The 72,089-nt window shown below is 41.5% G+C and overlaps 1 protein-coding gene across 1 annotated transcript; it reads left to right on the top strand.

The window, feature by feature from the left end:
- The first annotated feature begins 39,915 nt into the window (after positions 1 to 39,915).
- LOC144599869 (alpha-1A adrenergic receptor-like) lies at positions 39,916 to 70,847 on the top strand. The gene is made up of 2 exons (XM_078411136.1): positions 39,916 to 40,882; positions 70,244 to 70,847. The coding sequence occupies exons 1-2, from the start codon at positions 39,916 to 39,918 to the stop codon at positions 70,819 to 70,821; spliced, it is 1,545 nt and encodes a 514-aa protein (XP_078267262.1). The 3' UTR covers positions 70,822 to 70,847.
- Positions 70,848 to 72,089: the final 1,242 nt, after the last annotated feature.

The following is a 72,089-nucleotide window of genomic DNA, read 5'->3' as shown; positions in this document are numbered from 1 at the left end:
AAAGAAGGTAGGTTTGGAGAAAGATGGATGAGGAACCTACATTAAGGTCATAAAGATAGTTCTTCTTCTTTCGTGTCCATCATCCATGTTTTAAATGTTACATCACTGTCATCATCCGTCCTGAAAAGGGTGCAAATTTCCGGCGACAATCAATGGGAGCCATCACTTGTACAATAGATGATGGTGGTAGCAGAATTCGCTCCGGACACTTCCAGTTTCCACCCCCGCGACATGAACGCTTCTGCTATGTGGCCATAAGGATAGTAGAATTAGGCCATTCGGTCCATCGTCTACTCCGCCATTCAATCATGGCTGATCTATCTCTCCCTCCTCACCCCATTCTCCTGCCTTCTCTCCATAACCTCTGACACCTGTACTAATCAAGAATCTATCCATCTCTGCTTTAAAAATATCCACTGACTTGGCCTCTACAGCCTTCTGTGGCAAAGATTCCACAGATTCACCACCCTGACTAAAAGAACGTCCTTTAATTCTGAGGCTATGACCTCTAGTCCTAGATTCTCCCATTAGTGGAAACATCCTCTCCACATCCACTCTATCCAAGCCTTTCACTATTCTGTACATTTCAATGAGGTCGCTAGAAACATGGCGACTTTTTGTGTACTGCCTAGGTGAAGTCTGCTGTATGATTTTACCAGATTGCATGTAAAAACAGAATTTCACTGCATCCAAGTTCATGTGACAATAAAACATCATTGAATCACTAAATCATTGAGGGATTAGCAGTTGTTTGAGAAGCTTGATTAAAAAGGATGACATGGTTGGAGAAAAGGGAAGGATTGAAAGAGAAGAGTTGTATAGATCTGGGGCATTGGGGGAGATTGCTGTTAGTAGGTGAAAGATATTTGTGAAGGACATGAGAAAAATAATGTGAAGGAAACATATTTTTGGTGAAGCATCATCATGGGAGCCAGAAGACTGAAAAAATTAAAATTCTCCCCACTCTGGCAATTTTGCATTTAATAACCTAGAATATGAGCAGTGGGAAACACTCCTCTAGGCCCACAAGTAAGGTTGAAAAAGTCCTTGAAAACAAAGGTCTAGGCCGGCATTCCAGTGTCAATCAGCAAGGCCAGTGCTTCGTAATGGGTGTCATCCTTCATATGTGAATGAAACTGATGCTCCACCTGCTCTCTCATGTTCATGTAAAGGTCCGTGGCATTACATTGAAGATGAATAGAAGAGTTATGGCAATATTGATCCTGCAACCAATAAAGGAAAACAGATTTACAGGTCATTGTTGCATTGTCTGAACATGGTATGTACATGTTGCCTGTGGTATTGTACGGTGTGGTACCGTAACCACTTCAAGAACTTGAATATTGGCTCCAACGTGTTTTGGGACATAATGGAGTTATAAATGAAGTCATTTGAAAAAGTCTTTCATTTTTCTTTGTTACCTGCTATGGAACAGTCCTACTTACCTTAGCAATAAGATTCCTGGTAGATTTGGCCAGTCAGTATTAAACCTAAAATATAACAGGTATAACAGGTATAACAGAGCTTTATTTGTCGTTCAGTACCGAAGTACCGAACGAAACTACAAGAACACAAGAACACAAAACCTGAAGTGCACAAACACATTCTAACTTAACAATGATGGATTTAGCTCTTTGGAGGAGCTTGGTCATCTATTCTATTTCCCATCTCCACAAAATTGAAAGGTAGACTCGTCCAAGACAGTTTAGATTTAAATTTGATATAACTAATAGTTTATCCTCCCAAATGCACCCATTGCGGAGGTTAAAATTGCATCATTTTATATACTTAAGCTTGCAGATAATTTACTTTGGAAATTATATCCTGATTTTGATCATGGTCAAAATGGAATTTAATTTTATCCCTACCGTCTCCAAAATATTTATTTTGGAAATAGTATTCAGACTTTGATTTTGATTAATGCCACCTGAAGAAACAGCATGTCATTTTCAATCTATTTAAGAAAAAATATAATGTCATAACCCATCTCAAAAATGAAATTGTTAAACAGCAAATATTTGTTTAGTGATTTATGAAGCTGGTTCTGAGAAGCACAAACATTTTTGCCTATAGCTACATTTTTTAATCAACTGATTAAATAATGCAAAAGGTATTTATTTCACAAAATGCTGGAGTAACTCAGCAGGACAGGCAGCATCTCAGGAGAGAAGGAATGGGTGACATTTCGGGTCGAGACCCTTCTTCAGACTGATGTCAGGGGGGCGGGACAAAGGAAGGATATAGGTGGAGACAGGAAAATAGAGGAAGAACTGGGAAGGGGGAGGGGAAGAGAGGGACAGAGGAACTATCTAAAGTTGGAGAATTCATTGTTCATACCGCTGGGTATGAAAAATGTGCACATAATCGAGAGATGCGTAGGAATATATTGGAGTGTAAATTGAGTTTAGTTTAGTTTAGAGATAGTGTGGAAAAATGTCCTTTGGCCAACTGAGTCCATGCTGACCATCAATCACCTGTACACTAGTTCCACATCCTACCCCACATGAGGTGCAATATGCAGAAGCCAACCTACAAGCCTGCACATCTTCGGAATGTGGGAGTAAGGCAGAGCACCTGGAGAAAACCCATGCAGTTACTCTGCAGAGACGCCATCCAAAGTCACAAACCTGGGTCTCTAGTGCTGTGAGGCAGCAGCTCTACTATTGTGCCACTGTGCCACAAGTTGAATCATTTATTTTACAATAACTGAACAGTTTGTTCAGAAACTGTGGTTAACAGAAAGGTGCGAAGCTCTAATATATTCAGTGATTTAGAATCAAGATCAGGAAATATATCTAGGATCTGGTAGGTTGCTTAACTGTATGAAAATCTGTAAGCGTGGTACTAAAGTATAGTATTTTCAATAAAATGTAGACGCATATTTTGCTTACAGGACTGAGTAAGTTATGATTATTTATTCATACTTTAATATAAGATTTTCCATTTTTTGCTGCAATGTTAGAATAGATCAGGTAGGTGCACAGAGTCTTTCACCCAGAGTATTTGAATCGAGCATCAGAGGACGTAGGTTTAAAGTGAAGGGGTAAAGATTTAATAGGAATCTGCGGGGTACCTTTTTCGCACAAAGGGTGGTGGGTGTATGGAACAAGCTGCCAGAGGAGGTAGTTGAGGCGGGGACTATCCCAACATTTAAGAAGCAGTTAGACAGGTACATGGATAGGACAGGTTTGAAGGGATATGGACCAAATGCCGGCAGGTGGGACTAGTGCAGCTGGGACATGTTGGCCGGTGTGGGCAAGTTGGGCCAAAGGACCTGTTTCCACAATGTAACACTCTATAACTCTATGTGTGTGAATGTGGCCTTCACATTTTTAGAGGTGATGGATTCCTATGTCAAAGAATCACTTAAACACCTATCCTTGACCCATTTCCCCACCTAATTATATGGTGCCAGTTTCCAGCCTTGTTTACAAGGACGGAGTTGAAATTTGTATGATTGTTATCACATTCCATTTTACCTCTTCACTTTCTTTGACCCCCACCAGCATCCACCACATCCTTGCTCTTATGCTACCTGCTTGAATCACAAACTCCTATAGCTGAAGACTGGGCAAATCAAAGCCACGATTTTTGGCCCATTTGCAAATCCTGCGCCTTTGATCCTGGTTCCAACCCTCTTCCCAACCATTCACTCAGAATGAAGCAAGCCCAGCAACAGCATCCTTTTCATCACCGACTAAGATTTCCAACCCTCTCTTATTACTGAGGCTATGTTGTTGCACCTCAATAACATTTCGGCATGGTGGCGCAGCAGTAGAGTTGTTGCCTTACAGCGAATGCAGCGCCGGAGACTCAGGTTCGATCCTGACTACGAGTGCTGTACTGTACGGAGTTTGTACGTTCTCCCCGTGACCTGCGTGGGTTTTCTCCGAGATCTTCGGTTTCCTCCCACACTCCAAAGACGTACAGGTTTGTAGGTTAATTGGCTGGGCAAATGTAATAATTGTCCCTAGTGGGTGTAGGATAGTGTTAATGTGCGGGGATCGCTGGGCGGCGCGGACCCGGTGGGCCGAAGGGCCTGTTTCTGCGCTGTATCTCTAAATCTAAATCTAAAAAAAATTTCTTCTGAAACTCTGAGTTTAGAAGGGATAAAAGATTGATTCATCCTTTCCTTATGTCACTGAAAGTTCCTAAGTTCCTAAATTCAATAAATCCTCTCTGGTTTACCATTTGCTACCCATCAAAACAATGGGATGCAACAGTCTATATAAAGTCCCAACTCACACATCACTCTACCATTGTTTACATACTCTAGTTCTCAGTATCCCATAACATTAAGCTTCAAGTCCTCAGTCTCATTACAAATTCCATCTGCTACTCTAGTCTTGCGCCCACCCTACCTCCATAACCTCTTCCATCATTGCTCCATCTACAACCTTTGGTGTTTTGATTTGTGCCTCCTTTGCCCCAACATTGGTGGGATTGCTTTCAATTGATGGGGGTATCCATTCCGAAACATCAACCCAGGACTCTTCGGCCCTCCTCTTCAAATATATTTGTTTAACTCATTCTTCTCTCCATACCTCTCTCCTGAAGTTCACAGTCATTTATTTCTATTTAGTTTTTACCCTCCCCTGTAAAACGCATTGGTGTGGTTTCCAAGCAAATGGTATTTTGTTGTTGATTGTAAAGTAAAGAACTTTACTGAAATTAGAAATTAATGGCCAACCATCCTTCAGTAGGGTTGCAGTGAAAGAAAAGTCATGTGTAATAAATTAACAAGTTTCTCTCATTAACCTCCTCCAGACAAAGATTTGCAAGTGCTGAGTAAGCCTTATTTTCTGCCAAACTTTAATTTCCAAACAAAACTAAAGTTGTAATTGGAAATAGCAGTTAAGGAACCATGGAGGAAGACACAAAACTAATCTTTCAGTTCAATTATGTCACATCAGACAGGCAATGTTGTATATGCAGACAATGTGTTGAAGGCTTATGGTGACTGAATATATCAAGTGCTGCCATATATGATGGAACCCAGGCATGGTTTGGAAATTTAATCCAGTCAATAGCATGAAAGAATATGATAATAAATTAGTGTCAGTGCAAATTACTCTCCCTTGAAATTGACTCCAATGAATTAAATCACATGGGTTTTGGAGGAAAAGTGCAAGTGCTTTTAGCAGTATTGTGCAGATTATTTCTATGCATATATTCTTTAGCTTTCCAATTTTGTTCCCAAAACTTATAAAACAGTGGTCATGAAAACCATATATTAATTGTAAGGGGTAGTTGCTTCATGGGGCTGTGCTCCAAGCGTTTTAAGCAGTGAATAAACTTGTAACTACATCCTGAGGGAGATTTATGTTACTCACTGCTGCATTGTATCAGGCAGCATCTCTGGAGAACATGGATAGGTGGCATTTTCGGTTGGACCCTTCTTCAGTCTCATTGTAGCAGGGAGGGGAAAACTGGAAAAGAGGTGGAGTGGGGCAAAGCCTGGCAAATTATTTTTACTCCGTTTGATTAAAGTTGTGTTACACCATTTTGTAATATTTGAAATAAATCCTAACGATCAGTCATTTGTTAATTAAAAATATTTTTCATGCTATTTGATCACATTGACACTGGTATTGTTGGCTTTGCAGGATATTTGCTACCCGTTTGGAAATCTAATTCTGCTTTTGTATGAACAAAACAGAATTTTTCCTTGGTGACGGTCAGAAAGAAACATAATTCAGGCAGGCAAATTTACACTTGAGGCACAGATTAATCCAAACAATGCTTCCTAAAAGATCAGTAAATTTAGTTTCTAAGCAGGTTTAGTTTCTGAGCAAATGCGGTTGCTATTAGTAAAGTTGCCCTGACGTTTGATTTTAAAAGACTCCTCAAAAACATCTAAAACACATAGTGGAAACAACATTTGTACTAAACATAATTTGCACTTGAAATTCCTAAAACTTTTGCAATAACTTGCTAATTCTTAGGTGACTTACATTGAAAGAAAAACGATCATATGTAGCAGAAGCTTCTGCACAAGGTGCGGAGAGTAAACAGCAGCATCAAACAGTTCGACCAAAGGACAGTATTCCATAGTGGAGCCAATTGATTTCTGTCCAATTTGATTTGACAGGTGCTATTTCAAAATAATGCAGAATTTTAATTATTTGTGTATCTGTCAAGGTTTGGTGCCACTTCTTAATAAATGTTCATCCATTTTTCAAATCTATGATGACGAGATCCACTTGAATGCTTCAACCTTTTATATTGTCTAACCTTTTTATCTAAAAGACTATTTATCAAATAATTGTTTCCAAAGAAAGCAAACTCTAAGAAGGTCATATTTATAAAGGAGACACAAGAGACTGCAGATGCTGGAATCTTCAGAAAAAACAAAGTCCTGGAGGAACCAAGTAGTCCATCCATTGCCCCCCACAGATCTGGCTGACTCATTAAGTTCCTCCAGCAGAATGTTTTTTGCCTAATATTTGTAAAGACAAGATCAATGGTAGCAAAAGTTTGGCAATGACATGTAACCCTGTTTAGAAAAGTGTTTTGACGTAAAATAAATGAATATTTGGAAACTTATGATTTTTTTTTTAACATTAAGCTGAACATATTTTTGTGAAAGGTCCAAAAATTACTTAGCAGCAGATTTATAATACGATACAGGTTGGATTAAAGTTAAGAAAATATGGAACAGGTTATATACACATTGGCGCAAGCCTGCTTTACCACTCAGCTTCAAGGCTGATCTTCCATCTCAATTTCAGCGCAATGCTGGATTCTCATATTCTTTGATTCCCATAGTTTCCAAATATCTTTCAATCTCAGCCTTGAATATATTCAACAACTGAACATACACATTCCTCTCAGTTAAAAAAATACCAAATATCTGAGTGAATAAACTCCAGCTAAATATCCTAGATATCCAATCATTTTTGCCGTGTCTATGTTCTTTAGTTCTAGAAATTCCATCCTTGGGGAACAGCTTCCCAGCATCCATTCTGACGAGCCCTTCTACCATCACAGGACATCGATCATTCTTCGGAGTACAAGAAAAAAATGGACATTATTCATCTCAACATTTCCTCACACGACAATTCTCACTAACCAAGAATCAATTTTGTAAACCTTCCTCGCATGTCTCCCAAGGTGCTTTCTTCCTGTGATGGGGACCAAAGCTTCCAGGAAAAATCTCTACAAAGCAATGTGCTTTGCAATTCTTGTCATACTTAAAAGTTTGATGTGATCTGCTAGTGTTACCAAGATTCTGAAATGCGTAGAATTCAGAACCATGTACGGTGAGCACCATAAGCATTTTCCTAGTTTCTCATTGTGTGTTTACTCTGAGTTCTGAACCATAAAGTAAGCTTACAGCAGATGTATGTGGGACACAGAGAGCTCAAACAAGGTGTGATCAGTTTATTTAAGTAAATCTATTATACTATCCCTGCAACAGCTCTATACACATTGTGACACTTAGCTTTGTATGCACAAAGTGCTTTTGGTTCCTTTTCTTGCTGAGTTTTCAGTACATATATTATTGCTCTTGAAGCAGCTTGTCATATGCATGTGAGCTTGGAGCAATCTAATGCCCATCGTATCTTCATAATGTTCCAGAGCTTCTTTACATGCAATCACATGGAATAGGTTTTTCAATTCATCCTTAGCTCTTTTAGCCAACCTCCCCCCAGCAGATATGATCCATTTGTATAATCAGCAGTGTTGTGGTTTGTCTAGTGTTGATGTCCACACATTGCATTTTCCCTAATTTTCCCATTAGAATATGTCCTCATCATTAATGTGCTTCACATCGATGGCACTGTATAAAATGATTAGTGAAATGTTCCTGATTCATTTTTCATGATGGCACAGTCAATGGTTCTATTTACATTCATATCAATATTTTCAGTTTTTGACATTATTTCTAGATACATAAACTTTGTTTAAAATGGATTTCACTTTTCTCAGTTGGCTTAATGTCACGTAAACTGTGCTTTACTTCTCTAATTCTTTCCCTTCCACTGGGCTCCAGCAATATTGTCACTGCTTTAGCCTGCTATCCTCTGCTTAGCCCTAACATGTTCCCTTGTTTTTTATAATTAAAGTTACCTTGACTCTGAACTTGTGCTGAATGATTCTTCCTATAACAGGACCAGTCCTGCCTTTCATGCCACAAGTTCAATATCAGAGCTGCTGCCATTGTTTGATATACATTATTGACTAATTGTTGTGCCAACTGAAATCTTCCTTTTTATGAAATCTAGTCTCAATGAGTCCCTATGTGCTCATTTGAACTTTTGAATCTGAATGCATCATTACACTGTGCTCATTACACATTGCTGATTCTCTCATATATATTAAGCTTTGCTTTGCCATTGTTCAAAGATAAGTTAACACCTGCCATTGCATGTTATGTCAACACTGTCATTTTGTTTCAAGAAAAGTAATTTAAAAAGTCATCATGATTTTTAAACAGTTACTTGCATATATTGGAATTTAGAAGGATGAGAGGGGATCTTATCGAAACATATAAGATTATTAAGGGGTTGGACACATTAGAGGCAGGAAACATGTTCCCAATGTTGGGGGAGTCCAGAACCAGGGGCCACAGTTTAAGAATAAGGGGTAGGCCATTTAGAACGGAGATGAGGAAAAACTTTTTCAGTCAGACAGTTGTAAATCTGTGGAATTCTCTGCCTCAGAAGGCAGTGGAGGCCAATTCTCTGAATGCATTCAAGAGAGAGCTAGATAGAGCTCTTAAGGATAGCGGAGTCAGGGGGTATGGGGAGAAGGCAGGAACGGGGTACTGATTGAGAATGATCAGCCATGATCACATTGAATGGTGGTGCTGGCTCGAATGGCTGAATGGCCTACTCCTGCACCTATTGTCCATTATCTATTGTCTATAATACACATCTACCTCCGATTTTCCAGCAACATGTGGTCTCAATCAGGAATAAAATCACAAGAGCACACTTAAAATCCCCCCCCCCCCCCCCCCCCACCTCTCGAAAATCCCCCTGAAAATGTGGCACCTAGACCAGATCTCGACCTCATCAGGACTTCCACGGCTGGTTGGTGTGTTGAATTTGCCTCCCTGTGGCCAGGGCTCTGGAACTCTGGCCCAGCTGGAACCAGCAGATACATTCCCATTGCCAACTTCCAAGGACGACATCTTGGTCCCTCGGTGGCCTAGACGGTCCGCTTGGCTCCTCCTGGAGGCCATGACTTCTGTTGGTCCAGCAAAATGGATAATCCAGAAAGGCACTGAAAGCAAGGGTGCCGGAAAATCAGTGGTGGATCAAGGCACGAAGGCAGTATAACATTCTCGCTGCAGATCACTTTCTCAGGTATCACAACATTTAGATTGTATGTGTTCATTCTATTTAAAGTTGATACTCAAGGAATATTTATATTTACAATTAAGAACTTGTAAAGGTGCCGTAAGTTGAAGAATTGGAAACTTTTCAGAATTCCACAAAAAAAGCGAACGGAAAATAGAGTAGCCGCCCAACAAACCGCTAAAGATTCCGTAGGTATGTAAAAAGCAAAACATTAACTCAAGTTACTATTGGTCCCATACAGAATGAGACAAAAATAAAACAGTTCTAGGAAATAAGGAAATAGCAGAGAAATTTAAACAAATATTATGTGTCAATCTTGACAGGGGATAACAGAAAATCTCCAAAAATAGAGCAGTGTTCGTGCCTTGAGTGAATGAACAACTTACAGAAATGAGTTAAAGCTAAAAAAAATGGCTGATTTTATAAATCCCTGGGTCCTTGAAACTAGCATCTCAAGCTTTTGAAAGAGGTATCTTTGGAGGTAATGGATGCATTGGTTATCATCTAAAATTCTGAAGATTCCTAAATAGTTCAGACTGATAGAAAAATAGCAACTACAACTCTACTAGAAAGATGAAAGAAAGAGAAAAAAGGGATACGCATACCAGTTAACCTGATGTAATAGCTGTGGAAATGCTGGAATCTATCGTTCAGGAAGTGCTCATGGAACACCTAACAAATAACAGTAGGTTTGGACAGAATCAGCACAGAATTTGAAAGGGAAATGATGTTCAACAAATCTGTCAGAACTTTGAGGTTTTAACAAGCAGATTAAAAAATAATAAACCAGCTGATGGCCTTTGGCAAGGTGCTGCACAATAAGGTTAGTAAGCAAAATTATTGGCTGCAAATACACTGGAATAGATTAAGGATTGGTTAATGGGAAGAAAAAAACAGAGAACGAATAATCTGGTTGATCATCTATGATGTAGAGTTGGAACTGAAGACCCAACTGTTTACAATCTAAATCAATGATTTGGATAAGAATATTTAAAGTAAATATGTGGTGGCACAGCGGTAGATTTGCTGCCTTACAGTACCAGAGACCATGGGTTCAATCCTGAGTACAGGTGCTGACTGTACATTCTCCCCATGACCACATGGGTTCTCTGGTTTCCTGAGACACTTCAAAAACATGCAGGTTTGTAGGTTAATTAGCTTTGGTAAGAATTGCAAATTGTCCCTAGTGCATAGGATAGTGTTAGCATACAGGGTGATTGCTGGTCGGCAAGGACTCAGTGAGCCAAAGGGCTTGTTTCTCTAAACTAATGTATCTAGATTTACTGATAGTACTAAACTGGGTGGTTGTGTGATCTGTGAGAACGATGCAAAGCAGCTACAGGGAGATATGGCACTGGCAATCTCAGTCTAGTCCGAGCAGCAAAGTCCTGGTCCAGCAAAAAGGGGGCATGGTGATCTCAGGCTTCTCTCTACAGTTCACCTTTGCCTTAAGAGGAGGTGCTGGCAATTACAGGCTGATCCTGGTGACTCAGCTTTAGGCTTGACGAGGCAGCACTGGCATCTCTGGCTTATCCTGGCAGCTCAGTCTTTATCTGCATGTGGGCACAGTCCCTCATGGTCCATGGACAGGAAGAGACACTGGCATCTCAGCCTTGCCACAGCCACTCAGTCTTAGCCTTAGTCTTAGAAAGTTGGCTGTCAAGGGCTTCTTCTCAGTCTTGACCATCCAGTGGCACTGGTGGTCTTGTGTATATCCCAGTGATTCGGCCTTCCTTGAACCTGCAGCTGGGGAACAAGCGGGGAGATACCCTGCTTTCTTTCTCTCCAGCTACGTTTTCTTTCTCTCTCCAGCTCCGCTTTCTTTCTCTCCAGCTCTGCTTTCTTTCTCTCCAGCACTGCTTTCTTTCTCTCTCCAGCCCTGATTTCTTTCTCGCCAGCCCTGCTTTCTTTTTCTCTCTCCAGCCCTGCTTTCTTTTTCTCTCTCCAGCCCTGCTTTCTTTCTTTCTCTCTCTCTCTCCAGCCCTGCTTCTGTTCCCTTCTCTTCTCTCCGCTGACACAAATGCTGGGTTTTATAAGGAGAAGGCTGACGAGGTTCAGGTGGGCCAATCTGATGTCAGCTAATTGGACCCAGCTGTTACCAAGGATCTTGAGGATTGGTCTCTCTTGGCCAGTCTGCTGATGACAGGGATCAGAGTGGCTTCAGAGGGGAGGGGGTGTTGTCAAGACTCATAGAATGACTCAGCCCAACTTACCCATTCCAACCAAAATACCCCATCAACACTCGTCCCACCTGCCTGCATTTGGTCATATCCTTCTAAACCTTTCCTATTCATGTACCGGTATAAATATCTTTTGTAACTGTTGCTAATGTAGCTGCCTCAACTACCCCCTCTACAGCTCATTCGATATACCCACTGCCCTCTATGTGAAAAGTTTGCAACTCAGGTTCCTCTCACCTTAAATCTTTCCCCTCTCACCTTAAATCTATGTCCTCTGGTTCTTGATTCCATTAGTCTGGGTGAAAGGTGTGGTGCTCATACTCTATCTATTCCCCTCGTGATCTTTTGCACTTCTATAAGATCACCCTTCAACTTCCTGCACTCCAGGTGACAAGGTTCTAGCTGTCCATCCTCTCTCTATAGCTCAGGCCCTCAAGCCCTGGCAACATCCTCTTATATTTTCCCTGCACCCTCTCCAGCTAAACAACATCCTTCCTGTAGCAGGATAACAAAAACGGAACATTCGTGCAATACTCGAAATGTGGCCTCATCGACATCTTGTTCAACTGTAACATAACATCTTAACTTGTATACTCAATACCCCAATGTGCTGAAAGCCTTCTTGACCACCCTACCAACCTGGTTGCACCACTTTGAAGGTATTATGTACCTGCTACATCCATCTGCTACACAACACTCCCTAGAGTCTTTGCACTGTAGACTTTAGAGACACAGCACTGAAACAGACCTTTCGGCCCACCGAGTCCACGCCGACCAGCGATCACCCCATATACAGGCACTACACACAAAAGGGACGATTTAAATTTTTTACCGAAACCAATTAACCTACAAACCTGTACTTTGGAGTGCGGGAGGAAACAGGAGCACCTGGAAAAAACTCACATGGTCACAGGGTGAACATACAAACTCCTTACAGGTAGCACCTGTAGTCAGGATCGAACCCGGGTCTCTAGTGCTGTAATACAGCAACTCTACCGCTGCGCCACTGTGAAGGATTCATTGTGTACCATTCACTGTGAAGGTCCCACTCTGGTTTGACTTCCCAATATGCCACACCTCACACTTATCCATATTAAACTCTATTAACCATTCCTCAGCCCACTTGCCCAACCGATCATTATCCTGTTGTAATTTTTGGCAAACCATCTTTGCTATCTACAATGCCACCCACTTCAGTGTCATCTGCAAACTTGCTAATCCAGCCTTGTGCAATCCTATCCAAATCATTGATATAAATCACAAACAGCAATGGCCCCAACATTGATGCCTGAGGCACATCGCTAGTCACAGGCTTCCAGTCCAAAACAAACCCTTCAACGGTCACCCTCTGCTTCCTTCAATTAAGCCAATTCTCTATCCAGTCGGCTAGCTCTCCCTGGATCCAATGCAATTTAATCTTCCAGAGCAGTCTATTTTGTGGAACTTTATCAAATGCTCAATGAAAAACATTTCCCATCTCTCCAATCTCTCTGATCAACACTGATTTTTTAATAAGAATTCACAAAAATAGTTTACCAACTATATTTGAATTTTGTTCAAACAATCAAAACAGGATATTGTTGTTTTTCTTCATGTTAGCTCCTCATATGTATCTAAACAAATAAACCCACAAGATTTTATTGGAGGTTGGATTGTGTTGTAGCTGTAATAGCATTCCCATGAACATTGCGGAGGAAGCGGAGACTCAGTCTCCGGCAAATCCTGCTGGGAGACAAGGCAATAGAAGAAATTGGACTTCCATATTCATTTCTTGGAAGTAAGCATGGCGTAATTGTAACAGAATGTACTGAAGTCCAGGAGGAGGTACTGTGTGATCAGCATTTCTTGGCAACACAAATGGTTTAGAATATGCCAGGGTACTGCTGATTGAGTGAAAAGCCACTGGGGAGAGAATGTCATCTGTTTTGCATTAATGCACCGATTGGCTGCTTTCCACTCCATCAAACATAGGAAAAAGGTTATGTTGAACAAATTTATCCCCCATCACTTCACAATGATAAATGTATGGTCTGGATTTAGCAGTCGGCAGTTAACTGCACCAGCTGTTCTTATCCTGACCCCATCTTCTGCAGTGTTTGCACTGATACCTCCTGTGATGTGGAAGCTATTTGGGAGAGTGACCTCAATAGACAGTCTGTAACCCCTGTAAACAAGATAAAAGGTTGCATAGGCCAGACATCCTCAGCAGACAGTAGGTACAAAATGGTATCAATGATTGGTGCCAAACAGCAATGCCAGCTTAGTCTTCTTATTGATGAAGATAGAGGAGTTTGGAATAGCTGCCTATTAAAGGGATATTTGCTACTTAAGTTGCTTGCCAGCCCTCATTCAGGGGGACATGGATACTTTCAATGGTTCAATTACACTTTATTGTCATGTGCACCTAAGTATAGTGCAATCCTTTTTTTGCACACAATTCAGTGACAACCCTGGCATACATTAGCCACAATCATATTACGTATAAGAGTGTAGGCTAATCCCGTTTTAGGTGGCGGCTGGCACTTGAATTAATGCCTTAATCATGCCTGAACCATCTGTTAGGTTCACGGTGGCGCGGTCACGGTGGCGCAGCGGTAGAGTTGCTGCCTTACAGCAAATGCAGCGCCGGATACCCGGGTTCCATCCCGACTACGGGTGCTGTCTGTATGGAGTTTGTACGTTCTCCCCATGACCTGCGTGGGTTTCCTCCGAGATCTTCGGTTTCCTCCCACACTCCAAAGACGTACAGGTTTGTAGGTTAATTGGCTTGGCAAATATAAAAATTGTCCCTAGTGGGTATAGGATAGCGTTAATGTGCGGGGATCGCTGGTCGGCGTGGACCCGTTGGGCCAAAAGGGCCTGTTTCCGCGCTGTATCTCTAAATCTAAAAAAAAACTGATGAAGAATAAATGAGTCATTGGTCATGGTTTTGAGCATAACGTAAGGATTTATCCAACTCTCATCTGTTGCACAAGATTTGAAGAGGGCTTTGAAATAGATTGGGCCACTTTCTAGGATAAAAATAGAAAATACAGCCACGCAGGCCTCATCGGTGGGAAGAGAAACAGAGTCAAGGTTTCAAGAACTCAACAGAATTTCTAGGACAACGTTCAATAACTTTAGCAATACTCTACCCATCCTTGAAAAAAAAATTAAAGATAAATTAAAAAACAATAAGTTCACAGTTACTCCTAGGTCAAATAATTTACAGTAGAAAGGGAGTGCTGGGCTTTGGGCACTTGATAGGATTGCTTCTTGGTCTGCAGAATTTCAGCAGAATGTTATTAAATTAAGTTTCACATGAAGCCACATCTTCATTTAGTTTTGGAATTGGCCTGAAGGTGGAAACCACAGAGGTGATCAGGGGGGGAATTCCATTTCCAGAATGCATTTCGTATGGTGCCATCTAAAAGACAGGTGGAGGTGCATGTGATTGGGAATAATGTATTAACACAGACTGAAAATTAGTTATCTCATAGAAAATGGAATAAATGGAACTCCTTCAGACCAAAACAGCATAACTAGTGGAGTGCCCCCAATGATTGGTCTTTGGCCAGCAATTATTGACTATCTTTTTTACTTTGCAGGCGTGGAGCAGATTATAAGGTACCCAGGCTTGCTGAGACACTTTACACTCTACAAAAGGATACAGACAGGTTCAATGAATGGGGAAAAATTCGGCAAATGGAATTGAATGTGAGGTAGTGTGTGGTCATGCACTTCAGTGATAGAAATCAAAAGGCCACCTGTCATCCAAAAGGAGAGGCTGCAATTGAATGGGATTTAGATGGATATGGACATTCTTGTACCTGAAACAAAAAAAAGATTAATTATGCAATGGCAGCAAGTAAGTAAGAAAGCAAATGGCATTTGACCTTTATTTCAGGCTAATTGGTGTTTGAAAGTAGGCAATATTGTTACAGTTGTACAGGGTGTAGGTGAAACACCTGGAATACTGTGAACCATCTTAGACCCTTTATTTAAGAAAGGATTCCTTGCATTTCTCCTCACAAGATTGGTGAATCTTTGGAGCTTTCTGTGCCAGGGGGTTGTGTGGAAGCTTGATCACTGGAGGTATTAAAAGAGGAGATGGACAACATTTGTAAAGTGAAAGAATTAAGAACTGTGGGAAAATGATACAGAGGAAGAGCTGAGGCCAGGGGAACACTAGCCATGATGATATTGAATGGCAGGACAGGCCATGGGGCTAAATGGCCTACTCTTACTTCTTTTTTTCTTGTATGTATTTCTATTTGCTTTTAAAAGAGTAGTGATCAACCACTACCGGATAATTAAATTCTGAACTTCTGCGGACTCAGGGGATTCCCTGATGTGTTAGTGAAATGTAAAAGATAAGTACTCTAATTCATGTCATAGAGTCATACAGCCTTCAAACCAGCCATTCAGCCCATCCTGTCCATGCTGATCAAGATGTCATCCTGAGATAGTCCTATTTGCCCACACATGGTCCATATCCCTCTAAACACATGGCCCATATCCCTCTAAATGTAGAAGTTTAGTTTATTATTGTCATGTGTACCAAGGCACTGTGAAAAGCTTCTTGTTGCCTGCTAACATGTCAAAGAAAAGACTATACATGATTCCAACCACACTGTTCATGGTATACAGATAAATGATAAAGGGTCCAACAATTAGTGTGAGATAAAGTCTGATTAAAGATAGTTCAAAGGTCTCCAGTGAGGTAGATGGGAGATCAGGACTGGTGAGAGGACAGTTCAATTGCCTGTTTAGAGCTGGGAAGAAACAAACCTGTCCAAGTGTCTTTCAAATGTTTTAATTATATCTGGCTCTCCAACTTCCTCTGGCAGCTTGTAACATTACTCAACCATTTTATTTTCTTATTTTGTATTTTTTTTAATATTTGAATTGGTTCTTTAAAAAAAAATGTTTTTAAAATAGTTATTGAAATCGTTACAGTTTTTATTTGTATCTGAATGTCTTAGGCATTTAAAGGCGATTACTGAACTTCGACCAGCTTTGACAAGAGCTGAGGCTCCACTCCCAACTCCAGTCTAGTGTTCTAGGGTCGGCACCTCAGGAGTACATTGCTGGAAGCCTTGTCATTGCTCACACCTTGCATCACCTCGTTGCATGCCTTCCACTTATGGGAAGCAGCTCACTCAGTCTTTTGCATAAAATGCACAAAAGTGCAGATATTTGGACCACTGGCAGCATGTTGATTTCTGCCTATTTCAACCCCTTACATTTCAGATTAATTGTTTATGTAGCACTTTTGGGATAAATGAAAATGCAAAAGTTGCAATGTAACTGCTCATCTTTCATTTCTTTTATATGAAGAATGGCTGGTTCAACCAGATTCTTCTCAACATTTGAAAGACAATAATCTGAATGTGCAGCCCTTGGTTTGGATGAGAGAATTTTCTCCAGAATCAAGCGCATAACTTTAAATTAAATTACTTTAAATTGGCCAAATTGTCAACATCAGCACCGAAGAGTCCAACAACAAGATTTATGTAGCTGTTTCGAATCAAGCACATAATAATACTCAAATGGTCAGAGCCCTGAGCATCCTTCCCAGTGCAATACAACGTTCCAAGCATGGTTTATCAAAAGTATACGACTTCTGTAAGATTTCATTTTGAGCTGGTTATGGAGATGGACATTGAACAATTACAGAAGAATGTTCAGCCTATTCAGCTCAACTTTGCTGACTCAAAGTTAAATATTTAAATTCATTTCCTTCAACAAATATGCTGGTTAACCATAAACTAATTCCCACAAAATCACTGAGTTGAAAAATTACAAATAAAAATTCTCAGAATAATAACAGTTTCATTATGTGCAATGAGAATGAATTATTACTCTAATATAATCAAAACAAACAAATCACAAGGCTAAAAACAATGACTATTGAGAAAGAACAGGCGGCAATGCTGCCAGTATCAAATCGATTGAAATGGAGTTGAAATTCATCACTAAATTAATCCCCTGCCCCAGCTCTTCTCCCGACAACATGTTGGACTTCATTCAATAAAGTGGGAAGATACCAGTTCTTTACTCTATTTTGGTTTTCAATTTTGACAGGCAAGGATTTTTATTACTGTGGATTTTACTGCTTATTTATAACTATCCGTTGCCTCAAATGGAAGTTGATGATCCCACGACCAACTATAAAAAAAAGAGTGCTCTGTAATGCCTGGTGCCCTGCCTAAGACATATCCCTCACCTAATGTTATTAGATTGCAACTTCTGAGAGCTGGCTCTCCCCAATTTGGTGGGCAAATTTCAAACTCTCATAACTGTATTTTGAATGAACTTCATGAGCAATAAAGTATGTGAGACATATTGAAAGGGTTGTGAAAAACACTATTTAATGCAAGCCTTGTTTTTCTTTAAATTCATTGGAAATATTGCTCTATAGTTCTCTCTGAATAAATTGAACCAGACTTTATATTTTGTTGGTCCAGACCATAGAATATAATTGTGAAGAAAAAAAATCAGGCTTTTTTTTCTGCTGGATTTAAAAGATGCCTGCTTTACAGTGCCACAAACAATAGACAATAGACAATAGACAATAGGTGCAGTGGTAGGCCATTCGGCCCTTCGAGTCAGCACCACCATTCAATGTGATCATGGCTGATCATTCTCAGTCAGTACCCCGTTCCTGCCTTCTCCCCATACCCCCTAACTCACTATTCTTAAGAGCTGTATCTAGCTCTCTCTTTAATGCATTCAGAGAATTGACCTCCACTGCCTTCTGAGGCAGAGAATTCCACAGATTTACAACTCTCTGACTGAAAATGTTTTTCCTCATCTCAGTTCTAAACGGCCTAACCCTTATTCCTAAACTGTGGCCCCTGGTTCTGGACTCCCCTAACATTGGGAACATGTTTCCTGCCTCTAACATGTCCAACCCCTTAATAATCTTATATGTTTCGATAAGATCCCCTCTCATCCTTCTAAATTCCAGTGTATACAAGCCTAGTCGCTCCAGTCTTTCAACATATGACAGTCCTGCCATTCCGGGAATTAACCTAGTAAACCTACGCTGCACGCCTCAATAGCAAGAATATCCTTCCTCAAATTTGGGGACCAAAACTGCACACAGTACTCCAGGTGTGGTCTCACTAGGGCCCTGTACAATTGCAGAAGGACCTCTTTGCTCCTATACTCAACTCCTCTTGTTATGAAGGCCAACATTCCATTGGCTTTCTTCACAGCCTGCTGAACCTGCATACTTCCTTTCAGTGACTGATGCACTTGGACACCCAGATCTCGTTGTACGTCCCCTTTTCCTAACTTGACAGCATTCAGATAATAATCGGCCTTCCTCTTCTTACCACCAAAGTGGATAACCTCACACTTATCCACATTAAACTGCATCTGCCATGCATCCGCCCACTCACACAACCTGTCCAAGTCACCCTAGAACCTCATAGCATCTTCCTCACAGTTCACACTGCCACCCAGCTTTGTATCATCTGCAAATTTGCTAATGGTACTTTTAATCCCTTCATCCAAATCATTAATGTATATTGTAAATAGCTGCGGTCCCAGCACCGAGCCTTGCGGTACCCCACTAGTCACTGCCTGCCATTCTGAAAGGGACCCATTTATCCCCACTCTTTCCTTTCTGTCTGCCAACCAATTTTCTATCTATGTCAGTACCCTCCCCCCAATACCATGTGCTCTAATTTTGCCCACTAATCTCCTATGTGGGACCTTGTCGAAGGCTTTCTGAAAGTCAAGGTACACCACATCCACCGGCTCCCCCAGTCAATTTTCCTAATTACATCCTCAAAAAATTTCAGAAGATTAGTCAAGCATGCTTTCCCCTTCGTAAATCCATGCTGACTCGGAATGATAATTTACTGCTATCCAAATGCTCCGCAATTTTGTCTTTTATAATTGACTTCAGCATCTTCCCCACCACTGATGTTAGACTAACTGGTCTATAATTTCCCGTTTTCTCTCTCCCTCCTTTCTTAAAAAGTGAGATAACATTAGCTACCCTCCAATCCACAGGAACTGATCCTGAATCTATAGAACATTGGAAAATGATCACCAATGCGTCCACAATTTCTAGAGCCACCTCCTTAAGTACCCTGGGATGCAGACCATCAAGCCCTGGGGATTTATCAGCCTTCAGTCCCATCAGTCTACCCAACACCATTTCCTGCCTAATGTGGATTTCCTTCAGTTCCTCCGTCACCCTAGGATCTCTGGCCACTAGAACATCTGGGAGATTTAGGATATCTTCCTTAGTGAAAACAGATCCAAATTACTGGTTCAACTCGACTGCCATTTGCTTGTTCCCCATAATAAATTCCCCTGCTTCTGTCTTCAAGGGACCCACATTTACCTTTTTTTCCTCTTCACATACCTAAAACAGCTTTTACTATCCTTCTTTATATTATTGGCTAGTTTACCCTCGTACCTCATCTTTTCTCCCCGTATTGCCTTTTTAGTTATCTTCTGTTGCTCTTTAAAAGAGTCCCAATCCTCTGGCTTCCCACTCTTCTTTGCTATGTTATACTTCTTCTCTTTTATTTTTATGCTGTCCTTGACTTCCCTTACTCCCCTTAGAATCTTTCCTCCTCTTTGGGATAAATTGATCCTGCAACTTCTGCATTATTCCCAGGAATGCCTGCCATTGCTGTTCCAAGGTCCACAGTCTTCCCTGCTAGGGCCTCCTTCCAGTCAAATCTGGCCAGCTCCTGCCTCATGCCTCTGTAATCCCCTTTGCTATACTGTAATACTGACACTTCTGATTTTCCCTTCTCCCTCTCAATTTGTAGAGTAAAACTTATCATATTATGATCACTGCCTCCTAATGGCTCTTTTACCTTGAGTTCCCTTATCAGATCAGGTTCATTACACAACACTAAATCCAGAATTATCTCCCATAACCACCGTAGCATTACATTTGCGACATGCCAATTTTAGCTCTTGATTCAACTTGCACCCTATGTCGAGGCGACTGTTTGGGGGCTGTAGATAACTCCCATTAGGGTCTTTTTACCCTTACAATTCCCCATTTCTATCTATACTGATTCTACATCTCCTGATTCTATGTCACCACTTGCAAGGGAGTGAATATCATTCCTTACCAACAGAGCGACCCCACCCCCTCTGCCCACCTGTCTGTCTTTTCTATACGTTGTGTACCCCTGAATATTCAGTTCCCAGCCCTGGTCCTCTTGTAGCCATGTCTCTGTAATTCCCACAACATCATACTTACCATTGTCTAACTGAGCCTCAAGCTCATCCACTTTATTTTTTATACTTCCCGCACTTTAACTTCGGTATTCACTTCCCCTATCACACCGGTCAGCAATGGCCCTGACCTTACTCTCTTATCCCATCTAGAACTTTCCTTCCCATTTATTCGAGTCCTTTGCAATTTCTCCTGTATTCGCTTCCCTTTTAACTCCATCTTCATATTCCCAATTTGTCAACCCCTCCCCCCCATTACTTAGTTTAAACCCACACGTGTGGCACTAGCAAACCTGCCTGCCAGAACGTTGGTCCCCCTGCTGTTAAGGTGTAACCCGTAACATTTCTGACAAGGTTGATAATGAAACATGCATCATTATATCAGTTGCAGGGTTACAGTCATTATTAGGTTTGCAGAATTGCTACTGCAGTGGAATAATGTCTTTTTTAAATTCAGTCTTTTTTAATCAAATTCTTTGTTAATAACCGATATCCATGATTCCACCTTTTATTGAAAGTTCAGTGCATATTCTACAACATTTTTTATTACTATGCAGTAAAGGTCATGAAAATTCCAACTTCAAGCTTTGGTGTGCGTTGAGTTATTGGTCTTAATCAAGGTGTGTTTATAGCATTATAGTTAGAAGAATCCCAATGGGTAAGCAATGTAAGGATCACCTAAGGTTTATACTTTTTATAGTACAGGTAAGAATAAATATTTCAGGGATTTCTGTAGAACCCAATTGTACCAGGACTGCTTTGAAAATCTTAGGTTGCTCAATTTTAAAAGGAGGCAAATAAAAGAGGAATTTACAGAGAAATGTACTCATATTATACAAGATATAGAAGAGTTTGGCCAAAATACTGCTTCAAGTTCAAGCAAATGTAGGAAAGGAAGTGTATGAATCTTCAGTGGGGCACAACTGGTGAACATCCTTACTGAATGAGACAAGCCCCATTTGCCTGCATGCATGTAGCCCTAGCAGTGGCAGAGCATCCTCCTGGACAATGGCAATGTGTATGGCTGTCCCTCTAGGTGGCACTGAACTTAACCATACCGACAGGGTTTGATTTTACTGCCCCAATATGCAACAAGGTTTGTGGCTTTAATGCATGCTCTTATTTGTTCTTCACCCTGTAGTTGTTCAAATGTTTCTTTCAACAGCACATTACACTTGGCACCTGTGTCTACTTTTATTTCAACTGGAATGCCATTAACTTGCACCGTGACCAAGGCTTCATCATTCTTGTCTGTCTGTGCTTCAGTTGAATCAGTAGGCCTTTGCAGTGTTATTCCATCGACGCAGACAGTTTCATCAGCACTGCTGTCGGCTTGGTCAGATTCAAGCTGGTGCACGGGCCTCCTAGACCTCTGCCTGTTGTAGGTTTGTTGTATGGACTTGCAGCACCTTTTAAAATTATTCCATTTTTTACAGGCATGGCACTGTTGACCAAAAGCTGGACATTGGTCTTTTGCAGGTGCATGACTACCTCCAGTTGTTGCAGTTGGCAATTAGCCGTGTCCCAGCTTGTTTTGACTGGTTTTTCACTTACCTCAGGCTGTTGCTTTTTCATGAACCCAGCCTGGACTGCATCAACATTTGTGACAGAATGCTGTGAAGCCAACGTTTTTGTTGTGCTCTTCAGTCATCTCATGAATTTGACAGATGGAGACCGCCTTAATTAGTGTCAAATTACTATCACGCAGTAGCGCCTTTCTCAAATCGTCGTTATAGATACCACAGACTAGCCTGTCTCTAATAAGCTCATCAAAATTGCAGCTTTTTGCATTGATCCTTAAATCACTGACATAAGATTCAATTGTCTCACCAGCCTTTTGATTCCGTGTGTTGAACTTGCGTCTCTCTATAGGAACATTGGTCTGGGAGCTGCATATCTCCCGGAATTTCTTCTTGAGGCATTCAGGATCCTCTTTGGATTCCGCGGGAGTGAAGACGTTTCCTCCGTCGGCGGGGTCCCTCACCTCCTCTGCATACACAAAAGACCACTCACGTTCAATGGCCTCCGGTCCCGCCAGATTGAGGAGAATGTATGCTTTAGTGCAGTCCGGCTTGTCAGAGTGTGCCGCCGCGATGAAATTGTCGTATTCTTGTTCAAAAATTCGCCATTTTTCGCCGATGTTGCCGCTGAAGCCGAGTGGGTCCGGCGTCTGGAATGCATCCACCATGTTAAATGAAAAGATGCTGGCTGCGCCGTCTAGCAGGTTTAGTTAGCTGTCCTCACTTGAAAAAAACAAATCCCGGTCGAAAAAAAACACAGTTCGTGAAAGTTCCGGAATAAAACTTCTGACACCATGTATGAAGTTGCAAGAATAACACGTTATTAACTTCAAGCTAAGTTTAGTGACCACAAGGATGCAAGGTTACAGACAAAGCCGCAGCTCCCGAACAAGATGGCTCCCCCGGATAACACACATGCGCAAGATAACCTTGCAGGAAAGGCATCTGCAAATACCCGACATGGACTACGAATACAGTGACTGATCTACAGGAAGTTTAAAGTTGATGGCATAGAAACAGTTAGATAGGTATATGGATAGGACAGGTTTGGAGGGATAGGGACCAAATGCGGGCAGATGGGACTAGTGTAGCTGGGACATGTTGGCCGGTGTGGGCAAGTTGGGCCGAAGGGCCAGTTGCCACACTCTATCACTCTATGACTTTATGGCTCTGTGGCACACACATTTCCTCATGAAAAATATTAAAAGTTAGGATGGTCTTCCAATTCCCAATGAGAAAATTGGGAATTCACAAAAAGAATCATTGAACCAGCAATCAAATGCTGTGGGTTTCTATAAAAGATAATTGTTTTTCTCATCAATTCATCTCTTATCTTCAATTTTTATGGAAGTTTAAATGAATGAAAAAGATGGGCAAGTCAGATGTATTACTTTGAAGAGACATATTTTTGTTGATATTTTCAAGATTGGGATACAAATTGACGAACATAGTATAACCAATATTTCAGTACCGTGAATGGTGTGAATGGGAAGCTAAAGTATGAGGGCTGGAAATGTCTTTGCTATAATTTCAGCATTAGCAGATGCCCTAATTTTCTTTTAAAAAATCCTAAAGGTCTGCAAATTCTGTTTACTTTTAGCATCCTTGTGTAACACTACTCTATTTCACAAATAGTTGTGATTTCTCATGATAGTAATACCTTTTCCCACAGCTCTTATCAGCACATGTTCGAGCCATGATAATACTTGTTGAGCCACGATAATGGGAGGATGGATCCCAGTCGCCTAAGTGATGCAGACAGAGGAATGTATATAGGTTGTTGAAGATCACTGCATGCAGGAGGCAGTCTTCTTGTTCAAAAGACACATGGCAGGAATTTGCCAGGGATGTAAAAACTTAGGTTTCCTCTATGAATCTCATCTTTGACTTGGATAGTTTACAACCCAATAGTATGAATACTGAATTTTCCAGCTTCAGGTCACTCACACCCTCAACATTTTTCTCCGACACTCCTGTCCACTATGTTCCATTTCCCTTTCTTAACCTTTCCCATCCTCTTCTCCACCACACCCACACCTGGTTCCATCTGCTCATCATCTCAAACCCCCGCCCCCCTCTCCCCATAACCACATATCCAATTCTACCTATCATCTACCAGCTTTTGTCACACCCCTCTCTCGTACTATTACATTCTGGCTATCTTTACTCTTCTTCCTCAGTCCTGATGCAAAGTTTCAATCCGAAACATGACATATACATTTGCATAATAATAATAATAATAATAATATTCATTTATTGTCATTGCAACGAGTACAACGAAATTAAAAAATAGCCAATCCTGACGGTGCGTACAAACATATATCCAAGGGTGCTGAGTATTTCCAGTTCTGATTTTTACATTCCATAGATACCTGTACTTTTGGTAGGAGATATGTAACTTATTGATGTAAATGCAAAAATCACATTGTCCAAAAATCAGAGATTCCCCAGTCAGGTTCCTGAGTATTTTTTGACATATGCAATGTGGGAATGAGCAGAGACAGAAATAACCACGTGTGGACCAGAGTAGAAATGCCTGAAGCAGGACTGGTTTAGTGACAGGAGTAGGTACCTCTGACAACAATTCAGTGGAGATGGACATCCAGAGGTTGGGGCCTCACATTTCACCAGCCCCCAACATCCACCCAAAGAAGATGCAAAGCCATAACTTCACCATAAGGACATCAAGTCCACATTCTATGGCTGGCTTCTGAGAGCAGTTCAGGTCATGGTAAGGCCTGTTAAAGCCTGCTTTTCCAATGTAAATCAAGTAGGGTAGTTACAGCTCCATTTGCACAATGGCAAGGTCAAACATGCATTGAACAAATGTAATGTCCTACTCCTTATGTAGGTCTGCTACATCCATGGAGCCTGCATTTTCACTTTCAGAGTGCAAAGGGAGGAGCCAATTATACTTGGCAACCTATTTCCTGCTTCAAGTCGATTATGTAACATATAAAAAATATGCATTCTGTATTCAAATTTCTAGACCATAATGTCTTTTCCAAAGCTAATGTTTCAGCTGCCCTACTGTTTCAGTGCACCGTTTTCAATTTACGTTTCCAGCAATTTCCTGGGAATGAACACATCTAAAGCCAAAACGTGCACTCAGATGCTATTTGTTTTTCTGCTCTTGTTCAGATGATATTCGAAAACAGAAGTGAAATGATAATAAATTTTGAGAAAGGTAATATCTTCTCAACATTTGTTCAACAGATGCTGTGTAAAAATAATAGTCACCTGCCTTAACTGAAGGAAAACATTTATTTTAAAATGCTAGTTTCACAAGGTCAGTAAAGCAAGAAATGAAAGTCTTCTATTAGGCACCTACTGCCTTCAAAACATGGGTTTTTTTAAATAAAATTATTTCTTTCAAATTAATTTCTACCATTGCGTTTTGATAGATTACCTTTCCTATTTGATGGTATTAAATGCTTATAAATGGTTTACTGGTATCGCAGAAGTATAACTTCATTTCCCTTATCTTTCATCCAACAAATGCTAGATGTACAGATGTAATTGTATTGAACATTTGTGTGGAGGAAATCCATTAAAGCTCATGTCAAACATGCCTCATATATACCCGATAACTTAGATATCTTTTTCATAAAAACAGAAACTATTCCCGTCTGGAAAGATGTGTTTTAAAATACAGCACTAAAAAGTTATTTCCTGCTGATTTTGATGACTGTGATAACTTGGCTCCTACATTGAATTGATATTGGGATGTACCATTTATAATAAAGGTATTTTCCCTTCACTTCCCCAACACTGGATTTATGTTCTGCCCTGAATATATTGAACTGAGCCTAATGTAGTGTCAAATTGTTTTTTCTTGATTTATTCGGAAAGGTCCATGGTTGACTTCATGTATTTTATGATAGCACTTTGTGATTGTTGTGGCTGCCTTAACAAAACATGTCACCTGGAACAATATAATGGAGAAGCTGTTAATTAGATTTAAAAATAAATTCAGACTTTATTCTGCATTCAGCCCTATCAATTGAATACTACACTAAATGGTGTCAAGGTTTAGTTAATGTACCACTAACTAAACCTTGACACCATTTAGTGTAGTATTCAATTGACAGGGCTGAATGCAGAATAAAGTCTGAATAAAGGGTTCTGGTGAGACTGGACCTGGAATATTGTGTCTGGAACAGAACTTCACTGAAGATTCACCAGAGTGATTCCTGGGATGCAGTGATGGTTCATTAAGAGACATTAAGCAGACTGGGCCTGTATTCTCATGAGGTGATATGAAGTGATATGAGAAGAATACGAGGTGATATCGTCAAAAAGTACAACATTCTCACAGGCCTGGATGTAGAGTTAGTGATATAAAGAACCAGGGGTCATATCATAAGATAAGGAGCTGCCTTATTTAGTGCAGAGACGACAAGCAATATCTTCATTCAGAAGATAGTGAATCTTTGGAATTCACAATCTCAGAGGGCTGTGGAAGCTCGGTTGCTCATTATATTCAGGGTGACATCTTTTTTTTCCTAATGGGAAAAGCAAAGGATGAACATAGAACACGAAAGTGGTGTAAATGCTGAAGATCAGACATGATTTTATTGAACAGCAGCAAGGAGCAACATTGTCCATTCCTGCTCCTATTTTTTTATATTATCCATTTATTTCTTATTCAAGGCTCCACTATTACTGGATGATAAAAAATAGATTAATGGACGGCAGAACAAGTTAGCTTGTGACCATAAAGTCTTACAAACATTGTCTAAAAACTAGTAATTTGGTTTGTCATGCCTGTCCAGTTTAGTCAACCCCAGCTTTCTATCTGCAACCCTCTAAATTAATTGATTTCAAGCACATGTCCAATTGGCCTTTGGAAGTAAAAATGCAACTTGATCCCACCAAACAGCATGGGCACCAAACACCAAACAGTACCTTTCAGATTTCAATGAACATCTAATTGAAAAATGTATCTGAAAATCCTCTCTGGTTCTTTTGACCAGTAGTTCTACTTCAGTTAAATATTTATTACAAGTTGCCAACCAACTTGCCTGTGGATATAATATCCCTCTACTTCTTCTACTACATCTCTTCATATAATTTAATATCTCTACCACCTGTCTCCTTAACCTCCATAGAACTGAATGCCTTCTCTATAATATAAATATGGTAAACTTCTTTTATACCATGTCTAACGATTTGGATTCTTTCCTAAATTTGATACTCACAATTGGAGATTAAAATCCGGCTGAGGCAGAAAGAGTGATTTTCAAAGATTCATTGTTTAGTACAAAGCCAAGTGTACATTTGACTTCATAACTACCTTATCAACGTGTTTGTCACCTTCAAAGATTTGCAAATAAACCCTACTCATCCACCTAATATTGCATGCTCAGAACGACACCATTTAAATCAAAATGTTTCTCCATGTCAATCCACCTTGTTGGGTCACGTCATGCTTACCCACATTAAGTTGTAACTTCCATGAATCTGCCAATTTCGCCATTTTGACCATATTATGTCTTTCATTATCCTCCAGTATGATGCCAAATTTGTATTGCTCTCAGTCTTTGAAATCAAATAGATATAACAGGAAAAGAAGGTCTACATTGTGACCCTTAAAAGACCCACTGCACATTTCTCTAGAGCTAGAAGGTCATCATCGCTCTATGTTTCCAATTGTTTTATACCTAAGTGGTTATTATATCTATGCCATGTATTTATGTTTTTTGATTAAGTCTAGGTGGCTTATTTAAAAATATATATTCTGAAAATTCAAATTTACAAATACTGCACTTGCTACATCTGCTTTCCTTATTCATTACCTGATTCAAATGGAAGATTCAGTATTCCTTGATCAAATCCATACTTACTGTTCTTTATTAAATCTTGCTATTTTAAATGAAAATCAATTTTGTCTTTGTTGATGGTTTCCAGTTGTTTTCCTTTCACTGATATTGCACTTCTTGTACAATGGTTAACAGTCCTATCTTTCCTTTTTTTAAACACGCGTGTATTATTTGCAATTATCCAGTCCTCTGGCATGCCTCCATACTCAAGGATTAAAAGATTGTAATCATAGTTTATTCTAACCCATCCTGGTGTTCCTCTGCAACCTACAATCCTATCCATCTGGAACTCATCTGGAGTTTTAAATGTGGAATCATCGAAACTCAAGCATCCTGAGCAACAAAGGAAATGGTGGTTAAAATAAAATAGAGAATGTTTATAACAATGCCAGGTAAATGGCAAATTATAAATATAATAGAGAAATAGCAGATGAATTGAAGACAGAGATCTATTGAAAAAGATGGAAAAGCAATTAGTTATATAAGCATTGTGGAGTATCAACTTTCTAAATACTTAATTTCTATATACAGTATTTTAGCTACACATTTTTTCTACTCTCCCTCTTCAAATGTGACATTAAATTCATCCTCTTTGGTTGTGATATAGAAGTATCATAAACAATGGAATGTTGGCCTTCGTAACAAGAGGAGTTGAGTATAGGAGCAAAGAGGTCCTTCTACAGTTGTACCGGGCCCTGGTGAGTCCGCACCTGGAGTACTGTGTGCAGTTTTGGTCTCCAAATTTGAGGAAGGATATTCTTGCTATTGAGGGCGTGCAGCGTAGGTTCACTAGGTTGATTTCCGGAATGGCGGGACTGTCGTATGTTGAAAGGCTGGAGCAATTAGGCTTGTATACACTGGAATTTAGAAGGATGAGGGGGGATCTTATTGAAACATATAAGATAATTAGGGGATTGGACACATTAGAGGCAGGAAACATGTTCCCAATGTTGGGGGAGTCCAGAACAAGGGGCTACAGTTTAAGAATAAGGGGTAGGCCATTTAGAACGGAGATGAGGAAGAACTTTTTCAGTCAGAGAGTGGTGAAGGTGTGGAATTCTCTGCCTCAGAAGGCAGTAGAGGCCAGTTCGTTGGATGCTTTCAAGAGAGAGCTGGATAGAGCGCTTAAGGATAGCGGAGTGAGGGGGTATGGGGAGAAGGCAGGAACGGGGTACTGATTGAGAGTGATCAGCCATGATCGCATTGAATGGCGGTGCTGGCTCGAAGGGCTGAATGGCCTACTCCTGCACCTATTGTCTATTGTCTATTGTCTACTGCTGCAAAAGATTTGATTTAGCCTTACCAATCTTTTAATAATCATTCATTTTTGTATGTTGATAGAAAGTTTTGAATTCCATTTTGTGATCCTCCTCATCATTTCTCACTTTGCCTTTCTATCCACTTTCAGTGCCCTCCAGTCTGCTCTGCTTGTTTGCAAATGTATTCTGCAGTTTGCATTTTGCTATTTTATTTTAACATTTGTCTACCTTCTGACTACCATATGTTTCTTTGCACCCTACCTATCTCTGCCAATGATCTGCTACTGATCAGAAACTATTTTGCTGGTACATTTTTCTTTCCAGTTCAATTGGTGTTACATCCTATTTCAGATCACTAAATTTGTCCTATTTAGCATTTTATCCCCATTTCTGATTTCTCTATTTCATAATAATTTTAAAATTAAAATCTTAAGCCTGTTATTACCCATATTTTCTCCCAATCCACAACTCCAATGGCCCAACTTCATTTACCAATTCCCAGTGTAGTATTGGGCTGCACACAGATTAATCAAATCTTTTCTATATATATTTTAGGGCTATATATATTCCCATCTATAAGACACTGTTCATCCTGCTCATGGTGCCTGTGGGAGAAATATATCTTCACCTTGGACATCGTGGTACAAGGAAATATGGTGTGAGAGGTTAGGACTAAGGCAACATGTTATGTGAACATGCCCCTGCATACCCTTTTGCTCATGAGTCTTTAAGAGTCTCTTGCTCATGACTCTTTGAAGAGGGTGTTGAGTTAGATGGGTCCTATCACAAGCTCTGTCAAATGGTCCCAGAGTTGTTTGTTTTGGTCTAACAACATGTTGCACTTGATCAGGCAAGTATTGTGGCTCTAATTTAGCTAATGTTTCCCTTTGAACAGTTTCTCTTTTCAAATAAGAGTTCATTGGATCAGATGCTTCTTGATTTCGTTTCATCGTACATTGAGTCTTGACTTGATTGCTAACAGTTCATCATCTAGTTCCAGCCATTCCTTCCGTCTTCTCAGCTGTTCCCTTTGACCCTTTGGTTCTTCCTCCATTTCCAATTGTCTTCTCTTCTGTTCCAATTGTCTTCTCTTCTGTTCTTCCTCCATTTGTTCTTCTTGTGCCTCAATCTCATGCCTGCCTTTCATGAAGGCAACCTGTTCTCCAAGAACGGCCATATCTGCCTGAGCGTTTTTATGAGCAGAGAGCGTTAAAGAAGCACATGATGAAGAACGAGATTTGAGGCTCAATTTTATGTTTTGAGACATTTGAAACACTGTCATCAGGTCCAATGTTATCTGAGTTTACATCACTCTGTTGTTGGGCACTCTGAGCAATGGTTTGTGTAGTTTGCTCACCAACCTTAGTATCTTGTGTAAACCCGAGAAAAGTTTCCACTGTTTGGTGAATCCACCGATTTTGCTTTTCGAGCTTATCTTCAGGCAGCGGTAACTTTACCAATGCTTCCTTGATTAATTGAATCAGGTTAAATTGTACTCCATTTGCATTTTCACCTGATTCCATGTTCTCTTTCATCATTTCCATTAACTTGGTAGCTTGTTTACATCTTGAATTTTTTCTCTTCTGGTGCTTCCCAATGAGCGATTCAAAGCCATTGGTTGTGAGTTTGATAATCCACTTTTCCTTTTCAGAATCTTTTCTGATGTTGCCACTTTGTGGCAGAACATCAGATCTAACCATAGACATACTTGTATACTATCCCTTTAAGACATGTAGACGTAAAGTCGTTTCTAGCACAAGAATTCAAAAACAAACTGATATCTTGCGATGCTCAAGGTCACTCCTTTGTTCTCAGTATTCCAGTTATAGAGCCCATTTTCCAATCCAGCTTTTGATATACAGCTTTTCCAATAAAGCTTAATGCTGTACTCACTTTTCCTACGCAAAGGCTTTCGAAGTTTCCAATCTCCATTAGTCAGATTAGTGCAGGTAGAGACCCTATCTAGTCTGTGGAATTCGGCTTCAAGGCTTGTGGAATAAAACAATACTTGTTCCGTCTAGCGATTCACAAGTTCCAGTCTCACTCAGAGAGCCAATTTTTTAAACTTTTAATCACTCATAGAGGGTAGTTCTTACTTTTAATGTGATGGCAACTTCAGTCCTTTTCAATAAAGTCCATTTCGCTTGCCATAACCTCACAGAGAGTGGGAGTAAACGATTTAGACGCAGACCAACAAAGAGATTTTCCAAACGTATTTTAGTTTAATTAGTCGTTTATTGAAGTAATAGTACAAACAGGTCTGTATCTGCCCAAGAATTCAACTCTTGTAGCAGGTCTGGTAAGAACTGTATCTCACCATGGCTCCCTGTGTCTGACTCCTTCTGTCTCTGTGTTTCCAGATATACTCCTAAATTCTGGCTCCTCCCAGTCCATTATGCCCATATATGTATTCATCTCACGACAGCCCCCTAGTGTCCAAAATAATACAGCGAGATATCTGGACAAATAATATAAAATGCTAAAACAGCTAGCACAAACACAAATTTCTCCTACAGGCCAGAGCTTGGGCGTTCAAGTCTGGCGATGCAGTATTATACAAGATGTTCAGATATGACCTTGATAAGGCCATCAAAAAGGCTCAAAGGAACTTTTACTCTAAGGTGGAGGATGAGGCGGATGTTTAACAGCTGTGGTGGAGCTTGAATGCCATCACCTTCTACAAGGTGAAATGAGGGGGCAACTCAAGTGATAGCGAAGCATCACTCCCAGATGAGCTCAATACGTTCTATGCATGCTATGATATGGAGTACACTGATGTGCCTTCCCAATTCCCCCATAGCCCCTAATGGTATTACAATCCCAGCCACAGCAGCTGATATCAGAAGATCCCCTTCAGGAGGGTGAATCCTTGGAAAGCACTTGATGATATAACCTGGTCCTGTTCTTAAAACCTGTGCAGACCAATTGGCTGGAGTTATTGAGGACATCTTCAACTCTCATTAAGTCTGAGGTTCCCATCTGCTTTAAAAGGGCATCAATAATACCGATGCCCAAGAAGAGTAAAGTGACATGTCTTAATGACTACCGGCCAGTGGCACTAACATCCATGGCGATGAAGTGCTTAGAGACATTGGTTATTGCACATCAACTCCTACCCCACCAAGAACCTGGACCCAGTACAATTTGCCACAACAGGTCAATGGAGGATGCCATTTCACTGGCTCTCCACTGTGCACTGGACCACGGACAGTGAAAACATATATGTCAGGCTGTTGTTCATAGACTACAGCTCGGCATTCAACGCCGTCATTCCCTCCAAACTAGTTATCAAGCTGACAAAAATGAGTCTCTGCAGATCCGTCTGTAACTGGATACTTGACTTCCTCATCAACAGATTTTTTTGGATTTTTTTTCTATACTTAAAAAAGGCATTGCCATTGAAGTGGTTAGTAAGCTCTTACTGGTTTTAATGGCAGTGGAGCTGGAAATTTTATATGTTTTTTTTCTCTACCTATGGTTTTCTAATTTCAAAGTAGCAGGATATTTCCCAAATTTACTGTAATATAACTTTTTAAGGAAGACCAGATGAGCTGGTGTGATCATAAATTTATAAATGGCAACACTGGAGGATCGCCGTAGGCAACTGTTGAACTGTAACTTTATTTTGTGTTGCCAATTTAGCTACCTTTCTGCTAGAACTAGAATTCTATATACATTTACTGTACTTCAATCCACCAGCATTTATTTGCATCAAGCAACATGAATTCTAGCTATATTAAGGAGATTTGAGCCCTGTTTTTAGGCAATCTAAAGTTAGATTGTGCCATTTTCTTGTGATATTCTGCATTTTCTATTCTAGCGACTTCAGTATTTTGTAAGTTTGATTTACAGATTAAGACACTATGTCTATGTTGAATTAGCTAAAGAAACCAGCTCTGGAGGAAGAGTGTGCAGGAGGAAGTAGTTCATTTCTGAAAGAAAGTGAAACGAACAGGACTCAAGAGGAGGTATGTTCAGGAGACAAGTCACTTGTGAAGGATGACAAAGAAACTGAGGATAACAAACTTAAAAATGCACTTACGTATGTTACAGATGATGACTCTGTTAATGATACGGGCAAGGAAAAACTTAATCTCAAGAGAAAATACCAGGACCAAAGTACCCTCTCCTCAAAACTCAAGAAAAGAAGGTGGAATGAAGAATATATCAAGTATGGCTTTTTCCTTCCCCAAGATGAACAAACAAGTCCTACTCCCTCAACTCAGTGCATGTTTTGCAGTGTAAAATATAGCAACCAGTGCCTGGCTCCTTCAAAATTACGGGCTCATTTAAGAACAAAGCAATCATCAAAACGTCCATACAGTTTTTCAAAAACACTCGTGAGTATTTGTGGAAGCAGCAGAATTTCTTCCAGTCGATGGTAAAGAATGACACTGCGACTAAAAAAACCTCTTCTTCTTGCCTCTCTTCAAATAGCACGTGCTCATGAAAGAAAAAAAGCCATACACAGCGGCTAAGAAAGCTGTCAAAGCGTGTTTGAAAATCGTTGCCAATCTACGACATGGTGGAAAGCAAGCAGTGGATAAAGTAGTGCAAATTCCTTTGTCCAATGACACAATTAAGCTTCGATCTACTATGATTGCTGAAGATCTGAAGCATCAGTTGATGGCGAAACTGTTGGAAGCACCATTTTTCGCGCTACAGTTTGATGAAACTACGGACATTAAAAACGATGCACAACTCATTGTGTATTGTCATTTCCCGGATCAAAGCTTGGGAAAAATTGTCGAGCATTATCTCTTTTGTTTGCCAGTCAGAGAGCAAACTACAGGTGAATTTATTTTCTCCAAGCTTGACGAATTCATGGAAAATGAAAATTTATCTTGGAGCAAATGTGTTGCTGTGACTACAGACGGTGCTGCAGCCACGATGGGGAAACATAAAGGATCCACCGCTCGTATTTTTTACTGAGCAAGGTGAGGTGAAAACATTGCATTTCAATAATGATTTTTGGTTGGCTAAATTGTGTTACATGACTTCTATTTTTGAACATTTGATTCAGCTCAACTTGTCACTTCAAGGTAAAGGAGGTGACATCTTCGATGTCCTTGGGAAAATAGAAGCCATGAAAATGAAGATCACCATGTGGCATATTAACATTCGTAAAGGCAATTTCTCCAATTTCCCACATTTGGAAAGCTTCCTCAAAGAGTGTGAGTGGGAAGAAAAGCAACCTGATCTGGAGAAAACACTTGAAGGACATCATTTCCGACCATCTGCAGTCTAAAAATTTTGAAACATATTTTCCTCAGAAGCATCTTTAGGACTTGGAAAATCAGATGTGGATAGTTAATCCTTTTTTCACCAGCCACAGCAAGCGAGCAGATTTTGGGGAAATGTCAGAAGTGCTGATGGAGCTTCATTATGACTTAATTCAAAAATCATCTTTTGAGATGTACTCCTACTATGGAGACTATTGGATTGGATTACTTGCTTTCCCTGAATACAAATTAATTGCCTTGAAGGCCCTTTAACCACTAGTAATGATGACAACAACTTTCCTGTCTGAACAAGGATTTTCGATCTTCGTAGAATTGAACTCCAAAAAATGCAATTCACTTCAGTATGTTGATTCGGTAATGCGGGTTGCTTTAGAGAAGGAAATTGTACCTCGGTTTGAGAAGCTTGTCACAGGAGTACAGGAACATCCTAGTCATTGATGATAAGTGTGAAGAAGTATACTGCTTGTCATTTATTTGTGGTAAACATACACAATAAGAAAACATTGTTTCTAAGAATCTAATTCTAATTTCTAAGACAGTTGTTTACTAACTTTACTTTATGTAAACTAGAAAAATTCTAATAATTTTTCTGTTCTTCATTTTTTTGTCACTCCTAGTTGGGAGGATGGGAGGGCACCAGATATTCAGAACTGAGCAACAGACAATGTTGTGATGATGTTTTGAGCATGCATGTGACATACATGTCAGTGCACATGCACAACTTTAAAAATATATCTGGATTTGGAAGAGTCAGTTTCTGGAGAGAAGTATACCAAATATGGCAAGTTGATATTTGGTGGTATTGTGAACTTTCATCGGGGAGAGTTATAGAAAGTTATAATAGTCTGATACTAATATATTAAATCACATACTCCATGGTTTTTTGAGCTAGTTTTCCAAGAAAATATTACTTTTCCAAGTAATCAAAGCCCAAAAGGATAATGGGGCTCAAGCCCAGTGTTTAGACGTTGGAATGTTTTTTTGATCATTCTAATAGAAGGATTTTCCAACTCCAGTGGTAATTAAATTTGGGTTTTTTCAGTCCTAGTTTTCTTTATATATTTTTAGGATGTTCAAAACGTTGAATAAAATAAACACATAAGAAAGGAGTTGATTTATGTTTTTTTGCTCATGTGACAAAATAAATTATATATAAAATTATACACAAGGGAGAAAAATTACCAAAAAACATTAAAAAAAATTAGTCGAGGGTGAATGCAATTTTGTGATAAAGACTCAAGGGTGAATGACACTGAAATAGTTTAAGAAGCACTTTTCTAAACTGTAGTGAGTGCAAAACATAAATTAGAACGGTGTAATCAGATCACTATTCTTCTTCTCCTACAACATAAACCCATGTACAGTTATACTGTTTTAAGATGTACAATGCATTCAATACAGTTTTGGAAATGTGTTCACTTAGATTACAAAATCGATTAAAAAAATATATAATATCTGAAACTATTAGAATTGTTAAAAAAATCATTTGTATTCTGAATAATAACATCCATCCAGGGAAATTATATCCAGCATGCTCAGATTGCAGGATTACTATCCGAATTCTTGAGCAAGACCGGATCTTCAAGTAACAACTTTCATGATGAGACACCAAAAATAAGAATTAAATCATATTATTTGTAATATGCATTTCTCGGTTTAATTAAAAGTATTTTGAACGTAAAATATTCACTTACAGAGAAAAAATAACCAAAGAATAAAGTTTAGAAAATATTTCACACGCACTTGGGTGGAGCTTGGCCAGAAGCAGTTTGTAGTTTATAATAAAGCAAAAAATATAGATATGAATGTAAGTAATCCTAATGGCAAACGTTTGAAACATTAAGTGCACAAAAAGCGATAAAAGAGTAGAGCTGGAAGATAACGTGGAGCGACAGAACGATGGAAAGTGGGAATACATCAGACGTGGAATGTGAATTCCCAGAGTCCAGATCACGTTCTTAAAATACATGCGTTAACAGCCAGAGATCCATGTCGAAGTGTGTAGGATTCCCCCATTCCCTTTGCTGCCATTCCCACAACTCTGCGCATTTTCTGTGCCTTATTTTAAAGCCGTGTATGAAAATGTTCCCAGCGGTTATCAGTTTCAATTCTCAGTGGTGAACACTGTCTTAGTCCAGTAACCCACCGACTGGGATTGCAGGAGCTTTACGCCCACGTTGGGAATTTCAGGAGTCGGTGTCCTGAGGAGACCCTGGTGTGAGTTATTCTCTGTGCTGCCCCCAACTGAAAATGTAAGAGCAGTAATTACGATCACATCCAGGACTTGACGTTTTGAAGTTACTCCGGTGATTGACTTAAAGATCCCAGTTCTGCTGGTGTGTTAGTTAGCACGAGTGGTGCCACAGGTAGCAAGTTCTCTCCGGAATAAGATGCCCTGATCCACTATGGGATTTAGAATCGAGGAACTGCAGATGTTGGTTTACATTTTAAAAAAAGACACAAAGTGCTGGAGTGTTCATCTCTGGAGAACGTTGACAGGTGATGTCTAGGGTCAAAGAACGGTCCCGATCCAAAACATCACCTATCCGTGTTCTCCAGAGATGCTGCCTGAGCCGCTGAGTTACTCCAGCACTTTGTGTCTTTCACTGTGGGTTTAGTATGGGTTACTATTTACTGCACTGCGATCAGTAATTGCTTAGTGGACATAATTGTCTTTAAATGTTAAGTTCGGCCTTATTACAAATAAAAATGGACTGGCGCGGTCCGCAGTCCCACCGGGCATTGCAGCGATATTCACGATTAAAGCAACGACTGCCGCCATCGGGAATAAATCAGAAACCGGTTTTTTTTTCTGGGAATTGTTTGCACTGTTACATCCGTTTGTTTCCCTCATGCAACAATAGTTATGAAAACAAAACCAGCCCCATACATTTGGCCCCGCAATGATGAATGGAAAATTACAATCTCAACGCGTGTTTGTATTTGCCTGTCTGCCTCTATAAACTGTTGTCGAGGTAACCTGTCCCGGTGCTACAGACTGGTCGTTCAAAGGCTCTGCGTCCCTCTCCAGGCTGACCCTCCCCATGTAACACCCCACCCTGTAACACCCCACCCTAATACACCCCACCCTGTAACACCCCACCCCCACCCTGTAACACCCCACCCTAATACACCCCACCCTATAACCCCCCACCCTGGAACACCCCACCCTGTAACACCCCACCCTGTAACACCCCACCCTGTAACACCCCACCCCACCCTGTAACACCCCACCCTGTAACACCCCACCCCACCCTGTAACACCCCACCCTGTAACACCCCCACCCTGTAACACCCCACCCTGTAACTCCCCACCCTGTAACCCCCCACCCTGTAACACCCCACCCTGTAACACCCCCACCCTGTAACACCCCCACCCCCACCCTGTAACCCCCCACCCCCACCCTGTAACCCCCCACCCTGTAACACCCCCACCCTGTAACCCCCCACCCTGTAACACCCCCACCCTGTAACACCCCCACCCCCACCCTGTAACCCCCCACCCCCACCCTGTAACTCCCCACCCTGTAACACCCCACCCCCACCCTGTAACACCCACCCCCACCCTGTAACCCCCCACCCTGTAACACTCCACCCTGTAACACCCCACCCCCACCCTGTAACACCCCACCCCCACCCTGTAACTCCCCACCCTGTAACACCCCACCCTGTAACCCCCCACCCTGTAACACCCCACCCCCACCCTGTAACACCCCACCCCCGCCCTGTAACCCCCCACCCTGTAACACCCCACCCTGTAACCCCCACCCTGTAACACCCCACCCCCACCCTGTAACACCCCACCCCACCCTGTAACCCCCCACCCTGTAACACCCCCACCCTGTAACCCCCCACCCTGTAACACCCCCACCCTGTAACACCCCCACCCTGTAACACCCCCACCCCCACCCTGTAACCCCCCACCCCCACCCTGTAACCCCCCACCCTGTAACACCCCCACCCTGTAACACCCCCACCCTGTAACCCCCCACCCTGTAACACCCCCACCCTGTAACACCCCCACCCTGTAACCCCCCACCCCCACCCTGTAACTCCCCACCCTGTAACACCCACCCCCACCCTGTAACCCCCCACCCTGTAACACCCCACCCCCACCCTGTAACACCCCATCCTGTAACCCCCCGCCCCCACCCTGTAACTCCCCACCCTGTAACACCCCACCCTGTAACCCCCCACCCTGTAACACCCCACCCCCACCCTGTAACACCCCACCCCCGCCCTGTAACCCCCCACCCTGTAACACCCCACCCTGTAACCCCCACCCTGTAACACCCCACCCCCACCCTGTAACACCCCACCCTGTAACACCCCACCCCCACCCTGTAACCCCCCACCCTGTAACACCCCCACCCTGTAACACCCCACCCTGTAACACCCCACCCCCACCCTGTAACAACCCACCCTGTAACACCCCACCCCCACCCTGTAACACCCCACCCTGTAACACTCCCACCCTGTAACACTCCCACCCCACCCTGTAACAACTACCCTGCCGTGAAACACCCCATCCTGCGCCTGTGACACCCCCACCCAGCCCAGTGACAACTCCCACTCTACCCCTGCAACACCTCCCTCTCCCTCTCATTCTACCCCTGCAACATCTCCCCCCCCCCCCCCACCATACCCACCCCACCCCCACCCCATCCCACTCTACCCCTGCAACACCCCCTCTCACTCTACCCCTGCAACACCTCCCCACCCCCCTCTCACTCTACCCCTACAACATCTCACCCCACCCCCACCCCACTTCCACTCTACCCCTGCCTCACCTCCCGCAGCTCCCACCCTGCAGCCCGCCTCTCTCTCTCTCCCAGGGACTGTCTCGCACCAAACGTGCGGCTTCAGACCGAGTCCTGACGTCAGTGCTCCCACACCTTTGACACACTGGTGTCTGTGTTTGACTTGCATCTGCTCTATATAAAGGCACTGAACTGCAAGGCGGCGCACAACGCACTCAGATGCCTAGTGAAAGCCCCCCGCTTTCGGCAGCTCCCCGGACACCACGCACCCCCTCTCGCCGCCCCAGGCTGTGCTGTGCTGGCCTGTGCTGAGCTGGACTGTGCTGTGCTGAGCTTGACTGTGCTGTGCTGAGCTGGACTGTGCTGAGCTGAGCTGTGCTGGACTGTGCTGAGCTGGACTGTGCTGAGCTGGACTGTGCTGAGCTGAGCTGGACTGTGCTGTGCTGTGCTGAGCTGGACTGTGCTGAGCTGAGCTGGACTGTGCTGGACGGGGTTACTCCGCGGTTGTCTCTGCAGAAGGTCGCGGCTGCTCCGGGCTGACCAAGTTGCGCTGTTGTCCCGGGCTCGGGATGTCCGCTATCAGCGGCCCCTCGCCGCTTGGCAGCAGCATGAGCTGGAATGGAGAATGATCCTTAACATGAATCTCGCTCAACCCGGCGGAGCTGTGGGTGGCAACCGGTCATCCTTAGCACCACTTTTGTACGAAGGCAACTTGACCGCCAACGTTTCAAACGGGACCTTCCAAAACTGCAGCCTGCCGCCCCTCAACGCGACCCGGGGAGCGGTCCTGGGGCTGGTCCTCGGACTCTTCATGTTGTTCGCTTTGGTTGGTAACATTCTAGTCATCCTCTCCGTGGCTTTCAACCGACACTTGCAAACAACCACAAACTACTTTATCATAAACCTGGCCATCGCAGACTTGCTCCTAAGTACAACAGTGCTGCCCTTTTCTGTCACTTTAGAGATCGTAGGGCACTGGATCTTCGGGAGGATCTTTTGCGATATTTGGGCGGCACTTGATGTGCTCTGTTGCACTGCCTCTATCATGAGCCTGTGTGCCATTTCAATAGACCGTTACATAGGTGTCCGCTACTCTCTGCGCTACCCCTCTATTGTAACCGAGACGAGGGCAGTGTCAGTTATAGTGGCAGTTTGGGCTCTATCGATTGTGATCTCCATCGGACCTCTCCTGGGTTGGAAACAGCCTGCTCCGCCCGACGAAAAGGACTGTCAGATCACACTGGAAGCTGGTTACGCTCTCTTCTCCTCGCTAGGGTCCTTTTACATACCCTTAACCGTCATCCTGGTGATGTACGTTCGGGTCTACATTGTGGCCAAAAGGACTACCAAGAACTTGGAGGCTGGTGTGATGAAGGAAACCTCGGACTCCAGAGAGCTGACCTTACGCATCCATTGCAGGAACATTCAGGAGGAGGCCCTTGCCTCCAGGTCCAAAGGGCCCCATCTAAGAAGTTCGCTGTCGGTGCGCCTCCTCAAGTTCTCCAGGGAGAAGAAGGCAGCGAAGACCCTAGGCATCGTTATGGGCATGTTCATGCTTTGCTGGCTGCCATTCTTCATTGCCCTTCCCCTGGGTGAGTAGAAGTCAATTACTGAATAGTGGCGTAAACCTAATGAGCACCACAGATATAAAGCTTGACCGGGACAAAATAGATGAAAATCCCTTCACTTTGTTTAAAATGGTCCCCTAAATGGGGAGTTCAAATGGGTCGGTGACAATTTTATATACAGTTCACTCATTACTGTTGACTCGTGTCTCCAAGACTGATAAATGAAAATGCATTGTTTATAATTGTGAACGTTTTCACAGCGCATGAAGTTTCCAGGTAAGCTGAAAAATGGAGACACGTGTTTTTTTCGGGTCTCGACCAGAAACGTCACCTATTCCTTTTCGCCAGAGATGCTGTCTGACCCGCAGAGTTACTCAATAGACAATAGACAATAGGTGCAGGAGTAGGCCATTCGGCCCCTCGGGCCAGCACCGCCATTCACTGTGATCATCCACAATCAGTACCCTGTTCCTGCCTTCTCCACATATCCCTTGACTCCGCTATCTTTAAGAGCTCTATCTAACTCCAGCTTTTTGCGTCTATCATCGGGGTTTTTTTTATTGGTTGGGATGATGTTCTGATGCCTCCTGCAAGCACCTTTAAATGTCTTGTGAAATGTTTTTGGCGAGTTACAGTGACGAGCAGCATATTTAGTTCCTTCGCAAAATGTCAGCGACAAGCATGTAAAACTCGGAAACGTTGCATGGATACTTTTTCACTTCAAGACGTTTCAACTTGGGGAAATAGTTTTACACATTCCTCAGCCTCTCTCCTCAATCCGTCAATTAGCACCAGGTTAAATCATATTTGCAGTGGGAACAAGAATGTGTTTTAAAGAAATAACATTTTTTATTTTAAGAACGCCAAAAAATACGTTAGTTTTATGATTGTGTTTATTCGAAAATCCAGCCATGTTGAAATGATTGATCGAATAGCATGCAAATATTATTCAGGCAGCAAGCCACAAGATTCATTCTTTCACATTTGTGTGTTCTTGGAACTTTCCTCTATATCTGTAGAAAGCATGAAGTCTAATAAAGGGGCACTTTCATAAATAGAATAAAAACGTGTTCACGATTTCTGGGGCAAGAGTGTGGTGACTAAATAAATGCTTTGAAAATAACTCAAGCTTAAAATATCAACCCAAGACAGCACATAACTGAAAATCAAGATAATGTTAATTAGCGTTAAGCAGCCTTGCATTACATAGTCTCCACTTTAAGTGTCTTCTTAAACAGTGACAATATGACCTTTACACTGACCTTTACACGTGAGAGATTAGGAGCACTTAAACTGGTAAATCGATTATATCAATGCCGACGTTAGCGGGTAATAAGAACTGAGATCAACTTTAAAACTATTTCGGCGGTGTATGATCATTTAACTATGGCTGTGCTGTGCACCTCCTTGAAGCTGGTAATTTGACATTATTAGAATAAATATATATAATTAAAGCAGGACAAATCAGTTTTAAAGAAATGAAAAATCGAATTGATTCCGTGAGGCTTGTCAAGCGGCCACTCGCTCAAACTGGAAGCCGTAATTAAAAGCCTTCATTGATGTTTCAGAGGTCGGAAAGGTGGGTAGCAAACAATAAATGCTCGCACGGCATTTCGCTGCGGGGCTCTGCCACACTGAGCCAGACCTCCCAACATTTGATTTTACAAATTCATAACTTTGATGTTCGAAATTCAGAATTTTACATCAAAATTTATAATATGGCGCGTAATGCAACTTTGCAGCAAAAATATATGCATGCCAAATGCGCATACACTACATTCATGTGTGAAAAACAACTATTATTTCCACCAGTCTGGAGTTCTTGGACTACATGAACAATGTCAGGCATATCATGAGTACATTCTGCTATTTATAGAAAGGTTATTGAACGGAAATACTTTTTACAACACAAAGTTTTGTGTTCTTTCTATTTTGCTTTTTCCTTGCACATCCCAATTCTCTTGGTATTGAATAAAAAACAATGGTCATAAAATGTATGAATAAGTTATGAAGAAAAAGTTTCATTTAAAATTGCACATACTTAATTTCATTGAGGACATACTTGCTCCAGTGGTCTTCAACAGCAAATCACAATGGTCCATGTCCCCCCCCCCCCCCCCCCCACCCCCCACTCCCATTCTGCGAGGCCAGGCGAGCGGCGGGGCCCGGCGAGGGGTGGGGCCAGGCGAGTGGCAGGGCCAGGCCAGGTGAGCGGCGGGGCAAGGCCAGGCGAGGAGTTGGGCGAGGCCAGGCGAGGGGTGGGGCGAGGCCAGGCGAGGAGTGGGGCGAGGCCAGGCGAGGAGTGGGGCGAGGCCAGGCGAGGAGTGGGGCGAGGCCAGGCGAGGAGTGGGGCGAGGCCAGGCGAGGAGTGGGGCGAGGCCAGGCGAGGAGTGGGGCGAGGCCAGGCGAGGAGTGGGGCGAGGCCAGGCGAGGAGTGGGGCGAGGCCAGGCGAGGAGTGGGGCGAGGCCAGGCGAGCGGCGGGGCCAGGGGCAGTGCGAGGCCAGGCGAGCGGCGGAGTGAGGCCAGGCGAGCGGCGGGGCCCGGCGAGGGGTGGGGCCAGGCGAGCGGCAGGGCCAGGCCAGGTGAGCGGCGGGGCCCGGCGAGTCCAGGTGAGAGGCGGGGCCATGCAAGCGGCGGGGCGGGGCCAGGCGAGGAGTGGGGCGAGGCCAGGCGAGGAGTGGGGCGAGGCCAGGCAAGCGGTGGGGCGGGGCAAGGGGCAGGGCGAACGGCGAGACATGTGTTTTGCGGAAAAATGCGAGGCAAAATCGGAATGGCGGAAATGAATCAAGAAAGCGGAAACTTTCTGCCAAATTCGGAAGGTTTGGAGGTCTCCTTAGCTTTTGAGTTGCCCCAGAAGTGAGTCGGATCTCTTCTGAGAAGACACACGACCTTCACTAAAGGGGTTTTTAGTTTCTTTCCTGTTCTCCTGCTCTCCCTGTTCACTATTAACGATACAATTAAGTGCCGCTGGAATAACAAAAAAGGCACATCTTGTTAACCCCCACTTCTCCTGTTCTGGTCATTGGGTTCGATGGAGTATGCGTTTTGACACTAGGAAGAGTATAGCCAGGAGTTATTAGTATAAGATGTTCGACATTCAGCGGAAACGTCTTTACTGGAATATTGGATTCATCACCCAGCAGCTTGGCTGAAGCACGTGCTTTATGGTGGTACGTGCCATAGATTCAGATGAGGAAAAAACAAAAGGATTCTTCGGTGCAGCATAAATGCTGGCGTCAATGGACTGACTGGCCTGTTTCTGAGCTCTACACCTTGTGTATACCCGCATCATTCCTGACCACTGCTCTCTGCACCACCATAAGTGACGTTTTTTTCATTCATTATTCTGTCCCTTCAAATTAAAGAGTTTCTCAGAATCTCCAAGTTGTGTTCTTTAAATAGAGTCAGAGAGTTATCCAGCATGGATACAGGTCCTTCAGCCCAACATGCCCACATCGATCAAGGTGCCCCATTGACATTTGACCCATATCGCTGTGAACCTTTCCTACCCATGTACTTCTCCAAATTTATTTTAAATGTTGTTATAGTATCTTGCAGTTATAGTTCCATATACCCACCACCCTCTGTATGGAAAAAGTTGTCCCTCAGATTCCTATTAAACTTACCCGTCTCACCTTAAAACTATTTCCTCTGGTGCTTGATTCTCCTACTCTGGGTAAAAGACTTTGCATTCACTTTATTAATTACCCTCATTACACCTCTGTAAAATCACCCTTCAGCCTCCTACGCTCCAAGGAATAAAGTCCTAACTCAGGCCTTCAGGTCCTGGCAAACTCCATGTAAATGATTTCAACAACCCTTTGACTAGGACAGCACCATTGACATCAACATCACTCTGTTTCTCCCATCCAATAGTTCTGTACATCACAAAAGCAGGCCATTTGGTCCTATTTGCCTATGCCGAGTGTTTACTTATTGTCCATTACCCTGTAAGAAAAGATAGAATGTTAAAATTGACATCATTATCATTTTGTATTCTGTATCTCAAAGTCAAATAATTAAAAAATAGATAAGGTAGATAGATATTGATAAATTATTTCCCCTTGTAGGGTGGGTGAGGGAGGAGAAAGCACATAACAAGTTGGAATATGTTTACAAATAGAGATTGTTTATTGAAAGGGGAAAACACCAGAACTAATTTTTCATACAAAAGGTAAGTAAATCTGGAAATTTATCCTTCTAAAGACACAAGATAAAGGGCTAATTTAAAGTTATGTAAGGTAAGTATATCAAACACCAGCAACTAGGTTAGTAAATGAAAATGAGGTATGGAACAACCCGAAGACAACTGATTCAGCTATTGGATGTGGAAGGAATACTCTCCTTCCGATGTGCTGGATAGATCTCAATTATTTTATCTCAATTATTCCATCCCCTTGCGGGGGCTGTGCGTGTCGTTTGCCTCGGTAGGGGTCGAGCTGCCTGTCCGTGGGTGCGGGGGGAAGAGAGTGGAAGTTTTGTTGCCTTCCATCACAGTGAGGGGGTGTTTGGAGTCACTGTGATGGATGTTTGTGTTGGGGTCGTGTGTCCTGTGTTTTATTTTTTGCTGTGTCTTGTGACTGCTGAAATTTCGTTCGGTATTTATACCGAATGACAATAAAGTTCTGTTATGTTATGTTATGTTATTTAATGTTCGTAATGCTTATGTTTTATCTCAAATATGGCATTCTCCCAAACAGCAGATGGGGAAGCAAAACAGTTTGGAGAGAGTCACTAATCAATTCAAAGATTCAGTCATCTGTAGTGGCGGGATAACAAATTCTTTGCATCTGGGGCAAAAATCCCAGAGCTTGAAAGGCCTGATACAATTTCCTGTTGCAACATTACTAGAGTCCAGTATTGTCAATCATCCTCCAGAATTTTAACTGAGGTGGACCCGTTGGGTGCAAATCTCTCCTGCGGGCCTCTCCTGCGAGCCGGGAAACCTTCCCCCAACTGACGATCCTGCGGGCCCGGCAAAAATTAAATGACTTTTTTTTAAATGAAATAAATATAAATGAAATTGTCTATTTAAAAAAAAGAAAGAAACCTTTCTTGAAAATAAGGGTTTTTTTCTTTAAATTAAACTGAGTTTTTTTAAGATGAAAGAAATGTAAATGAAAATGGCAATCTTTTTTTAAAAAAAGGATAAAGTCTTTCTTGAAAATAAAGCGTTTTTTAAAATTAAACGGCTTTTTTAAAAATGAAATAAATCTAAATGAAAGTGATGATTTTTTAAAAAGAATGAAATAAAACTTGCTTTAAAATAAAGCGTTTCTTCTTTAAATTAAACTCCCCCCACGTGGTACCCAGACCAATCGGTCGCCGAGTATTTTTTCTTTAAATTAAGCACAGTTTTTGTTAAAATGAAATGAATGTAATGAAGATGTCGATTTTTTTAAAGAAATGAAATAAATATTTTTTCAAAATAAAGCGTTTTTTTCTTTTTTTTAGAAAATGATATAAATCTTTCTTTAAAATAAAGCGTTTCTTTAAGTTAAACAGCCCTTTTTTAAATGAAATAAATTTAAATGAAAGTTGTGATTGGGAGCCAAACAATGGACCCCACCTGGGGGGGAGCGGCAGGAGACAATCAGGATGCCCTGGTGGCACGTATGTATTAAATGAACAGGCCCCAACTGCACAGGTGCGGAGCTGTTGGGTTCCCATTGTGACGTCAAAGGCACACCGGAACAGACGTCGGTTTTCCCGGAGGGGGGGAGCGCATTTATTAAAGTCAGCGGCAGCTCGTCGGCTCAGCAGACCCCCCCCCCCCCCATTGGCTGCCACTCCCGTCACTTGGGCGGGTCCCATTGTGACGTGAGCGCTGAAGACGGGCAAGGTAAGTTGTAAAGTGAATTTTTAAACTTTATTTTTAAACTTTAAAATGTCAATAACTTCAAAAATATAAGACCAATTTGAATGAAACTTGGGTAATACAGAGCCCAGGACAATGGTGAGTAAGGTAGGCCTAAAATTGTCGCACTATCGTGTACCGTATTTTTCCGGATGAAATCGGCACAAATAAACATACGGGACAAACATACGGGTGGAACAAACATACAGGGACAGGAGAACAAACAAGATGGGAGTCTTAGTAATATATAGATGGATGATCTGGAGAATCATTCCAATGGATAATTCAGAAAAATGACGCACATCTCAATCTCAGGGTGGACCTGCTGGGCCCAAAGCTCTCCTGCATTGGTGTAGCACCATCCGTCCCCCAACCACTCACCCACTCCAGGCGCGTGGCATGCTGGGACGGGCGGCGGTCCTCCCGCTGGGCGTCCGGGGGGGAGGGGGAGCGCATTTATTAAAGTCAGTTTATTGGCCGCGACTCCCTGGACCCCCTCCCTCATTGGCTGGCACTCTTGCGGGTCCCATTGACATCACACGCTGAAGATCGTAATGAAATAGGTTTAAAAGGTCATTTTTAAACTTAAAAATCTCTCTAACTTTAAAAATAAAACACCAATTTGAATGAAAGTTGCTGTAGAGCGTCGACAGGACAATGGTGATTAAGGTGGTGCTAACATTGTGGTGCTATCGTCTACCGTTTTGGCTGTATTTCCATAACCAATTCGCAGATACATAAATATATCTATAGATATATATATTTACACGATCAGAGTTTAGGTAATATACAGATAACATTTAGATAGATGAAAGTAGGAATGCACACGCACTGTCAACAAACCTCTTCGGAGGGAGCCACTCACCCCGGCCCCAGCCCCGGGTGGCCATCACAGCGAGTCCCGCCTGTTCCTCTCTCCTGCCCCCCTCCTCATTTGCTGCCACTCCTGTCACTCGTGCGGGTCCCGCCCCCCCCCCCCCCCCCCCCCCCCCAACAGCCATCTTGGGCACGGCAAATGGAAACGGGATTTAAGGGATTTATTAAAGTTTAGAATGTCAAAAAACTTAAAAATATAACACCAATTTGAACTAAACTTGCTACTGCACACCCCAGGAGATCTCTTGCCACCCGAGGACCTCTCCGACCTGGCAACCCTCGCTCAACTGACGACACTCACCCACTCCATCCCCCTCTACCCCCCCTTTTCCTCCCCTCCCCCCTCCTCCCCTGCTCCCTCTCCTCCCCTGCTCCCTCTCCTCCCCTGCCCCTCTCCCTCACCCACTCCATCGCCTCAACCCACCCTATCCCCCATTTTCCATTCATCTTTAGTTCAATAATTTTGTGTTTATGTCCTGCCAGATAAAAATTGCTGCCAGATTTTTTTAAATGTTGATTTGGAAAGTGGTACATTGCTGGCTATTTCATAGAAATACAGAAGCATAGAATGGGGGGGGGGTTGGGAGGGTGGTAATGGCACTGAAGGACACCATTTGGCCCAAAAAGGCACACAGTGCTGGAGTAACTCAACAAATCAAGAAGCATCCTTGGAGAACATGGATAGGTAATGATTCGGGTCAGGATCCTTCTTCAGACTGATCGTAGGAGGGATGAGAAGCAAGCTGGAAGAGAGTAGGAGCAGGACAATGCATGGCAGCCAATAGGTGAACACAGGTGAATGGGTGTTGTGATAGACCGGTGGTTGGATAAAGGCCAGGGATGAAAAGAAAGGTGTTAGACAAAATAATTGAAGAATTGCGAATTGTGAACCCAGAGGAAGGTTTGTAGGTGCAGACGAAGGAAAGGGGAGAAATAGGTGTGAGTCTAGGTGGGGCACAGGGGAGGATGGGGGGAAGAAAGGGGAGAGGTTATTATCTAAAATTGGAGAAATCAATCTTCATACCATTGGGTTGGAAGATATCGAAGCAGAATATCAGGTGCTGTTCCTCCATTTTGTGTGTGGAGGTGGCACATTCTGGCAATGGTGGAGGCCAAGGAGAGAATGGTCAGTGTGGGACTGCGAAGGGGAGTTAAAATGATTAGAAATCAGGAGATCCGGTAGGCCTTGGCGGACCGAGTGCAAGTGTTCATTGATATTGTCACCAAGTCTACACTTGCTCTTGTCAATGTACGGTAGCCCATAACGGCAACACCAGATGCAGTAGATGAGGTTAGAGGAGATGCGCATGAACCTCTATATCGCCTGGAAGGGCTGCTGAGGTCCCTGGATGAAGGCGAGGGAGGAGGTATTGTGTCAGTTGTTACACACCAGCTCTTTACCAAACCCACTTACTAGTTCTAAATCCCAGCCCCTGTTCTGCATTCCTGCAAATTTTTCACCAACATGTATTTATATAATTCATTCCAGAAAGCCTCAATGGAATCTGTCTCAGCACACCTCTAGCTCTTTGACATGGGGTAGCTAATAGGCAACCAGTTGTTATATTGTTTTTGATAATTTGGAAGGCATTCACACAGAAGGTTGATTAACAAGGTTAGAAAACTCCTGACTCTCAGTCTGAAGAAGGGTCTCGACCCAAAACGTCACCCATTCCTTCCCTGCAGAGATGCTGCCAATCTCGCTGAATTACTCCAGCATTTTGTGTCTATCTTTGGTGTAGACCCGCATTTGCGGTTCCTTCCGACACTTTGGGAACAATTGATTTATCAGACATGTCTATGGTGAGGAAAATGATGTGGTTGTGAATATGATGTGGAAACTCCAGATAGGCAGCACCCAATGTCAGGTTTGAACCTAGGTTACTGCAGCTCTCCTGAGGCAGCAGCTCTACATGCTGTGCAACTTTGCCTCCCCAAATTGTCTTTTGTATATGTGAGCGAAAAGAACAGAGAGTAATCCTGAAAACATTACACCAGCACAGAATTGTTGATCTCAAGGACCTATTTTAGTGATGTAGCTTTGAGGTATCTTTGGGTATAAGATTAAAACCTGATCTAACCACATACAATTCGAAGTTGATTTAAACATAAGAGCATACAATATTTGTTGATACTCGACCCCATCTAACCCAACATATACACAATCAGCACCTGGGGCTCAGGCCCAGTATTCATAGCGCACTCAAGCATCAGCCTAGTTTTGAGTTGCTTGTTAGTACCAGTGGGAGGCCCAGTGCTGCTTGACAACTGGACCACATTTCCCATTTGCACTCTGCTCTGCATTTCACAGTCAAAGGCTCAGCCAGTGCTCAACATTGCTCCCGGAACTGGGCATCCAGAGCAGTGCTGCATGGCAGTGGTGCCAAGGACTACTGGCCTTCTTCCCTCTGCTTGTCCTCATCCTCCCTGTCAAGTCATGGCAAATGTAGCAAGGCATCCCATTTAAACACCATCAGGCAGCACCCAGTGTTCCTAATCTCCAGGAGCTCTGATATGGCCCTGAAAACATGCTCCACTAGACAAATATTTACTCAGACCATCCATTTAATACACTTTCTCCAATTTCCAGGCAGCTATATAGTTGCCCCAATGGTTCCTGTGTCTGCTCATTCACAAACCTACCTTCATATGAATTTGATCTGGAAAATATTGGCAGGCATTACAAAGATTTTATTGTACAGTAAAAGCATACTCCGTATGATAATTGAATGCCTTGCGCATACTTGTGCTCCACTCTTATTTCATGAAATGATTCCATATAATTTATTTTTAGAAAAGTTTATAGGTCATCCTTCAAGTGTGCGTTATAAAGTAAAAATTTGTCAAATCATTTTTTTAAATGTTTTGTTTTGGAATCCATTTATGTCAGAGTGCCATCTGTTTGAAATGACCCTGAAGTGATGGCAATAAATAATTGAAATGTGTGTGTGTACACAACACTGAAATAGCATTCAGCTGTTAGACAGGGATAGGATGTTGCTCCATATAAACCATTACTTAGTAGGCATAACCTATGTAAGTCTTAAGTGAGTGGTTATGAAATTACGTATAAATATTTTTGTGAACTGAGAAATTGTATACAAAGATGCAATCAGTGTTCATGATTTACAAATTTTGATTTGGATCATAATCATCAACTTGCATTCAGAACATTTCTTCCCTCTTCCCTATCGCACTATTACAATGTTTATATCCAGTGTGCCATTTCAGGCACCATTAATAGGAACTACAGATGATTTCTATGAAATGATCCTGTTTCATAAGCTCAATTTATGATTATTGAACTTTTTAAAAAATGCACACTGACCAAACATTTTTTTTTAAATCCCAAGGTAGGTAAATATCTTTTGTTTCCATATATTTCAGTGGCTGGTAGATAATTTAATAGATATGATGATCTTAGGCAGCAGAATTGATTCCTTGGAAATCTCTGCTGCCAACTAGCTGATGGGAAGTTCTTCTTGAAGTGCAGATTAGATCCATTAAAAAAAGGAAGAACAGCATTCAGAGAACTACGTTTAGTAATCAGCCTGGTAATACTCATCATGGGAAAAGTAATTCTATCTTGCAGAAACATGACAGCAGTGGTTGAACATTTGTAAATCATTGTATACATCCATTGGAAAATGTGACATTGCAATATCAGTAATCCCAGTTGATAGATTACTGAATGGTTGCCAGGTGCCCTCGTTTACCCATGTGTCATATGAAATGTGCAAGAGCACACATCACCACTGAGTCACAATAATCTAAGAATTCCTATGGCTTTTCATGGATTATAGTTTGGAAAATATTTTGAAATTTATTTTATTATGTTTTTTAAAGTTTGGGGGTGTTTTAAAGTAGCAACAGTATTATGTGAATGTTCATGAATTGTGAATACCCTGAAGGAATTTTCAAAAACATATTTCAGCATAACTTCATCTAAGTAATTGTAAAGCAGTTTTGTGTCACTTTGGAGAAATGTTCCCTATATATTTATGTAACCAACCTATGCAGTATGTTTTCAAACCTATATGGTATTGGTCAAAATACATTATTGCCCCATGAATCCATTTTATTACTATTTAGTAGATATTGTATGTAAGGCACATTGCAGTGTATTAGTGTCACGTAAATTTGTCTTTATTATCAAAATAGAGGACTATTTGTTAATTAATAAATTTAGGCGTTTTGTATGTGTGCTAGTAAACTGTGCCTAAATATCACTGAATCTTTATTAATATAATTACTGAGCAACATGTACAGAATTCTGGCAGTTAATATACATTATTGTCATTATAAAATGATATGTAGCACATGGACAGACGGTAACTGAGTGACTGAATAATGAGTTAGGTCACACTGCCAGCTGTTCCATTTAAAACATTCAAAAACAATGGCTCGTTCCAGTACATGTTTGAACATCATTGGGAACATCCGACCTCTGCCTCTAGGGCATTGTGTAATGCATGAGCTGAGAAGCTGGATACACTTTGTATCTGGCCCCTCGACTTTGCACCTTCCTTGCAGGTGACCCCATTCATTCAAATGGGATCACCACCTTAGTTGAAAAAGTAAACGGTTTGTTTCACATATTATGGATGGATAACATGGATTGGTGACATTCCAGCTCGGGACCAGACTGATTGGTGTGGGGGGGGGGGGATCTCGAAGAGAGGTGTGGCAGGGCAAAGTGGGAAAAGTAATAGATGGATAAAGGTGAGGGGGAGGGGGGTAGGGGTTGATTGATAGATGGTTGTGAACAAATGCCAGAGATAAAAAGACAAGAGGTGTGAGACAAAAGGATTGCAGAGTTGCAAATTGTAAAGCTAGAGAAAGGAATGTATGTGAAAAGTTCATACTGCAGGGTTGTAAGCTATCCAAATGGAATATAAAGTGCTGTTCCTCCAGTTGGCATGTGTCCTCACTCTGACAATTGAGGAGGCCCAGGACTAGAAAGGTATGGCAATGGGAAGAGAAGTTAAATTAGTTAGTAACCAAAAGATCGAATAGGCTTTGGCGGACTGAGAACAAGTGTTTGGCGAAATAGTTGCCGAGCCTATGTTTGGTATTGTCGATTTACAGGAGGTCACATTGGGAACACTGGATGCAGTAGAAAAGATTAGACAAGGTGTACGTGAACCTTTGTCTCACCTGGAAGGACTGCTGGGGTACCAGGATAGAGGCAAAGGAGGAAATCTAGGGACGAGTGTTACATCTCCTGCGGATGCAGGGAAAAGTACCTGGGGAGGGGGTGCTTGGTTGGAAGGGATGAGTGAACCAAGGTGTTGCAGAAGGAGCAGTCTCTGAGGAAGGCGGAAAAGGGTGGGGTTGGGAAGATGTTATTGGTGGCGAGATCACGTTGGAGGTGGCGGAAATGTCACAAAATTATGTGTTGGATGATGAGGCTGGTGGATTGAAAGGTGAGGACCGGGGATACTCTATCCTTGTTCCGTCTGCGGGGGGAGCGGTAACAAGAGCTGAACTCCAGGACACATAGACATAGATGAGACATAGATGAGGAATCCATCTATGACAGAAGGGGGAAAACCACTTCTACCAAGGAAAGCCAACATCTCTGATGTCCTACAATGGAAAATGTCATCTTGGGAGCAGATGTGGAGGAGACAGAGAAGTTGAGAGAAGGGGATAGCACCTTTGCAAGAGACAGGGTGGAAAGAGATGTAGTCAAGATAACTGTGGGGGTCACTGGGTTTGTAGCGGACGTCAGCTGTTAATCTATCCCCTGTGATGGAGCCAGAGAGGTCAAGAAAAGGGAGAGAGGTGTCCGAGGTAGTCCAGGTGAATTTGAGGGCAGGGTGGAAATTAGTGATAACTTTAATGAAATCAACAAGTTCTGTGCAGGTTCAGGAGGCAACCCTTCTGCAGTCGTCAATGCGATGGAGAATGAGTTAGAGGATGGTGTCAGTGTACATTTGGCACAAAGGCTGTTCAACGTAACCAACTAAAAGGTGGGTATCAACAGGAACTATTAATTAAATGGTTTCAGCTGTTTCAAAATGTATTTGATCAAAGACATTGTGAGGGCAAAACCTGTCATGAAGCCATGAGAACAGTCTCTGGGCAGGGCCTTAGTTCCTGCTACATTTGCCTTTGATGCTCCTTGCAGACTGCCCCGCCTCACAGAACAGTCGCACGAGCAATGTTGGCCGGATATTTGGAGCTGTGCTGTTGCAAAAAGTAGTTCTGAGTTCAGACATCCTGAGAGATTGAATCCCTTATTGTTATATCATAACAATGCAGATTTAAATGTATCAGTAATGACCAGGAATTAAAGTGTTTGGCAACCGGGAAATCAGGTAGGTCCAGAGGCTAAGCAGAGGTTCACTTGCACCTCCTTCAACCTCATCTACTGTAACCGTTATTCAAGGTGTGTACTCTTATACATCAGCGAGACCAAACTTAGACTGGGCGATCGTTTCGCTGAACACCATTGCTCAGTCCGCCTGGACATACCTGATCTCCCCGTTGCTAAACACTTTAATTCTCCTTCCCATTCTCACACTGACATTTCTGTCCTGGGCCTCCTCCATTGTCAGAGTGAGGCCAAACACTAATGTGGAGGATCAGCATCTCATATTTCGCTTGGGCAGCTAACAACCCAGCAGTATCAATCTTGATTTCTCTAACTTCAAGTAACTCTTGCATCCCCCCCTCTCTCCATCCCTCGCCCACCGAAGTCATACTAGCTTCAGTCATCTTGTTGAGTCTCATTGTCTGTAACTCGTTTTCACTGAGCTCACAGTTAACTGTTTCCTTTATCATCTTTACTTTTTTGCATATCTTTCATTCATTTGATCTATCTCTCTCTGTATCGCCGTCTATATCTCTCGTTTCCCTTTCCCTTGACTCTCAGTCTGAAGAAGGGTCTCGACCCGAAACGTCATCTGTTCCTTTTCTCCAGGGATGTTGTCTGACCTGCTGAGTTACTCCAACTTTTTGTGTCTATTTCCAAAAGTGGTGTCGGTTTCATAATGTAATGATAATGAACGATAACAGTCGTTCCCTCATTAGAACAGCAAAATGGGTTCCAAGCTCCACTGTTAAATGGCAATTGTTTATTTCCCATTGATAGGATTAATATATTTTATTTTTCATCAAAACCGAGAATGTAAAACAACTGAATTCTTGTTCTAAAGTGTCAATTTTCTAATGAGTTGTTAATGTTTTTTAATGTTCTTTTTCAAGCATTCTTTTAACAAGCTTTTTCAACATTCCAGATTATTTATCTTAGAAACTCCTCTCCTTTCATGAGTACTTGCAATGGAAAATTAATCAGGAAGCCCTCTGCAATTTTATCTTTATCCAAGAGCCTTGTGAAATTGAAATTACTGAAGAAGATAAAGAGTCCAAATGTCAGTACCCTGAGGTAGAGCAGTTTAAAAATAATGAGGAGCAGTGAGGCTCGATGAAGAGAAAGCCATTTCCTTTGAGGAGTAACCTACTCTCTCGCTTGTCATTGATCCGTTGGAAAAGGAACTGCACAGAAGCACTTTTCTTGATCATTCCCGAAAAGAAGGCACAGTTGTTATCCTCAGTCCCCTTGAGATGAGATTATTTACATTGAAGCAAGGAAGGTATCAATTTCCCCATTAACTCACTCAAAGCCTGGTGCCTCAGCATCTCATTTGGGAGGCACTTGTCTTACATTTTTGCATTATGTGAGATAATTGTAGATATGCCTGTGGCTGCCACAGATGCTGAAAACCTCCCTCAGGTAACAACATAAATTATTATGCCATTGGCTGCAAATCTTCTGAGAACTTTTCATTTTCTTTTTCCGTATTTAAAATTCTACAAACATTCCGTTTTCTTTGCAGAACTGAGATCATCATTTAAGTTTTAAATCCCCAGACCTGTCAGACCTAAACTTTGTTTCTGCAATATTACTCTTCATTTTGAGTAATTCGTCCCATGGCATTGAACACAATTGATCACTCGGTGGCAGGTTTTTGTCTACATAACATACAGCATATAGATGAATCCTGAGTGAATCTGCTGAGTGACTGTTTTTTTATTCCTTGAGCTTTTTTCATCCTTTTCATTCTCCTGACATTAAAAAAAATGGACAGGCAATGAATCTTCTGCTCTCCACTTTTAATTTACGGTTCACTTCATATCCATGACTCCTCAGAGTATTGCTTCAAAAAATTAAAAAAATAATAGTTGAATACATGCACAAATCTAGTGTGTGTACATCATAAACATTATTAAATGAATGAGTAACTGGGATTGAATTTGCCTCTTTCATCTGCAGGGGCTATAGTTTCTCTTTCTGCTGCCCTGCATCCATTGGAAGCAATTATTTTCCTCGTGATAAATGAATGCACCTACTGTCCAGAGTCTGGTTCTTTGTCAGTTATTATCAATTTATCAATTATTGCAACAGTATCATACCTCTTGTCAGTATTCTCACAGGGATGGTGATGGTTTTGTGAGTGGACACTGATAATGTTTTATAACTCAAAAGTCAATAAGTGACCATTGTTGAGTTTGTGTATGATATAAATCATATTGAATGTTTACAGTAAATATTGGTCAATTATTTCAGGAGTAGAATGTAATAATATCTGTCAGTTAATAGCCACATCATTTACCTTTGGTGCCTATCAGATCATTACAGTTCCTCTGCGTGAGGATATCTTCGGCTTTATGTAGGTGATAACCAGACTCACTTGCTTCTACTTGTTAAATTAACAGGCTTCTTGCCAACCACATCTACAATGGAATTACTCGCATACCTTAAGTGGCATAAGGCAGAGACGTCTGATGCTTTTCTTATTCACAATATCCAAACTGAGGAATTGGTAGAAAACACTAATATAGAATAGGACATTCGGATCCTGACTGCTGGCCAAGCTTACCTCCCTCCCACAGGGGCAGTACTAACCTAACTTGGATACAGAGGGTGACTGTCCTGACCTCCATACTGAATAGCTGTCTGACAAACCATATCTATGAAAGGCCAGAAGGGTCTCGACCCGAAACGTCACCCATTCCTTCTCTCCCGAGATGCTGCCTGACCTGCTGAGTTACTCCAGCATTTTGTGAATAAATCTATGAAAGGCCAATTGGACTCTGACCCCTGATTATTAACACTCCGTTGGCCCTTTGACAGCTCGCTGTTGCAAAAGCTTGTGTCTTAGATTTATGTTTGCAATATCATATCATATCATATATCTACAGCCGGAAACAGGCCTATTCGGCCCTCCAAGTCCGTGCCGCCCAGTGATCCCCGTACATTAACACTATCCTACACCCACTAGGGACAATTTTTACATTTACCCAGCCAATTAACCTACATACCTGTACGTCTTTGGAGTGTGGGAGGAAACCGAAGATCTCAGAGAAAACCCACGCAGGTCACGGGGAGAACGTACAAACTCCTTACAGTGCAGCACCCCTAGTCAGGATCGAACCTGAGTCTCCGGCGCTGCATTCGCTGTAAAGCAGCAACTCTACCGCTGCGCTACCGTGCCGCCCATACTCATACAATACTCATACAATTTTTGAAGTTCAAGAAACTCAAGATTTAAGAGTGTTTTATTGTCTTTTACTGACCTTCTTCATTCTTGGGCGATCAAGTTGTTGGACCAGACTATGATGCAACCTGTCAATATGTACATCTGTAGAAGTTCAAGAGAGTATTCATTAGCATACCAAATCTCCACATTCTTCTCAGGAAGTAGAGGTGTTGAAATAGACATTATTTTATTTCATTTTTAGAAATTATTTAAATCATAACAATATAATAAATGTAGATAAGGTATCTTACCATAAAATATTGAGGTAAAGTAAAATAAAGAATATTAAACAACCATTTACGTGCACTTACATTTTCAGATAATGCTAATATAATAAAGAAGAAAGGAGGACGGTATTAGACTTGAAAGCATAAAGTCAAGTAGGTAAAATAACCAGACACATGACACATGCAGATGAAATTCAATACAGGAAAATGCAAACTGGAAAGAACAAGAAGAGGTCATTTTAAAAGAGATTATGAGAAACATTTTAAGTGGAAATCTTTGTTAATGGCAATACAGGTTAACAAAATAATTTACTGTGCACACAGGGTCTGGGCTTCATATGTCGAGGCATGGAGTATAAAAACCATGAAATAATGTAAACATTTAAAATATGAGTTCAGTACCAGCTGGAGGGTTCTATGCAAATTTGGGAACTGGACTTTGAAATGATCTGATAGTTTTGTGAATTTACCACAATGTTTCTGGAAACAGGACCACTGTTAAGCAGACAAGCTGGGTTATGGGGAGAAGACAGGAGAATGGGGATAAGAGGGAACGTTAGATCAGCCCTGATTGAATGGCAGACTTAATGGGCTGAATGGCCTCATTCTGCTCCTATCACTTATGAACTTATGAACTTGTTCTTCTTAGAGCAGAGGATGCGAAGAAGACATTTGATAGTGGCTTTTTAAATCATTAGTGATTCATAGGGATATAGTAAAGAGAAATTGATTCCAATGACCAGAGTGTTGATAACCAGAAAGACAGCTTTAAATTGTTTTGACTAGAAGTAACACAAAGAAAAACTTTTTATATGTATCGACTTTGGAAGGCACTGCATAACCAACTGGTTTATACTGATCAACAAAGGCCTCCTGGATGTAATTAAATAAAAAACTTGAATTAAAAATTATTGTAAGCACAGGAGGAAAGACTGGGGGAGTGACACTAACTTGATTGCTTTCCAAAAGAGCCACCTCAGTCTCAGCGGGCCTAATATCCACCTCCTGTGCAATAACATTTACAACAGAGAGTGAATATGCAGATCTAAAATAATTGTCAGAACAAGCAGATGGGTGATGTAGGGAAACCTTTCTATTCAGTGAGTTGTTATGACCTTATGTTATCTTGTTATGTTATCTTATGGAATTAAATTGAATAACTTTCAAAGGATAGTGATGTGAGAGGGACATTGAAGTGTGAGTCCATGAATCCATAGAAGTAACAGGGCAGCCACATGAGGTGGTTTAGATTGAAAATGGGATTATTTCACCTTCCCCATGTGGCCCACCTGGACTCTTATTTCCCCTCCCCACCCCCCTCCACCACCATTCCTTCTTTTGGTTTCAAACTTCACAACTCTTCATTCCTTGGCCTCACACTTTTGTTTTAATCTCTGGCCTTTGTTCCAACCATCAGCCTATCAAAGCACCTGCCCCCCCCCCCAAACCCCCACACCTATCACCCGCCACGCTTTGTCCTGTCTCTCCACTCTCCCAGCTTTCTTATCCCCTCACCCGGCACAATCCATCTGAAGAAGGGTCCCAACCTGAATCGTCACCTATCCATGTGCTCCGCAGATGCTGTCTAACCCGCTGAGTTACTCCATCATTTTGTGGTGGGGTTTTTTTGTAAACCAGCATCTGCAGTTTCTTGTTTCTACTTCTATACTTTTCTTTCTTTGTCAACGAAAAGGATACAAGAACAGGGAAGTATGGTGGAATTGTATGGAACACCAGTTCAGCTAAAATTAAGGTACTGCTTTCAGTTCCTGTGGCCACATGCCAGGAAGGATGCAATTGCATTAGAAAAGTTAGAGAAGAGATATATAAAGTTTTTACAAGTAATCTCCATTATTCAGGGCTCTTACCACTCGTTACCTCCATCTTTGTGCACTTAGTGTTGCTACGGACCTCATATCCATTCTCTGATTTTGTCAGTACCATTACCTATTCCACCATGACCTACATATCCATCAAAAGATTAATTGGAACTTGTTACTTTTGTAGTTCATTCTATCACGCAGCAGCCTATTACTTTGAACAAATGTGGTAGTTTGCTGCATTACAGGTGTTATTTGAACACTCTATACGACTCACTAACATACTTCATTCTCTATTAGAACAGGGTAATCCACAACTGAATGCAGAAGCCAATAACTGAATTGGGATAAATGTGTCTTCCTTTCTTGGAGGAGATGGTGTTAGATGCCATTGGAAAGCAGGTTACTGGGTTTACAGCCAGCGATGAAATAGAATCCAGTAAAAGATACCGCCATACCTAATCTTCCATGTCTCGCACCTGTCACTAGCACATGAACCTCCTCACTCTTCCGATTTCAGCAGCACGTGGAACCACCATTCACCTAATATTCTCCCGCTTGACATCACAGCCATCCCTGCACCACGACTACAGGGAGGTGTATTTCTCATTTCAAATACCCAAGAAAAGTAACCTGACCAGGCAACGTCAGAAAAGAGTAAAAATTAAAAAGATGATACTTAATTTCACACTTGGTGCTATCAGCTCAGACATAGGCAATGCACAGTTTAGAGGAGCAGCTTAGATCTACAGGAGGTTCTAGGCACCGGGTATCATGGAAGAGGGAATGGTTAGAGCAGGTGGGAATTCAGAAGAGGGGGACGGTTCAGCATGAGTTCTTCCACAAAGAGTTCCTGTGAAGATTTTGATGGTACAGCCTGTTCAAAAAGGTTAATGCATATTTAATTGAGAAGCTTGCCAGAAATCCTGCATCATCGTCAAGGAGAATGAAGGAATCCAGTTGGGCACAGCTCTTTTCACTGCATATAAAGCCTTTTTTTTTTCATTGTGAAGAGACTGTTATGTTAGAATCATGCTGTACATAGATTCAGATGACAAGTTTCCACCAAACACCTGTGCACTGCGAGCAATGTTGTGAGCGATGACTGCTGTCATCAAGGCTACGTACCAGCAATCTGTCAGGGTCACCTTGTTGCTGTGGCATTACCAGAGAGGATTAGGAGGATGGTAATGGAAGCCCCTTGCCCTCTCACTCCTACCAGCACCTTTCTCATTGTCAGCCAGCCAGTCCAGCTGCGGCCACTCGCAACAAGATGCTGCCCAAAACTGTTGGAAGTCATCCTCCAAAATTATCTGTTGTTTCCGCTACTGAAAGTCAGGAGGCTTTCTATAGCGATGTGCATCCATATGGAAGCATTGTAGTAGGCACTAGCACAGTCATATGCAAGTAGAAAGCAAGTACTAAGAACAACCAGTTTACATTTTTGTAAAATCTGACATGATTTCATAAATGAATTCAGTTTGGAATATTTCTCTTGTGCTGAGGTTTACTCTTTCACTGTGGCCAACTGGATCAGGTGATAGTTAGTGACGGAAGGGATGCAAGTTGTGAGGCTAATAGTGCATGGAGAAATGGAACTGTAGCCAAATTTGATTCCCAATTTTTACATAAAATAGTCAGGGCTAATCATCCTGAATAGTCTCTAGTTTGCCTTCTCTCATCCTCCTCATCCTCCTGCTCCTAACTGATCACTATATTGCTCATGGCAGATGGAGTGATGTTCCAAATGACAATGTTGGTCCATCATCTACCAAAGCTAATATGGCTCATTTTGAATGGATGATCTCAGAGAACTCCGCAGAGCAATAGGAATTATCAAACTAAGAAATATAAAAAATATTTTCAGCTCCTGCTTCATAGGAGTAATTTATCTGGGGGTTGAATACATTGTTGTCTTTGACCCACCGGTATGAATATTGACTTCTCTAACTTCAAGTAACCCTTGCTTTCCCTCTCTCTCCATCCCTCCCCAATCATAGTTCACCGACTGGTTTGACTGTCCTCTTGATTAAATTTTACTTTGTCACCTTCCCCAAACTAACAATGATTTATTCTACATCTCCCTTGATCTTCATCCCCTTTGATCTGTGATAATCACACTTTACCCTTCCATGTCTCTCGTTTCCCTCTCCCCTGAGTCTGTCTGAAGAAGGGTCTCGACCCAAAACGTCACCCATTCCTTCTATCCAGAGATACTCCCTGTCCCACTGAGTTACTCCAGCATTTTGTGTATGTCTTTGACAGTGATTGGTAATAGTTCCCCGCCCAGCTCTGAGACTGCTGTTTAGGCTGCAGGCCATGGCAGATTACAATGAGGCCTTATCAAGCCACACAATGTACCTCTCTGAGTATCAGGCAGGAAAATTGTTCCCCGGATACCCTCAAAATGCCTGGCATATTGACACAACAGAGTCGTTCTTGTGGCCATTTCCAATAACTTGTCTTGCTTTGCGTGACCTTGCGCACCACATATTATTTAATGGAAGGCAAACAGTTACTAATCCACCCATATTTATCGACAACTGTTTTTTTTCCAGAAGCCTGGCCAACAGAAAATACTTCCAGTAGACATCTGCAAACTATACCAATTTTGGAAAATATCATACACCCATAGAATTCACAAAAAGGAAAAACATATCAGCCACCAATTTATCTGGGGGAAGAGGGAGGGTTGAAATGTCTTCAATTTTAACGCATAAGAAAGGGTTCTGCTGTTATATAGAGTGGCACGGTGGTGCAGCAGTTAGAGTTGCTGCCTTACAGAACTTGCAGTGCCAGAGACCCGGGTTCGATCCTGGCTACGGGTGCTTGTCTGTACGGAGTTTGTATGTTCTCCCCATGACCTGCGTGGGTTTTCTCCGAGAACTTCGGTTTCCTCCCACTCTCCAAAGGCGTACAGGTTTGTAGGTTAGTTGGCTTGGTAAAAATGTAGATATTGTCCCTAGAGTATAGGATAGTGTTAATGTGCGGGGATTGTTAATCGGTGCGGACTCGATGGACTGAAGGGCCTGTTTCCGGCAGGATTTTTAAATAAAACTAAACTAAATTGGAGCTGGACAATTACATCATGACCTACTGCTCAGCTGACCTCCTGTGGACATTCAATATCTCAAATATCCTCATCAAAATGGTGCCATTCCTTGCGGTTTATGCATTTTTGTACTGCGTAGGTTCTCTAAAACCATTGAGCTATGGAACACAGTGAGGAATGCATGCATTTGAAACCATTAATAAAATGCTCTGATCAAATAGGCCAGGCCACCATTGAGCATAAGGTATTATTTAACATCTATTTGCAGATTACATTATAAGAAGTGGTTGTATGTTTAGGCCAATGGAGGTAGAACTGTAAATTCCTGTAACGGATCATGACAGAAGGATACATTATCTGTAAGTACCTAACGAGCTACTGCCACTTAACTGGAGCAGGAATTTAATTGTAAGCAATTCTTTCACGGCCTGTTAATCTTTGTGCTCCTGCATTTAATGTTACTTCTATACTTCGTGACAGTAAACAGCTGCTCCATATTCCAACAGAATACTCCAATCAGCTTCACTTGGACATTAAACACTGCAGCAAACTTCACCAAAGGCTACCTGGAGTACATTATTGCCATCATATTGTGTTTGGTTTCAGCTTCTCTTATTCGGCATATATAGGTATATCTAATTGTTTTCCTTGATGTATACAGGAAGGAGTGGAGGAAAGATTTATGGCCACGGCATATTTTGCTAAGCCCTGTTGTAGCATTGCATGTGCGGCATGAAAGTCAGCGGTTTTATTTACACTGTTGCCATCACTTGACTTCACACGCAAAGCAAAAGTAGAGCCAAGTGGAAATTTTTTAACTCTATGGTTGGACTTTGTTATTAATCAAGCCGTTATTTAGTGTAGTGGGATTTGGAAAATAATGAGTTTTTGAACTGTTTAAGCATATAACATGTAGACTTGTGAGTTGTATTTTCCTTATGACTGGATGAGTTACTTCACAATGGCCATCTCCACGAACCCGAGAAGTTTTTTTAAACAGCATCATTACACTTTGTTAGAAATGTAAATTTCTATCAGTTTTAGAAGTGTAAAGAGGCACGGCTGGTTGTAAATGATTTCTTGTTGGTTTCTTTGGTCATGGCAATTAAATAGGATTTCAACTAATCTGCAGAGTATGTTTTTACAGTAGTTCATTTCAGGGTGTGTCGAAAAATACTGTCCTCTAATTAACCACCCAATCTATTTGTTCGCAGAAAGCCGACCTGTATATTAACGGGTCATGGCAATTATTTATGTACCAGAATGATCCATTATGAATTAAATGATACAAGCTCCTGATGTGATAAAATAATATATTTCTTCATTTTTACAAGAGGTGGTTGGGTATTTAGCCTGATGGAAATAGAAATGTAAATACAATTGTCCAGTATTGAACCGTGACAAGGATGCATTGTCTTTATGTATCTGATAAGCGACTGATACTTAAATTGAATAGGTTTTTAATTCTAACCAGTTCCTTCACTACTCTGCAGTGTGGGGAGAGAGGGTAACTGAGCTGGCACAAGTACAGAAAATGAGGGCGATTGCCCTGACTCTGTTTCCCTTTCAGAAGATGCTGCCTGAGCTGTTGAGTATCCTTGGCATGTTACATTTTTATTTCCAATTATCAATGTCTGCACCCCATTGTTTCCAATACCTGAGCTGGTAGCTGGAAACAACAATAAAATCAAATGAAGGTGCATCTTCGCCTTTACTCTTTTCTAGTATTTTTGCTGATGCCGGCTGTCTTAACTAAGTGAAAGAAGGAAGGTACACACATGTGTTGTATTTGGATGAGGGGGAAGGAGGATGGAGAGGTAGGGTGCCAGCTTTTATCTACTACAGTTTGTACCCCTGTTTTGATGGTGCAGCCTGTTCTGACAGCTTGTTCCATACACCCACCATCCTTTGGGTGAAAATGTTACCCCTTGGATACCTATTAAATCTTTTCTCCTTCACCTTGAACCTATGTCCTCTGGTCCTCGATTCCCCTACTCTGGACAAAAGACTCTGTGCATCTACCCAATCTATTCCTCTCATGATTTTGTATACCTCTTTAAGATCTCCCTTCATCCTCCTGTGCTCCATGGAATAGAGACACAGCCTGCTCAACCTCTCCCTACAGCTCACACCCTCTAGTCCTGGCAACATCCTCGTAAATCTTTTCTGAACCCTTTCAAGCTTGACAATATCTTTCCTCTAACATGATACCCAGAACGGAACACAATATTCTAAATGCGGTCTCACCAACGTCTTATACAATTGCAACATGACCTCCCAACTTCTATACTCAATACTCTGACTGATGAAGGCCAATGTGCCAAAAGCCTTTTTGACCACCTTTTCTACCTCCGACTAGACCTTGAAGGAACCATGCACCTGTACTCCTAGATCCCTCTGTTCTACAACACTACCCAGAGGCCTACATGCCTCAACTACCTCCTCCAGCTAACTAACTGTGCCACCAAGCTGCTCCTTAGAGTTAGAGAGAGATACAACATAAAAGCAAGCCCTCAGCAGCGCAGTTCTAGACTGCTGCTGTCTATAGAGGTTGCATCTGCAACATTATCGCTGTATTGATCACTAGGTAGTGAGTCAGCTGTTCGAGAACACTTTCCAGGAGCACAACAGTATAGCAGCATAAAAGGTTGTCATGTAAGTGAGGTAAAACAGGGAGGCATTGTATTGTACTCTGGTTTATTGCCAGGTACTCCCTGCCTAAGGGTAAGGCCTGAACCATTTGGTGGTGTGAGCAAGTCTAAGCTACTGTGAGCCACAGATCAATGAAGGGATGGCAGTCACCACATGCAGGTCATGCGTGACTATAAAAGTGAAAGGAGCTCCAGGGGATTAATAACATCAAGGAAGTACTCCCAACTAACACTAAACAGTGATGCTGGGAAATGCTCTCAGCGGCCCATTCACACACCATTGCAAGTCTATTAATTGCCTTTGAATTCCTGAACCCTGTAAAATAACCACCTGTTTTTTTAAAATGCATTAACAAAGGTGGTATGTTGATGCGAAATGTGCACTATATGAACCACTTGTGCCTGTTGGTCACTGATTGATCTGAAAGCAATTAAATGTGTCCAAAGCAACCTTTTGCGGAACAGTCATATCAACGCACTCATAGTTCCAATTTCTTGGCTCTTGTGTTTCATAAGGACAGATGTATTACAATGTATAAACTACATTATCTTGCCATTATGTCCAATTGAAACCAAAAGAGGAACTGTTTTGCATCCTTGAAATGAAGGATCACATTTGTGTGCCAAAGTTGAGAGCTATAATTTTGCCTATGATGAAACTGATTAGGAATCTACAGACATTCTGACACCAGTATTAACTGCAGCACAGAACCTTATTTTTAGAAAGTGTGTCACATCTGGACTGCTGATGGAGTAATCATAATATGTTATGTAGATATATGTAACATTATTGACACTACATTTGCACTACATTTATTTCCTGTTAATAATGGTGTGGTAGCAAATGCTTAGAGGTGATGGCTAAAATGTAATAATAAGGACTATTGCGTAATTTTAATAGGTAATACAGGAAGGTTTGCTGCTAACGTTTTACATTCATAGTGATATGCTAGCATTGGACACCCAGATCTAGTATTATTATGACCTGTTACAACCAATATACTGAAAAGACACAAGGAGAAATTAGTCCTCAGTCACTGAATATCACGGAGGTGCAAGTTATGTTCTACTTGGTATTTCTATTGCATCAACTTCATTGACTACGACATCACATACTAAAAGAAATGTCCAGGTGCTTAACTCCTGGATTTAAAACCAGGGCAGGAAAAAACAGGAGAATAATCAAATTAGACTCGCGGTTGAAGCGATGGAGTTGGTGATGAAAAATGAAGGGAAAATTGAAGAGGAAAAAATAAAGGAAAAAATTGAGAATTGAAAGTGATCTGGGAGCCTTTCATACCAGTCAGTGAATGCAAGGTCTATACGTAACAAGCAGTTAAGAAGCCAAATACTATGTTGGCCTTCATTGCAAGAGGCATTGTGTACCAGAGCAAGGGTGTCTCTACAATTATACAGGGCCTGAGTGTGAACACACCTGCAAATGTATAGAATATCAGAGTTGGGACATCACGTTGCAACTTTATTAAACAGTCGGTAGGCCTCACCTGGTGTATTGTATGCCATTCTGGTCACCACAATATGAGAAAGTTATGAATGTGATAGAGAGAGTGCAGAGGAGATTCAACAGGATGTTACCTGCATTGAAGTCCTTTAGTTATGAGAAGAGAATGGAGGCTGAGCTTATTTTCCCTAGATCAAAGGAGGCTAAGGGGTGATCTGGTAAAGTATTCAAGATTATGAGAAGCATATTTAGGATAATATAGCAAAATCATTTACCTATGGTAGGGTTATCAAAAACACAATGACATACCTATAAGGTGGGAGGTAGTTGTTTTAAAGAGAATCCAATAAACAATAGACAATAGGTGCAGGAGTAGGCCATTCAGCCCTTTGAGCCAGCACCGCCATTCAATGCGATCATGGCTGATCACTCTCAATCAGTACCCCGTTCCTGCCTTCTCCCCATACCCCCTCACTCCGCTATCCTTAAGAGCTCTATCCAGCTCTCTCTTGAAAGCATCCAACGAACTGGCCTCCACTGCCTTCTGAGGCAGAGAATTCCACACCTTCACCACTCTATGACTGAAAAAGTTCTTCCTCATCTCCGTTCTAAGGAGTAATTGTTTTACATAGAGAGAGATTGGTATCTGTAATATGCTGCCAAAGTAGGTGGCGAACCAAAGGCAATTACTGCATTTAAAAGGCATTTAGATAAGCACATAAATAGGCAAAGCGCAGAAGGATTTGATCCTAACGAGGGCGTGGGATTAATGTCAATGGATAAAAAGCTTAGCATGGATGCGGTGTGCCAAAGTTGTGCTACACAACTCTATGCCTTACATTTCTTCTCATACATCTATGCCTTACATTTCTTCTCATAGAGAGTGGTGATCCTGTGGAAATCTCTACCATGGAAAACGGTGGTGAATAAATCACTGAAAGTGTTTAAAAGTTAGATTTCCAAGCACAAAATGGCATATGTGGGTGTGGAGAGAGAACAGGAATACAGTGTTGAGATAATTGATCAGCCATCATCATATTACTTACTTACTTTACTTTTTTACAGACTCAGGATCCAGATAAAAGACAAGATATTACATTGAATAAATTACATACAAAAGCACAATAATGTACATACAAAACACAATAACTTACTTACAAAAGCATAATACATGATTTAAAACCAAGAATAAAAACAATCAGTGTCCTACACCAAGACAACTATACCAATGTCTCCACAGCTGGGATTGGTAGCGTGTAGTGCGAAAATTTATGTTTGATAAGGCCAAGATAATTTCATTTTCAGAGTCATTAATCCGGCAAATAAATTTATACATAAGATTTCTTAAAACAGTTTGTAAAGTATTGACTCCTGCAGCCACAAACATTTCACTTGCACTACACCATCTAGGTATCTTAAGCAATATTTTCATAGCATCATTACAAGCTATTTGAAGTCTCTGGAATCTTGCTTTTCTGTAGTTTGACCACAAATGTGCAGTATAGAGTGGTGTACAATATGCTCTGAACAGAGACATTTTCACTCCATCTGTACACACACTAAACTTACGTAAGAGAATGTTTGCTTGTGTATACATGCGGCGTTGCCTATAAATATCCTCATCATCTGTCAAGTGAGTGCCATGTTTAGCTTTAAAACGAAACTGGTTATCTGTGGAGTTAACAAACTCATTTAATCCACACATCAGAATTCTTTCTAGGACTTTTGACAGTATGCTGGCTAAAGCTATGGGCCTGTAATTATCTAGGCTGCCTACTTTACCAGCTTTGTCCTTGATGACTGGCACTAACAGAACAGACAACACTGAGTTTGGTAACAAGCCATGAATCATAAAGCCAGTAAAACAAAGAGCAAGGAGATGAGCTATCCTCATACTGGCATATTTAAGATGTTCAGCATCAGATATTGAAGGCAGAGTAGGCTCAAAGGGCTGAATGCCTACTCCCACTCCTTTGATTATGTTTCCGTGCGAGTGGGAAAAAGAAGCTAGGAGGTAAATCATAAAGAGAAAGTTGGGAGGGATAGAGTTAGGGAGGGTCAAAAGAATAGGTTAATAGCAAGACAGAAGAAACAATAGAAACGTGGGTAGTGGGAAAGAAAATCCAGGAAGCGGTTACAGTGAGAGAGATGGAGCAAAAAAATGTCGATAGGCAAGAAAGAGGGAGGAATATTTGAAAAAGTATCCTTTTATTCTTCAAGGAGAAATTAGAGGCACATGGACATGCAGGGAATGGAGGAATGGTGATTATACGCAGGCAGACAGTGTTGGTCTTGGCATCATGTTCAGTACAGACATTGTGTGACTAAGGGCCTGTTCCTGTGCTGTACTGTTCTTATAACAACTACAGCATGGAAACAGGCCTGTCCAGCCCTACCAGTCCACGCCGACCATTCTCCCTGACCTAGTCTCATCTACCTGCACTCAGACCATAACCCTCCAATCCCCTCCTATCCATATACCTATCCAATTTACTCTTAAATAATAAAATCGAGCCAGCCTCCACCACTTCCACCGGAAGCCCATTCCATACAGCCACAACCCTCTGAGTTCTATGTTCTATAATCAGCTAAATGTTTATTTTTCTTTGTTCTCCCAGATTCCCATCTCAGGTTGATGAGAGTGGGGATTGAGGGAGAAGTTGGGGAAAAAACAGAAACCACAAGAATGATGACATTCTCAAAAAAAACATGTTATTAGTCTCATGGATTGCATTTTAATTAGATACAAATTTCTATTTTTTCAGTAGCTGCTTAAAAGGTAATGGCCTGGAAAGAGAAGGAGTGGAAGGAGTAAATATCAAGCTCCCATGTGAAGTTCGGAAGACAGGAAAAGGAAAAAAAAACTTGCATTTCTCTGACACTTTTCAGAATGTCCCATAGAACGTTAGAGATCCATAAAAATAGTTTTGAAATATAATCATGCAGCAATGAAGGAAAAGGAGCAGCCAACTCATGTACTGCTAGCTTTCACAAATAGCAGTGTGTTCCTGATTAACCATCTGAAATATTAAGTGAGGGATAAGTAATGATCAAGACACTGGAATAACCACATGCTCTTTTGCATAATAGTGCCACGTAATCTTTCATGTCAGCTTGAGAAAATTGATAGATCCTTGGCTGAGCATGTTGTCGAAAAGACAGCATCTCACAATATGCACAACTCCATCACGACTGCAATGCAGTATCGGTCTGAACTCTTGGCTGCAAACTCAGGAAAAAATCTTGAACATTGGCGAGAAGCACAATGTTGCAAGGCTTCAGAAAATCATGGTCTCAAGTCATCTTTCTGGGGAACAGTGAGGGGAGTTTTCAATGAATGATAATCACAGGAAAATTAATGTGTCAGATTAGGACATTAGACCAAGAAGATAACTGAACTGTAGTTTGCACTGACACCCAGTGGCTTTGTTTGGAATTGCAAAATGTCTTGCACCCAAAGTACAATGACCACTGATGGGGTTTGAACGGACCATTACCAGAATAGGCAGGCGACAAGACTGACACACACCGGCATAACAAATACTGTAGGTGTACACTGATCCCCTTCAAATGGATATCATATAAATAAAAGACATATTAATGTAAGACGTATTCATGTACTTTAAGCTTGTATACATATAGAAAGAGATTTTCAAGTTTCAAACACAGAAAAGAGAAAAACTTTACAGATTTAAGCAACTCAGGACCAAAGGTGAATCTATTTACTGGATTTGATTAGAGAAGTCCACTATTCCTTTTTGAAAAACAGTTTTGCATCACACATAAAGGGGATTAAAAAAAACCAATTGTCTGTGAGTAAACTGTATTCTTTAATGATTTGTTTATTTACAAAAATATGAATGTAACTTCTGTGAACTTTTTCTTTCACAGGTTCATTCTTTCCATCTTTGAAACCAACGGAGACGGTCTTCAAAGTAGTATTTTGGCTAGGGTATTCAAACAGCTGTGTAAACCCCATAATTTACTCGTGCTCCAGTAAAGAATTCAAAAGAGCTTTTATCCGAATTCTGAAGTGTCAATGTCACCGCAGAAAGCGGCCAGCCTGGCGGGTTTACAATTACAATTGGAGAATGAATTCTCTTGACCAGCAGCGAAAAGACTCAGTGGATGGTGGCTCCTTTATTTTCGGTGACAATGACAGAAGGCCAACATTGTGCCAGGGTCACACTCTCGTGGACAAGAACAAGCAGCAGAACATAGAAATGTGCAGCCTTCGAGGATGGAGCCTGCTTTCATCACGACGCCGCTCTTCCTTACAGTCCAATGGACCAAACAAAAAGTATGAGTTTCCTGGAAGGACTGTCAATGGAGAGTATGGAATCTGTAATAGTTCAACCATACCTACAAAGAAAACCAGAGCTTTTGGGCATTTTGCAACAAATTCTGAGGGATTTCAAAAGAGTGTTCCTATTAAAAAGACGCATCATGTCCCAGAAACAAATATTTAAACAAGAACCAAGACTTTCATTGAAATGCCTCGTTGTGAAATGTTATTTTGGTGTATGCTATAATATTTACAAATATATAAATTCATATAATATTATAATTGCCATATAAATGTTTTACTCTCATTGCTGTACGTGTGATAATTCATTGTTTCAGATGTATATTATGTTACTATGAAAATGTCGTACACTCAGGAAAATGTCTGCTACCTAGAATGCACATTTTACACTTCACCAAAGATGTTTATTTGCATTTACAAGATCACTGATATTTGAACTGCTCAAGTCTATGTTAGATGTAACAGTGTCTCACGTGAAACATGTTTCCTTGAAAATAACTTTAAAAATCCAAGCCATGGAATAAATGCTGTTGTTGGTTTTGATGAAAAAAAGACTTTTGCAGAAGATTCACAGAGTTCTGCTTTAAATACCTCTGTATAGTTGGATAGTATGGGACCATGAGATCATGTGGCCATATTCATATTCCAATCACTCCTGCTAAACTAGTTTCAGTTTCCCCAGAAGTAACACAATTTAATGTAGAAAAAGGCAGGCGATGGGTCCAGGCCAGAAAAGAGGACAATGCACTGGTGCACCTTGAGCCACAGTTCTCAGTAACTGGTTGCTGATTGCAAAGACTGGAGAGAGGAGTCAGATCAGGGAGTGAACAGCCAGAGAAAAGGAGGATTTATGATAAAGCCATTACACTAAAGTTTTTTTTATAACCAGTGATTTTTGCAGAAGACTTCATCGCTTTATGGTAGAATAAGGTGTGTTGCTAATGCAATGCTTTTAATCAATTAAGTTATTTAAATAAAAAACTAAGTTTTTTAAATAAAAGCATGCTCCTCCAATTTGATTTAATTGCTACCCAGTATTATTCATCATGGTCTGTCAGCTGGGGGTTATCAACGCAACAAGGTTAATAAACAAAGAGGTAAGTTAGCAAGTAAAACATTTATAATTCACTTCTTGCCAATTTTGCATATGGATTTGCAAAAAAATGAATGTAAAGTTTGTAGTAGAAATATATCTTGGGGCGAAAATATGTGGAAATGTCTGTCCAGCAATGCGCTTCAGAGTTCAGTTCTGACTGGTTAAGGTACAAGACAACACAAGGTCAATTAGAATATTGGTCGTGCTCTGCTGCATCTCGCTCAGTTCTTCAGACCATTTCATCTATGATTTCTCTAAACCTGACATTGAACCAATCTGAAACCATACTTCATTATTATAAATTTAATATTCTATGTTCAGATGATACAATATAG

This window comes from Rhinoraja longicauda, chromosome 14 (assembly GCF_053455715.1).
Source record: "Rhinoraja longicauda isolate Sanriku21f chromosome 14, sRhiLon1.1, whole genome shotgun sequence".
NCBI lineage: Eukaryota > Metazoa > Chordata > Chondrichthyes > Rajiformes > Arhynchobatidae > Rhinoraja > Rhinoraja longicauda.
The sequence above is the reverse complement of the archived record's forward strand: the minus strand, read 5'-3'. Positions and strand labels throughout refer to the sequence as shown.

Excerpts from the sequence above, each read along its gene's own strand:
- LOC144599869 (XM_078411136.1), top strand. The coding sequence starts at position 39,916 with ATGATCCTTAACATGAATCTCGCTCAACCCGGCGGAGCTGTGGGTGGC. Across the intron at positions 40,883-70,243 it reads CTTCATTGCCCTTCCCCTGG|GTTCATTCTTTCCATCTTTG; the intron begins GTGAGTAGAAGT and ends TTTCTTTCACAG.